Source organism: Gordionus sp. m RMFG-2023, chromosome 2, assembly GCF_954871325.1.
Source record: "Gordionus sp. m RMFG-2023 chromosome 2, tfGorSpeb1-WG-v2, whole genome shotgun sequence".
Taxonomy (NCBI): Eukaryota; Metazoa; Nematomorpha; class Gordioida; order Chordodea; family Parachordodidae; genus Gordionus; species Gordionus sp. m RMFG-2023.
In genome coordinates, this window is record NC_088776.1 from 51,998,623 (window position 1) to 52,070,711 (window position 72,089).

Sequence of the window (72,089 nt, forward strand, 5' to 3'; positions counted from 1 at the left end):
TTTTCTGACCTCTTTTGGTAATTATTGGGCAGGTCCTTTTTTTTAAGATGATCAGTTTTAACAGATTTGCATTTTGGCATAGTGTTTGAAATTCTGCCATATTTGCAAAAAACTTCCATTACCAAAATTTTGAAATTATATAATCTGATATACTGTAAATACGTCTGTATCACAGCCATTAATTTATAAGCAACATGTCAAATATATAAAATAAAATTCTATGACACCATTTTATTTATTTAATATAAATTCTTTATAACGAAAGTAAAGAATGAATGAGATCTACACATCACATGAATTTATTATAAATTTTAACGATAATTGATATGCTTAATAAAGTCACAACAGGATTGCCGTGCCATTTCACTGAATTAAGCTCTACTCCGATTATTGTTATTTTTGAAACAAAAAATCTTCGCCACTTTTTTTTCACCTCCTTGTCCAAGGAATCAAATTAACTCCATTACTACAAATCATAAGGAAGATCAAATTTTTAAAAATATATATCTTAGCATGGGAAATGGGGGGGGGGGGGTGTTATGACATGCGTTTGTGATTTAAGGAATTTAATTTTGTGGGTAAATTAATATTAAATATTATTTTATTTTTTAAATAAATGCATTCGCATATATTTATTGTTTCGCAGTAATGCGCTCCCGATAATGACTTCGCGCAAATACATTCGCGGTAGAAAATTCGCTATGAAGGGTTCGCAATATAAGTTTTGCTATAACGGGCTCGCGATAAAGGTTTCGCTAAAATATATTTGCTCTAAAGTATTTGTGGAAATATATTCGCGATATTGTCTTTGCTTCACGATGTTATCTTCGCTCGTTAAACGACATTCGCTATAAAAGTTTCACTGAATTGACCTGATACAGATTAAGAAGCTTAGAATATGAATTATAAAATATTTATGCAAAATATTATTACTAACTTAACTTCATTACACCACATATAACAATATATTTATTTTAGATAGCCAATCAAAGAAGAGATGAAAGTTATGCACTTAAACAACTCTCAAAATTCTTCCTTGCACAATAATATTTCGATAAACGATATTAGGCCCACTTCCCCAGCGTCGACAAATGCACCTCACAAAATTGTTATGGATCAATATGAAGGGGAGGTTTCCAAATTTTGGGATTTGTACATTGGTTCGCGAACTGAAAGGGTCAAAAATTATTCGGACACGCTTGTTACTACACTAAGACAAAAAGGTTACCATAGGATATTGGATGTTGCTTGCGGAAATGGGTAAAAACAACTTCTTTTTAACCTAATATTTAGCCAATCTATCACCTAAGCCTCTACTTTTGAAAATTTGAAGAGTGCATAAGAAAGTGGGAGTAGTATTGAATCTCCTCCCTTTAACGCACACTTACCTTGAGTATTTATTTATTAAATTCATTTCGTAGTAAAAAATCAGCTGGTGACACCCTATTTTGGCCATCCATTTAACCATTTTTATAATAAATGAAACTCTTAAAATTTTTTGTAATAAATATTTCATACATTTTAATGTAAATTGGGAAACCAAAATGGCGTGTCACCTATGATACATATTTTTGTACGAATCTTCAGGTGATATTACAGTCATTGCTCGGACTTCAATGCTCAACCGATTTTCTTCGGTAGCCTATAAATTGAGCCCATTTTTTATAGCCATTACCCACCTATGCTTTTGAAAATGTTCTAAACTAAAAGCATACTCTTTTATTAATGCAATTCTATTAATATTTTAATTCACGAAATAAATTTGTTGATGCAATATTAATTAAGGCTTAAATAAAATGATTAAATTAGCATGAAGTCCCTAATTTATTTTTTGCTTCCAAACTGTCCAAATATATTTTATTTGTAAGATTTTAATAAACTTTTAAATTTATTAAAATTTTGGAACCCGTACTAAAAAAAATGGTTACGTTTCTAAAAATTGAAAATAAAAGAAGTGGTACTGATTCTAAATATGAAAAGTGGGGTTAAATAATGCTTGCATTTGACGTGTTTAGGTTGCAGTTCATAACTTTGTTCAGGTTCCAAACTATGAATCGAGTTTGGGTGAAGTAACCAGAGATCTAGATTTGATCCAAAAACTCCTGATGGCATTATTAGAAAATTGAGTTTGAACGCACTTAGTTAATTGACAGTTTTAAAAAATAGATAAAATTAGGATGTTAGAAATAAAATTCAAACAAATGTTTAAAAAACTATATCAGCAATTTAAAGCAAAAGTTAAATATTTAACAATTCCATTCCAATATTTTTAATTTAATTATGCCTATAAAACTATTCGTTATTCATTCAAAAATTCGAATCAAATAATGAAAATACATTATTCGTTGAATAATATTATATCGAATTATTCGAAATCGTATAAAATTATTTTATATTTGTAAGATAAAAATTATTCAAAAATATTTTAAACTATTCCTCCTATTTAATATGTTCCTAGCAAAGGAATGATTAACCTTTCACATATATTTTCTACTTCACTCTACGCATTTTGATGCAAACCATGATTAACTGAAATAATGTATTTTTATGGATTTGGATATGGGCAAAGGCAAACAAAATTGGGATAATGGTATAAATTTTATTTGAAATATGCTTAATTAATAGGTGATTTTATATATCAGTAATTAACTTTTTTTAATATATAATAAAACCTGTGTTATCTGGGCATAGTTGGGACCAAGATTTTTGCTCAAATTGGCATTTTCTAATAGATAGTAGTTAATATGAATTTGAATGGGACACAAAATTTTGGTCAAATTAGGAAGTTGGCCGAAATAAAGAGCCCAAATTAAACAACTTTGACTGTACACGGTTTTTCTTCTATTATCGACTCAACAAAATCTCTTACCTGGAAAAAATGATTTTCACAAATTTAATTCATTTATTTTGTTTTGTAAAAATTAAATTTTTTCAAATATATGACCAATCAAATAATGTTCGATTTGTATTTTTATAGATCTAAAATCCACATGATATAATTAAATTTAATGAAGAATTATATATACAGTTGAATAAAATAATCTTAAAATCATCATCTTATTAGTTTCATTATCTGTTTTAATAAACACATCACAATTAGAAAAGTGTGATATACAATTTGATCTATAATATCACAATAAAATTATTAAATATTTTAAAAGCATTCATATTCCTCTGAATTAGATAGTTGGCGAGAATATTATGTTAACTAGGGGAACCAGTATTTTGTTGTCACATATATGCATATTATGTTGAATAACTATCATTTACTCTAGTTCTTGGGTTAAGTTTTAGTCTGTTCTTAATTATTGGCTATAATAGTATTATTGCTTGCTAGTGGGTGGTATTGATAAATGATACAAAAGCAACCTTACTGATGGGCTGATTAAAGCAAAGACCTTTCCACCAGATGAGAGTATTTGATTTTCTTTGACCTAATACTTAGCTATATTTGCTATTATAATGCCTATGTCCAGACAGAGTTTTTTAGCTACATGTGAAATTGTGCATAGCCCTATAGAAATTTGTCTATGAGATAATAGAGCACCATTATAACGTGAATCAAGGATATTCGCAAATGACAATCTCCAGAACAAAATTTTTCTCGCCTCGCTAAGAGATTTAGTGCACATTCTTTTTAATTGCCTTCGAAGTGATCAGAACAAGTACAAAATTTGGTATGTATGTTTTTAAAACAAAAGATCTAGTGAAGGATTTGGGGATACTATTGCATCTGAAAAGAGGTACAATTTTTCAAGCTAGTCCCATTTATCACTGTCTAATATGATGAATCTCTTTTCTTCTGTAAAGATAACATCTTGGAATGCTAACTCTTGCAATAAGGCTTTATTTTTCAGGAATCATTTTGACATTATCGACCAATTTGAGGGGAATTTTTATGGTTGCATTATCAATGCCATAAAACTCTTGCTTCTTTGATATATTTAAGGTATTTGACTATTTTTCTTGTTTTAATTATGAGCCTTTTTATAGAAGGGATTTTTTTAATGATATCTTTGAACAGGAAATTGAGACCATTATTGGAGTATCCAACACTCATTATTTAACACTATAAATATTAAAACAGTATATAAAAATATATAAAATTACTAAATAAAAATATTGAACCTGTAAGTTTTGTTGTATAGTATATGACTTCACCTTTTCTTATATCACTAATGACGTCCGTGATCTCTTTATCGTTTTGAGTCTCTAGAACTACTCCCATAGTTCCTCGCATGACTCGTCATCTTATAGGGTACCACGTTGAACTTGCCCGACCTGTGGACTATCTTGTAATAGCGAGCCCCCATTGCAATGTTCCATTCTTGGAGTCTCGTCGACATGGCGATGTTATCTTTTAAGCGTTTGGTGAAGATATATATCAGCGGCTTGTGGCCCTTTATTATAGTTAACGTCGTCCCAATGAGACATTCTTGGCTCTTGGCGGCAAATATTATTGCCAATGCTTCTCGCTCTATACTGTGTTGACCTCAGCCACAAAGATCTCGAGGCAAAAGCTTTAGGCCTTTCCTTTCCGTCTTCTTTTATGTGAAATAGCACTGCTCCCAGTCCTTGTTTGGATGCGTCTGCTGCAATGCCAATAGGTTGGTTGGGGTTGAAGAAACTTAATGTTGGTGGTTGACTAATGAGCAATTTTAATTCGTCGAAACATTTTTGGTGACTTTCGTCCCAAAACCCTTACCACATATTTTTTTATTAGTCTCATTATCCTTCTATCCTATCGTACATTTATATAACCCTAAAATAATACATTACAAACCTTAAAAGGTACAATTTTGTAAATAAGGGAAATTCAATGTTCTTCTTTTGAAATGCTATTTTTGATTAAATCATATCGAATTAGATTAAGCGTTAATTCTATCTAAATAAACAATATAGTTTATAAATTACGATACTTGACATTAAAATAATTCACATGATAATTGTATAGTATATGCTCGAATTATTCTGGTTTATACATTATTTAATTCCCATAAGTAACTAGAAGGTTCGAGAATTATAATTTCTTATGTACGTTACTGGAAAGTTCGAGAAAACTTTAGTGATTTGCATAATTATATATAATAATATGATTTTATTTTATATTAAGAATATATGTAAATTATATATTTACTTATAAAAGGACATATACAATAATTTACCACCATTTATTTGGAATTGGAACATACACCATTATTATTCTAGCATTATTCATTATAAATCTTTTTATATTAATGTTTGATGTGTAGATTATTATAATTAATTTTTTTAAAGTTATAACATACCAACCATATTTAAAAAAATTTTTGTTTTAAATAATGCAGAATAGATTCAATAATGCTCCTAGAAAATGGTTTTGATGTGGTAAGTATTGATGCATCGGACAAGATGTTAAAACCTGCTCTTAAAACTAGGTGGAGCCGAAGGAAAGAAAACGCGTTTGATAATTGGGGTTATTATTTTTTTTTAAATAGATTTTTTGGAATATTTTATAAATATTATATAGAAGGTGATATGCAAAAATCAAAGTTCTTATTTATTAATATTAACCTAGACTAAACTAACGATTCATTCATGACTATAGCTGATTTCAATGTATGTATTGCCTAACAATGGCTTCTACATCCAGACATTGATTACAGTTGATTTTAATGTACGCCCACTTTTAATAAACGAATCGTCATCTACGCTAGAGTTAATATCATTGATTTTCGTAATCTATATTTGTATGAGGTTGGTGTAGTTCGGTCCTTGTAAATTGTTAAAATTGTTCAGCCTGGTTAAAATTATTTTATACTCGGTCAGGCTCGTAAAATAATTTTGTACGAATCTAATTTTTTTACTAAAATATATTCCAGTATATGTAGAATATGTTGTAATATGTAAATTTACTTTGAAATAAAATCGAGAAAAAAGAAATAATATTCAAATCGACTGTTAAACAGAAAAACGAAACGAATTATTATATTATTTGGGTAAAGACGATATAAATGAATAGTATAGAAAAGTATATATAATCGAGGATATTTTACTGGTTATAAATTTTATTATGAATTTGCGAATATAATTTTTAATCTTTTTTATATTATTTTAATTTTTTATTTTAGTTATGATTATGTAATTTCTATTTATATTAATTAATAAAGTATTAGTAGTTAATTTATACTATTTATTTTATTCTCTAAATTCTCTCAACCACTACATTTGTTGGCCGAAACATTATGTTCTATGGACATATTCGGTCTAATTAACGTTTCATTATTTGACAGAACACTTATTCTTTAATTCGAGACAATTTGTGGATGAACTTTTGAGTCATTTTAATTTATATAAAGGCAATAAAAGGATGACAAAGATATTATTCAGGAAATACATGTATATTACCTGATTAAAGAGCATTGCCAGTAACATTTTAAGAAAATTTAAAAAAATTAGTATCATAAGCCACTTATAATTGAAAAAATTGGGGAGTCCTTCTTTGTCCTAGCTGTTGATTTGTCTATTATTATATACCAAAATTTATCATCTTTACCTACATCTTTAGACACCCCATAAAAAATTCCAAATTTGATGGGAAATTAGAATTGAAAAAAGGAATTTGAATTAGAGGAAACCAGGGTTAGCAAAGAGCTTGTGGGTTCAGCGGATTTTATTTCAAAACCAGTAACGATTATAAAGTAAATTTTTGCTCTAAAATAGAATTCTTTGATATCCATATTTAGGGAAGAAAATAATGTATATTATTTATCTATTTATTTTTATTTGTTATGACATGTTCTTGACTTGGAAATTAAAGATTTTCACTACATTATTAGGTTATATAAATAATTAAAATTTTAAACATGACAAAATGAACAATATATGAAAAGTAAAACTCTATTTTAATATTTAGGAATTCAGTTTGATATGTAGGGCCTAAATATATGTTAATCATATTAATAATTTTACCGTCATTGGGGTTAGTAGAATCGTGGTTTGTCAGTGTAATCAATCAATTAATTTTTATAATATTATTATGGTACTCAAATATATAAATATTCCCAAATAGGAAAATTTTCACCATAATTATGAGGAAGCAATATAATTATATGAAAATGACATGTTATTAAGAAAAGTAACATCTATTACAGGTTAGAATATAATATTTTTTAAATTTAATATAATGAATGATAATTATTATGTAAATCATATTATAAAATTTTCATAATTTTGAAGATTGGTTTCAATGCAAAGTATGTAAAGGTTGGGTTCATGGGTCCTGCACCAAAAAAGATTGCTATTTTGTTTGTTATAATTAAAGCGTATATAGAAATCTGAGGAAAATATTTTTCGTGTCTCATAGGAAGCCTAATAAACCACTTGATTCTACTAGTCCCATCGATGATCGACTAACCACTGGTTTGGGACTACTAGATTCAACAAATCACTTTTGCTAAACCTTTTTTAGACAAAAAATTGTTAAGTATTTAAAAAATATAACAGTGTATATTTATAGCTAAATGTTTAAGGTTCAATTGGTATTTTGCAAGATCTTATACAATCATTATTTTTGGAGCTATGATTATTTTGACAAAAATTTCGTCCCTGATCTCCCCTCTATTATATAATCCTAAAATTTCCCCAGTGATAAATTATATATTATATTTAAAATACAATAGTATATAATGTTCACCCGGAAAAATAATAATTGTATTGTATATAAAGTGAATTCGAATAAATCGACCCTAAAACTTATTTGATATTAAATTAATGGTTTCAAGATTATACCAAAGTGCTAGGTTAGAAATCTAGTTCGTTTTAAAAATAAAAAATTTTAAATGAATAAGGTCGATTGTTTAGGCTTCTAAATTACATTTCATTTCAATTTTTAAAGGAGAATCATTTTAAAAAAAAAGGCCATTTCACCTGGCTTAACATTATAAACTAAAAGAGCCACCTATAGATTAATTTTTAGACCCTGATTGAATTTAAACCTACAATGGAGGTAGGATCCGCTCCAAATTTAAAAATACCAGAACCCAAAACTCACTTTTTTAAAAAAAATAATAGGTGTAAGTACACTTGCTCTTGTTTAAAATTCTGGTTAGAAACCTTTAAATAAAATTAAGCAACCAAATACAAATTATACTTAAAATAATAATATGATAATTATATACTTTAATAATTATAATATTATTTTTTTTTAAAAGTATATATGTATATTCATGCTTCTCTTCCAAAATAAATGTGGTTTAAATAAAAATAATATTATGTCATTTAATGTATGTCTAAAAAAAGAAGAAAAGAATAATTTACAATAGAAATTATTAATATCACGGAAAAATTAGTTCAGCTTCGAGTTCCTAATTTTCTAAAGAAGATTCTTATTTTGTTTCTTACATTTGTCCAGGTCTTGAGGGTTTTGGTTCCAGCTTCAAAGGGGGATCAATAATCCATAACTAACTTAGCAATCCTAATATTCTTTATTTTTTAACCATTTTGTTGAATATGTAAAATAATTATTATTTAAATTTTACTTTATTTTTATAAATAAAAAAAAGCCATCGAAGAAGCTAATTGGTTGACACTTAAGGATGACTTAGAGAACTTGGGTTATGAGACAAATTTTGACGCTGTCATATGCTTAGGAAACTCTTTTGCTCATTTACCAGATTTGGGGAACCATCAAGAAGAACAGGTATAACTAATTTTTTAAAAACACCGGTTATAACAAATTTAAATTTAATCGATAGATGACAGTAACACACCTACTTCTCATAAGAAAAATAGTGTTATATTAAGTTGATTTGTCAATATTCGTATTGAGCGAGGCATGAAATTTTAATTATTAAATATTTCTTATCTAATAATAATTTTAAACGATATATATAAAAACCATACCAGCGCACAGCCTTGAAGAATTTTAGAGACGTCCTTAGACCTGGTGGATCCTTAATTATCGATCACAGGAATTACGATTATATTTTGAAAAGTGGTAAATGCCCATGCAGAAATATATATTACAACGTAAACCAACTCTCATTATATAAATGTTCGTTTTTCATGAATATATATATACATATATACTGTTAAACAGTATTAACTTTAAAAAATTGTTTTTTTTTACATCCTTAAGCCATTTATGGCGTAACTTAAAATATTTCAAATGTAATAAGAATTGTTTCTTTCTTTTTGTTAAAAAACAACTTTTATATTTTAAATCAATTTGTTTATAAACTAATATTAAATTTTATATTTTATAAATCAGTTTCTTTCTTTTTGTTAAAAACAACTTTTATATTTTAAATCAATTTGTTTATAAACTAATATTAAATTTTATATTTTATAAATCAATTTACTTAATAAACTAATGTTCAAATTTTTATTTTTAACTTTTAAAAAAAAGATCAATTTATTATAAATTACATTAAATTAAATTGTCAATATATATAAGAAACTATTTTGAATATGTGATCATTATATTTTTTATGTAATTTATAATAAATTGATCTTTTTTTAAAAGTTAAAAATAAAAATTTGAACATTAGTTTATTAAGTAAATTGATTTATAAAATATAAAATTTTATATTAGTTTATAAACAAATTGATTTAAAATATAAAAGTTGTTTTTAACAAAAAGAAAGAAACTGATTTATAAAATATAAAATTTAATATTAGTTTATAAACAAATTGATTTAAAATATAAAAGTAATTTCCATTTTGGAATTGTTTCATTTTATATTATAATTTTTTATTTAATTATTTTTATTTTTTAAATTTTACTCCTTTATTTTTCAATTTGAACACTTTTTTTATATCATAATTTCTCTTTAACTTGTTCTTTATAACAAAATTTCTCTTTCTCCTTCCATTTTCAACATATGATCTCCATATCGTATTCTTAATCTCCTTTTCAACATCATGATATTTAATCACCTTTGTTTTAATTTTCTTTTCCAAAGTTTTTTTAAATTTTTTATTAATTATAAAATTTTTTATTTTATTATTTTCTTCAATTTTTGTTTCATTATTGTTTTTAATAACTATAATTTCTTCAATTGTTATCAAATGATTTATTTCGTCTAATCTATAAGAATTTATTTTTTTAACATTTGGTATTATTTTTGGTACAGCATTTTGCTTTAAGCTGAAAAGGTTGCAGAAATCAAAGGCAGAAAATAAATGTTATAGACGTATATTACGTAAATTTATTGATATTTAAATTTAAAAAATATAATGATCACATATTCAAAATAGTTTCCTATATATATTGACAATTTAATTTAATGTAATTTATAATAAATTGATCTTTTTTTAAAAGTTAAAAATAAAAATTTGAACATTAGTTTATTAAGTAAATTGATTTATAAAATATAAAATTTAATATTAGTTTATAAACAAATTGATTTAAAATATAAAAGTTGTTTTTAACAAAAAGAAAGAAACTGATTTATAAAATATAAAATTTAATATTAGTTTATAAACAAATTGATTTAAAATATAAAAGTTGTTTTTTAACAAAAAGAAAGAAACAATTCTTATTACATTTGAAATATTTTAAGTTACGCCATAAATGGCTTAAGGATGTAAAAAAAAAACAATTTTTTAAAGTTAATACTGTTTAACATTTCACACTTTTTTTTTTTTTAAATTTTTGTCGTTTGTCATTCTTGCTCGTTCACCTCTTCGTTGATCTTTTTTTTTTGTTGTACGTTTTATCAATTTAGTTCCACACACAAAAAAACTAATTTTGTTTTAATATAAGGAAGAGGAAAAAAAAATTTATTATCAAATTTAATTCATTATAAAATTTTCAAATTTTCTAGGCAACACACTATTTCTAACTGGTCTTTGAACGTTGCGATTCTGATCATTTACTTGTACATTTTGGTTTCTTGGTTCATCACCTCCCCTTCTAAAATTCAATGTATAAGGTGATGCATTATTATTAACATTGGCTTTAAAAACTGTTGCACCATTAGAAGAAAGTTCTACATTAGTTGATCTTTTTTTTATTTGGTCCAAGTGTCTTTTTATAATTTTGTTCCCAGTATCTATATCATACAACAAATTTCCGTTTTTGCGCATTATTGTACCTTTTTCCCAATTATTATCTTTAAAAGTTTTATACCATATGCTGTCTCCTATTTCTATATCCCTATCTATTGATATCTTGCGATTTAGTATATGATCTCTTTCATCTCTCGGTTTTATCAACTCCCATTTTGTCCTAATCATTCTGGAGAACATTACTTCGCTTGGTATTTTGTTGGTCGTTGCGTTGGGTGTATTACGATAATTAAAAAGAAACTTTTCTAGAGCTATGTCTACGTCTATTTTATTATTATTTTCCATATTCCTTTTCATATTCATTTTCATTGATCTAATCATACGCTCACATTGGCCATTGGACTGTTGGTGGTGAGGTGCGGTGAGCAAGTGTTCGATTTCGTGATCTTCGCAAAATTTCTTAAATAATTTACTGGTAAAGTTAGTTCCATTATCACTGACTATTCTATTAGGTATACCAAATAAACTTATTATTTTCATCAATTCTTAAATCGTTGATTCCGTAGTTGTGTTTCTCATTCTCCTAATAATAGGAAATTTGCTGAAGGCGTCAACACATACCATAAAATTATTATCTTTGAACTCTGCAAAGTCTATGTGTACGCGCTCGAATACTTTCGTTGCTGTTTCCCATGGGTTTTGAATATTATGAGGATTGTCTGCGTATTTATTGCAAGCATCGCAATTCTTTACCTCCTGATCTATTTCTGCATTTAAACCAGGCCACCACAGATACTCTCTCGCTAATGATTTTGTTTTTCCAGCACCGAGATGCCCATTATGCAATTCTTGCAAAATCTCTTTTCTCATACCTTTCGGTATTATGATCCTATTCTCTTTAAAAAGGCAACCTTTGATTAAACTCAATTCCAATACCATATTTTTATACGTTTTGTTCTTTATCTGCTCATGATTCCTTATATCGTTGATTACTTCCATTAGTTCTTGATAAATATTAGTTTCTTTAACTATTCTTTTAAAATTTATTGGTGTGTCCCAAAAATTGTCATCAATTATTTCGTCATCTAACTTTTGTACCATCTCTTCTGTATTCATTAGTGGTAATCTGGACAAACAGTCTGGTACAATATTTCGTTTCCCGGGTCTGTGAACTATCGTAAAGTCATGCGCTCCCATAGCCAAGTTCCATTTTTGGAGTCGCATTGATATGGAAGAATTGTCCTTGAGTCCCTTCGTAAATATATACACGAGTGGCTTGTGGTCGGTAATTATTACAAATCTTGTGCCTATTAAATACTCTTGGAATTTTTTAACCGCGTAAATTACCGACAAAGCTTCTTTTTCGATATTGGTATAATTTAACTCTGATTTCAATAGTGCTCTTGACGCGAAAGCGATGGGTTTTTCTTTGCCATCACCCTCAATATGAAATAAGACTGCGCCTAAACCTTTCTTTGAAGCATCAGTTGCAATGCCCACTGGTAGATCCGGGTTATAAAAATTTAACGTAGGCGGAGTGCTTATGAGTTTTTTTAGAGCGTATGATTAGATCAATGAAAATGAATATGAAAAGGAATATGGAAAATAATAATAAAATAGACGTAGACATAGCTCTAGAAAAGTTTCTTTTTAATTATCGTAATACACCCAACACAACGACCAACAAAATACCAAGCGAAGTAATGTTCTCCAGAATGATTAGGACAAAATGGGAGTTGATAAAACCGAGAGATGAAAGAGATCATATACTAAATCGCAAGATATCAATAGATAGGGATATAGAAATAGGAGACAGCATATGGTATAAAACTTTTAAAGATAATAATTGGGAAAAAGGTACAATAATGCGCAAAAACGGAAATTTGTTGTATGATATAGATACTGGGAACAAAATTATAAAAAGACACTTGGACCAAATAAAAAAAAGATCAACTAATGTAGAACTTTCTTCTAATGGTGCAACAGTTTTTAAAGCGAATGTTAATAATAATGCATCACCTTATACATTGAATTTTAGAAGGGGAGGTGATGAACCAAGAAACCAAAATGTACAAATAAATGATCAGAATCGCAACGTTCAAAGACCAGTTAGAAATAGTGTGTTGCCTAGAAAATTTGAAAATTTTATAATGAATTAAATTTGATAATAAATTTTTTTTTTCCTCTTCCTTATATTAAAACAAAATTAGTTTTTTTGTGTGTGGAACTAAATTGATAAAACGTACAACAAAAAAAAAAGATCAACGAAGAGGTGAACGAGCAAGAATGACAAACGACAAAAATTTAAAAAAAAAAAAAGTGTGAAATGTTAAACAGTATTAACTTTAAAAAATTGTTTGTTTTTTTTACATCCTTAAGCCATTTATGGCGTACGTAACTTAAAATATTTCAAATGTAATAAGAATTGTTTCTTTCTTTTTGTTAAAAAACAACTTTTATATTTTAAATCAATTTGTTTATAAACTAATATTAAATTTTATATTTTATAAATCAGTTTCTTTCTTTTTGTTAAAAACAACTTTTATATTTTAAATCAATTTGTTTATAAACTAATATTAAATTTTATATTTTATAAATCAATTTACTTAATAAACTAATGTTCAAATTTTTATTTTTAACTTTTAAAAAAAGATCAATTTATTATAAATTACATTAAATTAAATTGTCAATATATATAGGAAACTATTTTGAATATGTGATCATTATTTTTTTTAAATTTAAATATCAATAAATTTACGTAATATACGTCTATAACATTTATTTTCTGCCTTTGATTTCTGCAACCTTTTCATATACTATTTTTCATTATGAACAATTCTTTATTTAAATAAAAATAATAATACATTTTTTAGAGCAAAAATATCAAAGATATAACTACCTCTCTGCTCTACGTTAACTTTATACCAAAAATGATAGCATTGGATTATGATTTAGAGATACCTAAGCCAGGCAAAGGACAAAATGGGGAACAAAATCTTATGTAATTCATTTTGAAAAAAAAAATGTAATAGGAATAACGCACAAAATCCTTTTAGCCATTATAATTAACTTTTCAATGTTAGTTCTTTTTATCTTCTCAAATATACAATAATTAGATTATGTTAAACATAGTTTTAATTATATATAATACAGTGAATCTATATGGTTGCTACACATAATTAACTTTTAGTATGTAAATTAAGAACTGAACCCAGAAACCCGACCAATATTATAAGAATATGAATTGAAGATGATTGAAAAAGCCGACTGAAAATTAAATATTAAAATAAGATTTTGGAAGGGTGGACCATATCTAAAAAGAATCAATATAAGGAGGTGGTCATATTTAAAGATTTTACTATATTACCAGCAGTATACGTAATAAGGTAATAGTTAGAAGATTCCCACAATATTTTTTGGGGACATTTTTAGGTTTGAATATCTAATTTATTTTTTCCCATAATATTATTTCCTGTGTAAAATACGCATCCTATTAATTTCAGACAATTTGGTCCTGAACTTCTAAATCATTACTAATTTATATACTGGCGATTATAGGTGGGTAATGGTTTAGTTATAGAAATTGTTATAAAGATTTTAAACTATCTAACTTTTTAAAAATAACTATAGCTATTTGGTCATATTTATAAAATAAATGACTACATAGTCAATTTTAAATAGCTCGTAGTCGTACTAGCATATGAATTTATATATTAAGGCTTAAAATAGATAAATGAAAATTCTGATCATTATTAAAAAAAATAAATAATATGTAACTATGTATAATTATTCTCATAAGGGCTATAACTTAATAAGAAAAAAACATGATTTACTATATATCTTATAAATAAAAGCCTTTCTACAAATTTAAAGAAATATTTTCAGAATTTTTGACTTTTTGTTGATTTTTAAGAGTCGGGATAAATTAATATTATGATTAAAAGGATTTTTTAAAAAAATTTATACGTAGATTTTTATTATTCCATTATCTCATATAAAATAATGACAAAAAATATGTAATCGAATCGAATCGGTGAAAAAATTGTGGATCGGTGCAGCCCTACAAATATTTATAATTTAATAAATATATTTTTGGTATGCTTTATTTAAAAAAAATGTATTAACATTTACAAGTTCTTTCCGTCTCACTTACTATCCTCATTTGTTGAGAGCATTTACCAAGCTTTTGCAAGACACATTTGGTGAGAACGCGAAATACGAGGTAAGCAGTGATTTCAATAAACAAATTATGGCTGATCAGCTGGAAGGGAAAGATCCATCATTTAATCCCGAGACTAATGATACTGCATTTTACATTCATTCAATCGAGAAAAATTGATCATTTTTATCTATCATTTAATTTCATTATTAATTTTTTATTTTTGAAATTGTCAAGAGAAAATGTTATATAAATATATTTATAATCATAATTTATGAGACAACTCATTTTTATTAGTTTTGATGGGCCATTTTAAAGCCAACGAAATAATAATAATTATTTATTTTTATCTACAATACAAACGTCAAAATGAAAAAAAGTTGTTAATCTTTTAAGCACTCCTAAATATGATATTAAGTTTTGGTACCCAATTCATTTGTGTTTAACAAGTATATATAATGATTTAACCAATATTAACAATAAAACAATCATATTATTTATCAATGCTGATATGATACCTGTAGTAGCTATTAAGAGTGGCGCACTAATTTTTTTTTAAAAATATGTTTATAATTGTTAGGCTATTTTTTTTCTAGTGGCTATTGCTAAAATTAGTTATTAAATTCAGTTTTATTTTAAAATGATGATTATAAATTATTTTTTATAATTTTAAAATAAATAAATTTTAAAAAAATTTAAATTTGTGCAAATCTTTTAACCTCGTCCTACTGTCTATCATAAATGAGATTTAAAATTTATAAATTTTATGTAGGAAAAGGTAAAACAAAGAGAGGGAAACATGAAATGAAAATTATCAAACAAGCTCCTGACCTGATATTTTTAAATTTGATTTCAGATTCCTTCAAAAATATTTTACATATAAAGCCTTAGCGTCGCTAACTCTTTACATAATGGAGTGCTAAAAGGTGCTAATTAATTTTTATAAAAGTTTCTGTGAAATTTTGTAGTATATAATTTATGGGGGGGATTCGTGGTCATACCCCACAGGTGTAGCTTCGGGCGGCTATTGCTTGGGCTTCGGCCAGGTTTATGTCTATAAATTTATATCTTCTACTATAATTAATTATAATATACAAGTATTCTAATATAATATCAAACACAAATGTGCAAACTAAACTCAAACGTTTTACCCTCATAAATAAAAATAACCCCAATCTAAAAGCTTAAAAATTAGCAAAATAATTTCACCAAGTTCATCCTTTGATTTTGAATTTTTTCCGAATTAAAATCAGAATTATTCAAAAATTAAATAATTTGGAAAATAAGCGAAAAAATGAATGTATACTGAATTTAAACAAACTTAACGTATTTGTTTCATTTTGATATGTATGATCATATAATAAAATAAAAATTATGGAAGTAAATTATAATAATTAATTATTTAATGCCGCAAGAAAAATAATAAATGTTTAAAATAAGCCTTAAAATTTCTTATTTTATGATCTCCAAACTCGGAACTCCAACCCTTTTTTAAATGTTTAACTCTGAAACCGCACCCTATTTCTTTGTCGAAGGGTTCACATTCTTGGTACAAATTATTACATTTATGAGGTTCTTGGTACCATATGAAGCCATTAAAGATTATTTATTGAATTTAATTTAGACCTATTGATGGACCTTACTCGTTCCCAAAAGGTTAGAAAATATGGTTGAGACAAAAATATAATTCCATCATCAAGGGCAAAAAAACGAAAGTTTTGACAATTTTATCTGATGCAGCGGTTTTCCAGCCTAGCAACAGTTTAAAATATTGACTAGGTGTCTAAATTTTAAGAAAGCTGCCATAGACATGAGGCGATGGGATTAATTTACCCGATTTGGATAATGACCTCTGAACCTATTAAGCGGATAAATTAAGAAAATGCACCAATGAAGTTCAATAATATGGAGCTTTGAGCTTGGTACCCTTATAACACATGCCATAGTTTAAACGCCACTTTACAGCCTTGGACAGATCTTAAATTATATGGAAGATAATAACTAACTAGCACACACTAGCCCGGAATAATAGCAACGAAAGACCTATTATAAATTAGAGTTTAGGGGAAATGTGTTTGTTACAATACCATTAAATATCAATTTAATTTCATTATGACAACAGTGGTCGTATTACACATCATGGATTAACCTAGATTTATGGCTTTTTATTAACATCTCGACCAAAGAACATAAGAGAACTCCGTGCTCTAAATATATGTTTTAGTAGAGAATTTAATTATTTATATTTCCAAGGTCCCAACAAGTATAAAAAATTTCTTTATAAAAATAAATAGACACATAGTTGATGGTCCTCTATTATATAGAATTGGTTGCAAAATATTAGGTAAAATGCCACTTTTGTAGACATATTTGACAGTTATAGAATATATTATAGTAAATATTTTAATAAACTTTACTAATCAATGCTTTTGATTATAAATAGAAGTAACAATTTGCATTTAATTCTTTCGGCATCTATTTATAATAAATAAATATTAAAAATTAAACATCTTATTATTCAGCGGATGTAATCATTATTAATTATCTTTTTTTACGTGTTTCTAAGATTTTCTTTTTTGAAAAACAGTTTTGAGTTAAATTTTAAATGCGAGTATATTTTTTGATATTATTACAAACTACTATTATTTTAAGACATAATGTACCAATAATATATAAAATCTTAATTGCTTTCATTATATCACTCTGGTCCTTATTTTCTGGTTACTAAATGTTACATTTCTAATATGGCATCCTTACCGTGTAAATAACTCAAGGCTTCAATATATTTTCATATTTATTTCTTCTAAAAATTTATAGTGTTTTAGTTTTATCATCTAACATAATAAATTCTGATATGAGTTTACATCGTGAGTGTCATGGCCATGACTGCAAATTAACCATCATCTATTATTTGTGTAGCTATGTAATTTAATATTATAACTCATGCTGCGAAGGGCATTATATTGTATAATTTAGATAAGCAATATTAGTCAACTGTCTAGTCGTTTATATATCATTAAAAATGTAAGGTATCTTTTAAAAATTTATCTCACAATAATTTTCTCGGCTAATCTAGCTCACATAATGTCATTTAGGTCTAACCATCATATAGTTTTATAATTTGAATTAGTCGTTAATATTCACTTCTTCTAGAATTATTGTGGTCAGCCCTATAAATTTTTCATTATTAGTCAATTCTATAAAACATTGTCTAAAATGGTAACACAACGTTATATTAGTTTAATGATCTTTTGTCAATGTAGGTTGCTAAAAATTATATTGCCTTGTGTGGTGTATAAAAACCATTATCAATTGAGGTTAATCTTTTTTATCATTTGTAATTCTTTAGACAAAAAATCTTATTTTTTAATGTGTTATATATTTTTTCATGAACTTTATAAATTAATACATACAAAATAAATTATTCCTAAGAAACTTTTTGTGCATTAATTTATATTTCCAACATTTATATTTATTATACTTTATATATAAATTTTAAAGGCTCAAAAAATTCAAATTTCTATTTTGGGTCATTTATTCTATAGTGATTCATATGCTGGTTATATCCACTTAATATTTAATAATTCATATTTATTTTATAGTTTTTCATATGCCGCCGGTTATATCTGTTTAATTTTTTTAATTTACATTTATTTTATAGTTTTTTATATGCCGGTTTATATATTTAATTTTTTATAATTCTTTAAAATTGTGTATTAGAAATAGTTGTTAGTCCTTATTATCTTTATAAAATATTTAATTATTCCCCCCCCCCTACCCACAGCGAATTCCTGCATACGTGCCTGGTCTCCCAATTTTATAAAATTAAATTTTTTTTAGGTTTAATATATAAAAGAGCATCCATTGTGAATTTGAATTTCAGTAATTTTTTTTATAATAGTAGATGATGACATAATTTAAATACAAATATATTTTCATGGAGAGGAAAGTTTTTTAAATATATAGGAGAATTTTATTTTTTACAATAATATATTATTCAAAATTATTAAACAACCGATTGTAGCTTTTGTGCTATAACCAGTGTTGAATTATTCATTTAGATTATCTTGTTAGTTGGAAATGGTTTTATGTTTCTATTTTATTTAAAATCAAAGACTAGAATAAAAAAATGTTCGATTTATCATAATATATTTTTCCTATTAATAGTAGACTTTCTATATGGAGTATTTGTTACTTCTCCTGTACTCAAAATAATTGCATTCCTTAATAATAATTTGAGCCAGAAACAATTAAATGCACTAAATTCTTATAGGTCTGGTTAGATTATGACATTGCATTGCGATTTTATAACGATATATTTGGCTCTATGTCGGGCTTGTAAGATATTGGGTATTTACCTAATCAACACAAGTATATGGCATTTGGTTTTCTAAGCTTTTGTTCAATATACGGCCTTAAAATTTCCACATTTTTACAACCATTTTGCATTTAACAAAGGGCCTTCTTCCAGTGGATCTTTAACATATATAGGTGTGATATTTATAATATAGTTTATCAGTATCCCATATTCCACGTTATATATATATTAATGTTTTTAAATATCGTTTATCTAATACATTCTCTAACTACACAAATCTATGTCAATAAAGTTAAGAAAGCACATTTCCTTTATTAAATAACAATAGTAGAAAGAAAATAAGTGTGAATTGGGATTACTTTGATAGATTTAATTGATATTCATTTTTACCAGTTTGTACTTTTGAAAATTTAACAAAATTTAATATAACACTTTTTGATTACAGCAAAATCGGATAAGATTATTACTTATATATTACAAAGTTCCATCTAAAAAAGATTCTGCTAATTCAAGACTTAAATCAATGTGCATTTGCGCTAAATTTATTCATGAGCATAGCTGGCCCAGTGATAACCTTCTTTTTTCTTTTGGGATTGTGATATATTTCTTGGTTAATATCATAGTGACGCTAAGGCGTAAAATGAAAAGCAGGCCAAAATCTAACCAAACTTTTTAAGGTTAACAAAAATATTTTATCCTTCTTATAATTTACCAACAATCAAATTCAACATAAGGCTAGGCAAAACAAGTGAGCTTGTATCCAGAAAGATATCAATAATTAATGAAAGGAATAGTTTTACAACTCCCAACACCAATTGAAAAAAGATTTGAAGGAAAATATTATTATCTCATCAATTGATAATCTTTATGACGTATCTCCGAATAAATCAAATTCTATAAATTCTAAGGGCTTTGAAAGAGACATAAAGCAATTTACCATATGCTAACTATATTGATATTTATTTATAATATAAATGTTAGATACCTTGTATTATATATTATATTTTGTTTGGATTCTTACAATTGGTGAGTCCTCATTGGAATAAATGTCATATTAATCTGTGTCGAATACGTGAATTCAGCTATCAATCTTCTATTCTATTTTTCCATTCATAAAATTAAAAAACCTACTAAATAAACAAAACTTTTATTATTTGAGTTTCATTAGAAAGAAAATAAAAAAATAAAAATTTGCAATAAAAATTATAAACTCGTAGCTTAAGATAAGTATGAATAGATACTCCATTACCTCAAAGGAGCGTACCAGTGGAGTGGATGAGTGTCCTCGGTGTAACTGTAATTTGCCATAGTGTCAGAGCAGTGGCGTAGCCAGGATATTTATCCATGGGGGGGGGGGGGGTTTAAATTTTTTTTGGGGGGCTTCGCTCTCAAACCCTATTTTTAAATTTTGCTAATATTATGTGCTTTATTAGTGTCAAATCACTATTAATGTTGTTAAACGGCTCTTTTTCAGCCGATTTTTAAAAACGACTAACTCAATATTTCATCCTGAATAATATTAAGGATGACTGAAGATTTTGTTTGTAGAAAGAACAAAGGTTTGAACATCTATTAGCAAAATCTCAAGGCGTAGGCAATATTTTTCTGGTAAAATATTGAGTTAGCCGTTTAACAACACTACACTATAGTAGCCAGCATAAATGAAAGAATATTAGTATAAGAATTTTGGCCAAATTTATGATTAATAAGCGGTTGGAAACATTATTCTAAAAATTTTATAAATGTTTAATAAGTTGTAAATTAATCTATCCAGTGTAGAAAGAAGAAAAAAATTTGCCCTCCCCCCCAAACCTTCCATTTTTATGATCACTCAATATATCTTATTGAGTATTAAAAATAATAATAAATTTTATTTATTGTTAAAATAATATGGTATAAATAACATCCCTTATTTATTTTAATGATAAAATACAATAAAATAAATTTCAAAATGTAGAAATTTTATACAGATTATTATATTAAAAATTTATTGTATACAACTATATTTAAAAAAATATAATTCAATAAAATATAAGTAATTCTTGTACGGTATTTAAAAAAAAAAATTTAACAATTATAATTAATACAAATGAATCAAAATATAAATAATTCATATTGCAAATGCAATAGTTTTATTAAAAATAGGCAGAGAATCTAAAATGCAATAACACATGGAAAGGGACTGCAAAGCATTTTTTGGCCTCAAAGATTATTCTATTTTATCAAGATTTTTATCAAAATACGACATCACAGTAATTTATCATGCGATCCTGATAAATCATCAGAATAAAATGAGATTTTCTTAATATCCTCTCGCGTTTCAAGTGTAATCAACAATTCAGACTCAACTTACAAAAGAAAATAAAAGCTTTTTAAAATAAAATTGTGACTAATAAATCTTTCATTTAATTTAAATAAAAATTTCGTATAAAATATTTATTTTATAAAAATCCTCAATCGTAGATGCATTAATATTTAAGCGATTGGACTGTCTAAAACTACTCTAGGTTTAAAAATTTCAATCCCAAACATATTAGCGATCTCCTTTACTTTCTCGTATATTTCATGAAATTTTCATCCACATTATCTCTGATATTTGTTATTTCAACATTGCCCTTTGACCTATTCATAACCTCCCTTAAATCCAAATCAATTTTTTGTAGCATTTTGCTAAAATCATATGTATAATTTAATAAAAAATATACACATTGAATTGATATTAAAAATGTGGATTCGTAATATCCTGCAAAAGATTTTCAGCATCTGCGGAATCCTTTACTTTGCTTGATATGTAGGATTCGAGCGCTGCAAAAATAACTTCATATAATCGATGAAAAGTCTCACTGATTGTTGTCTTACAATAAATAGTTGGGCAAAATCTTATTAGTTTTTTTTGATTATATGAATCAACATCATAAACGTTCGGTTAAAAGGCTGCCTCTTCTTGGGTGGTGTAAAAAAGTCACAAACCGACGATATTGTTTCTATATTTAAAAATATATTAGAATTATAAAAAGATATCTATAATACATAATAAAATCCAATTAAATTAAAATATTTTTACGTAAACTGTTCCTGATGTCTCGAATTTCGCATGCCTCATATTTCATCAAATTTAGGCAATGTGAACTATAGTGAACATATACTGCACCCCTTTAACGTGACCAATCAGGGAACTCTATCATATCCTTCATTAGATTTAAATTTAAATCTAGGTCTTAAATGGATGCTAAAATATTTTGGCTAACGTCTTTGATTTAGAGTCATGTAAGTCAATAAATTGAACAAAGAATTCACCGCTATGGATAATTGCTCTATGTTAACAACATCGAAGTCTCATCTGCCAAAATATTAAAAAATGGTGATGCTCTCACTTTTGAAGAAATTTTATGAACCTATTTGCATATGGCTATTATTTCATTTTAAAGATTTGGACTAAGGTAGGGCAGGTGGCATTTTTAGCAGAGCTTTCAAAAAGCTTTATATAGTTATCATTATTATTACATAAAAGTTTCAACAATTCCTTGAAATTCCCTTCATTATGAGAAATTTATTTATGAATTGAAACCGTTTTTTAAAGCCACTGTGTCAGTGTGTTTAATAATAAGTAATATTATTTGGAGAGAGAAGTGTTATTTTATATATTGATGATAATTAATGCATTTGAAATTAATAATTAAAGGGCATCAATCTGTAAAGTAAATGTTAATAAAATATGATCTTGATGTCTTGTAATTTTTTTTATTTATTTAGAAAAATTTGAGAATTTTTGCATTATTCCAGGTTTTTCTAAGAAAAATTTTAAGGCTTTATAAAACTCTCAGCTGTCCCTTTCCTTGGGTATGACTAGATAATATTGTGTCTTATGAGTAAGTTAATATAAAAATTCTTAAAATATATTGCCTTTTTCAAATCTTTCTTATAAAGTTTAAACAGTTTCTATACTATTTGTTGAACTGACCTTTATCTTTGACCATTTACTATAGCCATCGATATTTATTACCCATCCTTGAAATAGTGCTGCAAAATTAAAGTATGTTTAATCAAGCCAACTGTCTTCTCACATTAAGACACGCATACTAACCCGTTTTCAAATATCTCCATAACTTTAACAAAGACCCATGTGTCTATAAAGTGCTCAATATTTTCATTTACTGATGCCCCTCATACATATTCTAGGGTAAGTGATTTTATGCCTGTTGTACCAGAATATCCTTAATTGTAATACCGATACTTGGAATCCTTGGAACGATCAATCTTAATCCCCATAAAAGACATCCCTCTTCCTTGATAATTGAAAATATTTTTTATACCCTAACATATTTTATTTGGACAACCGTCTGCTATATATGGCACTAACCTTGGAAAGATTGGATGACCTGCTCCTTTGCCTTACTTTCGTATAATATTACTTATCGTATACCACATTGTTGATGTCTAATAATCGTTCCATTCACTTAAAGGTTCGATGGCTAATGATGATTATCTTTCTCGAATTTCTATGTTTTATTCTTCTTAAAGATAATCGAACCCTGAACCAGAACTCTTCAAACCCTTAATATTTTACTGAACCCAAAGCTGACTTATTTAAAATTTATGGTCCAGAGTTCAATAATTTTTTTTAAGTAATAAAATTTTATTTATTTAAAAAAATATAATAAAAATAATACCATTGTTAAAATTATAAAAAAACATGATTATTTATTAAAACATAAAACATAATTTTTTTATTCTCAATATAAAACATTTTTTTGATGAAATTTATTTTGCGTGGAATCCTTTGTATTATATTTTAGAGTTTTAATCAAATATAAGAATCCAAACTAAACCTGTTAAATTGGTATTTACATTATTGTTTCAGAATCTAAATCGGACCTTGACGGTTATAAATTTCGTCTTCAACTGAATCGAATTTCTAATAAGGTCTGTATATGAAACTTGAATATCATGAATACTAATCATTATTAATCAATTTTGATTGATAAGGAACAATAGAAATTTAAATATTTTATATAATATCGCCACGTGACTGTACCAACTGCCCAAGCTATTCTTTATGTCTGATATCAGATTTAGATCTAAAGTAAAAGTATTAAATATATAGAATTTATTTTACACCTTACTCAATATAGAAAAGGATAGGATCTTGTCATTATTTCATCTCAAATCATATTTATGATACACTAAACTATTTATTTTAGATTTTCGATAATACTCAATATTTGGTCAAAACAAATGTTTAAAACGTTGGTTTAAATTAATAATTTATATTATCTCAAAAACATTAGTTACTCTAGCCATTACTAGTTTCTGGTATATTATCTTTAACAATTCTTCACCAAAATTCACCAAGAGATTTTTAAAAAATTTCTTAACAAAGCACATAATTCCTAAACTTTACTTATATTTTAAAATTTTATTAATCCTGGAATACTAGACATTCCTAAATAACGAAGCGTATTTGACAAATATCCAATGGCGCGTTTGCAAATAATAATTTTTTTTCCTATTTTTATTTAAAAAAAATAATTTTCCCTTAAGAAAACTTTTTTTAAATTGTATTATTGATAGTCAAAACGTAAGTATTTGATTTTTCATCACTTTGAGTATACGTTCATATAGGAGATATTCTAGGAAAGGGAAAACCCCATCGGAAAAAAGAAAAAATCTTCCCAAATCTATTCGAGGTATTTGCAAGTTTGGTCTATCAAAATTGAGGGCTATGACAACAATATTCTGACACTGCAAAAATAGCATCTGTCAGATAAATCAAGCTGCCATATATGCGATTTTTATAATCAAATTTTATTTCATGAACATATTTGAATTTAATAATGCTTTATTATGATTATTTGACAATAAAAATTTCGTATAAAGCTCGATTGGTTTAATATTATTTAGAATTTACGATAGATTAGTATTAAAGTAACCCGTTTATAAGATTAGTAGTGCAGGATTAATCAATGAAAATCTATCTACTTGAACAAATAACCAGTAATTTCCCTTGCTAAGGAAGAAAATAATAAAAAAATATTCAAATTTTTGCATTAAAAAAAAATTCAAATAAATTTTATTTTCGAAATCTTTATTGTATTTTTCTATGTTTATTACAATAAAAATAGAATTTTGTCTATTCAGTTTAAAAAAAAAAATTGATACTTAACCTTTAGGTTAGTTATTTAATTAATTAATAATCTAGAAAGAAGGCAATTATTTTGGAAATAATTGTATCTTTCTTATCAGTATCTAAAAGTTTTTTCTAGTGTTGTTAAATGGCCTGATTAATATTTTAGCCAAAATCATAATATCTAAGCCTCGAGATTTGGAAAATAAAGATCCAACCCTTTCTACCATCTACGAGTTAAGTCTAGGCTTACATAATATAATTTTAGCTAAAATCTTATTCGGGCCATTATTAAAAATGGGGTCATTTACTTAACAACCTTGTTCTAGGTAAAATGAATAATAATCTTCCCATTTATTAATAAGATATGAAAATATTTCAAAGGTTAAATTTTATCTATCTTGCAAGTATTTAGATATCTACAAGGTTGTGTATTTGACCTATCAAATACTATTCGGTTAATTGACCGGTCAAATACCGACAAATTCAAATAAATGTTTTTTAAGACAATATTAACTTTATAATATTTTTTAAATTCATTGTCATTCAATAGCTTATGTTTCGATTTCAGTGGCAGAGGCTTGTTCTGATTCATATTCAATATTATCATTTTTATTTTTTAATCAATTTTCCTGTTGTCGAAATCTTTTCAATTGATTTCGGTTTTAGTAAGAATGTTAACCCATATACACCAATTTCTTTCTGAAGACAAAGTAGAACTAGAAATTATTAGTAAAATGCCACTTCTATTAATGGGAAAAGGAGCAAAGCCCATTCGATAACATGAGCCTGGAATCTGATTGTTTCTTATGAAAGTTACTGCTTTCCACATAATTTTCTATTAAACATGATGCTTTAACTTCTGAAATTTATGATATTACTTGAAATATTTTGTTCATACCTTGTAATACTTCATTAAACTCACTACTAGTGAGATGTTCCCCTTGGTATTGGGGACCCAGATAAGCAGCAGTGTGATCCCATGTATTTCTATCGTTTTTTCTTTTTTTCAGGCATATTTTCAATTCTTCAGTTATTTTAGAGTAATTGACCGTATTTGACCAATACTCCCTCGATCAAATGACCAGGGATATACATGATTAATATGTAAAATAATTATTAATTATATATATTTTTTTTAACCTTATCTATCTTACAAATATTTTGATATCTATGACTAAATTGTTAAATAAATAACAAATATTATTATATATTTCACAGTATTTAGATATAATTTAAAAGTGTTTTCTAAATTTCGCGCAAAAATATTATAAGGAAAATATATTGATTTTAAAAAAAGCAAAAACAAAAAAACAAAACATCATCGACGTGTTTTCGATATTTTATAAAAAACAAACATCATTTGAATTGTATAATATAATTTTACTGAAGAGAATTTTGAACATATTTTGTTTGTTTCAGTTCAAGAGTATTTCTTTAGGGATTTATAAATACTGTTTATTTGTAAAATTTATAAATTAGAAATATGTGCAATAATAATAAAAAAACTGTAATAAAAACTAAAGAAAACTATTTGTATTGGTCTAAAATCATAACAAATACGAGATATTTTTTTAGTATTTAAAAAATACAAATACTGAATACTTTCTAAGTATTGAAATAAACATTTGTATTTAGTATATTTAATATACAGATTTTGGCAAACTCCCTAACCCTGCATACTTTTACCTAACTTTAACAGCGGGCGAAATTATGAAATAGTTTTAATTCTATTCTCTGAGATCGGTAAACCAATTACTGCTTCACGAACATTATATGCTGTTAAAAATAATTTAGTCAAATGATTGGTAATTTTCGGAGTTAAAAAAATTAAAATCATTATAATAGGTAATACATTAATTATAAAAGGGCACAACGCATTTATCTTTAATGATTCTCATTACATGAATGATATATGTCCCTGGTAAATAAGATAGTCATTTTTTTAAGCAAATTTCAATTATTCTATGAAAAGATAAACCAAAAATTTTTTTTTAAAAGGTAAAAAAACACAATTTGTTTTTTAAAAATGAACTTTGTACCTGGCTGACTGAGTTATCGTAAACCATGTTATTTACCTATTTTAGAAATAATTTTTATATCTTAAATTAAAGTTTTAATATAAGATAATAACAAAATTATACAATATAATTTTAAAAAAGGAATAAAGAAAAATAGTAATTGCATTGTTCATGGTTCCGCAAGCAATGCAAATAAGCTGATTTCTGAATTGTTTATTTTTTTTTAAATTTAATTTATTTTCTATTCAGTTTTTTTAAAAAAAATAAATTATATATGTACATGTGCTATATTGTTTTAATCGTTAATTATTTTTAATAAGGGATTTTATTTATAATTAAAAATATAATTCTTTAATAATCTCAACTATTTATTGAAAGTGATAGTTTTAATTTAAATTGAGAAAGAAATTGTGAACTGGAAGGATTACCTTACGAAATTAGAATTTATTGAATAAGAGAAGAAGCTTGGACTGAAATTTGAAATTTTCTTTCATATATAATATATATACTAAAAAAGCGTCCTCTTGACAAAATTTTAAAATAATTAAATATATTTTATATAATAATAGATATATTTATAGTAGGAAAATAGATTTTTAATTGATTACAAATTTAATGCATGTAATTATCTTTGAGGTAACTTTTTCCCATGAATCTTTGATTAAGGAAAAATAAATTTTAAATAAATATTTAAAAAAAATGTATATTTTAATTATCAAGAAATATTTTTACTAAAATCAATAGAATCTAACTTGACTTTGAAACGATCCTGATTTTATATATGGTTGCATAATTTAAAAATGAATAATAAAGTTATATGAGTATAATAATTAATTGAATAATCGTTATTAAATCTTTCTTCTTAATAAAAAATTTTTTCAATATACCAAAGATCCTATATGCTCTACGGTCAACTGCTGTTTTTAAACATCCCAAACCCTTAAGAGCATATGAATCCTTAATTAAAAACATCATGGAAAAAATAACTAACCTCAAATTTAACTCTAATTCGTGGCATCAAGCCACTCTCCCCTGCAATAAAGGAGGCTTAGGGTTACGATCACCCATAGCCTTATCAATTAGTGGTTTCATCTCATCCAGATTGGCAAGCTCCAAAATAATAACTGATCACCTGACCTTGCCAGATGCACTGCTTGACGAAGCTTATGTCATATGGAAAGCCTCAGTTGGAGATGAATGTCTACCACCAGCCTCCCATAAACAAAAGGATTGGGATAATCCGATGATTGCAAGGTCTGTTGATTACCTCTTTTCGACACTGCAATCTGAAGATCATGCCCTATTAGCTTCCCTCAACCAAGGTTCAGGACATGAATACTTGGATGCCATCCCCTCTAAAAATCTTGATCTCATACTTTCAAATCAAGAATTCAGTTTTGCTGTAGCCATTCGATTAAATGTAACAACCTCAGTTTCATATGCCAAGTGCAAAAGGACAGTAAGTCAAACTGGCCGTCATTGCCTCCAATGCATCTTTAGCAGTGGACGCTCAATCCGGCATAACAGGTAGTAATGCTCTCATAAAACGAGCTTTACAGTCAGCAGGCTTTCCTGCCACTTTAGAACCCTCAGGTCTCTTTACGGATGGGAAACGACCCGATGGAATTACACAAATTCCTTGGGAGAATGACCGATTTCTAGCGTGGGATTTCTCCTGCGTTGACCCCCTCTCACCCTCCAACATCAATAAAGACATTTTAAAATACACCGAATATTTTAAAACAAATAAATATGTGGATATTCCAGATGAGTATAAATTCGTACCAGTTGTCACGACAACCTTAACATCTCTTGGAAGTCAGGCTCTTAGATTGGCAGAACCTTAAGAACAAAATCAGGAGACCCAAAAGAAGGAGTCTACTTACGTCATCGCATAGGAATTCAGATTATAAAATCTAATTTCACATTCTTCATAGGTTCATTCCCCGGGGAGCCCGATTAATCTAGATTTTCTTCTTCTTCCTTAAATTATATAAAATCCCCCCCTTCTTCCTCGTATAATCATTTGCATTAATTATATTTCCATCGTTGGTTGTTAAATTTCTTAAAATTTCAAGAATTGTTAAATTATATATTTTTCTTAAATTCCGTTATGTACAACAAAAATTACTTATATTTTATTGTAATTATATATATTTATTATTTTTATATTAAATAGGATATAAATTTAAAATAATAAATATATATATATATATTCCTAATACTAAAAAGTAATTGTAAAAGTCTATAATGATTAATGGTAATTAATTTCATAAATTTATTTATTCCTGTTTACTTATGAAGAATAATTATAACTATTATAAATATTACAACCGTCAATTATAAGAGAAATTATTTTTGTTAATCTTCGTGGTGAAAATTAATCATTTGGATAATAATATTAGTTGGTAGCGGTTTCATAGTCATATTCTATTTAAAATCAAAGGCCGGCATCATCAAGAAGAATGTTAGATTTTATCATAATATTTTCTATATATAGTAGATTTTCTGTATGGACTACTTGTAATTTCTTCTGACTAAAATATTTATTTTCTTAAATAATGATTTGAACCAAAACCGATTAAATGTACAAAATCTTCATATGAATGGGAAGATTCTGACATTGCATCGTGACTTTATAATAGTACCCTTGGTTTTATGCAGGGCCTAAGTTATTGATGTTAACCTAACCACCTCAAGAATATGGCATTTGTTTTTAGTTTTTGATCAATATACGGCCTTAAAATTTCCGCATTTTTACAATCGTTTTGATCTAACATAGGGCCTTCCTCCAGAGGATCTTTAGCCTATATAGGTGTGTAATGTATCTATAATGTGGTTTATAAGTATCCCATATTTTGCTATATACATACCTATATCTCCAGATACTGCTTTAGCTAACACATTCTCTAACTCACCAATCCATGTCATCAAAATTACAAAAACATATTTAATCTATATTATAGCACCAACAATTATATACAACTTAAGTCCTACCAAAGCTAGTAAAAATGCACCCAGAAAGACTTAAATAGTTAATAAAAATGCTTCGATTCCCAAAAGCCATTTTTATTGACGGCTACAAAACCCGAATCGAATATCCTCGATACTTATTACCATAATCCTGTTGTAAAATGTTTTTCTTGGGGGGGGGGGGGGGTCATGAAAAATAAATATCGATCAATAAATCCACGACCAAACACGAGAGCTCAAGTAATACATGATGTTACTTCGATATTAGATCGGTTCGGTACATAGCGTAAGATTTCACAAAATTTTTAAATCATATGTTTGATTATTCAGTTTTTTTGATTTAAAAAGAAACAAACTTTAATATTGCTATTTTGTTTTTATGTGATATAGCCTTAGTGAAGGTCACAATCCGGCTTTTGGTCCGAACCAGACCGGTATACATAAACCTGACTGGATAATGGTCCTTAAATAAATGATCGGTCCAGACGTCCTAAACAGAAAAAATGGCCCTTTCATTTTTTTGTTATATTAAATTTTTATTTATATTTACCTAATTTAATTTTTGTTTTATATTTTATCAAATATAAAAGTATTTCATGTTAACAATATTAAATCAAATATGATTAATATATTAAATAATACAAATAATTTGGATAAAAATTTATAAAAACGTTGGCCGCCAAATTAGAGGCAGAGGATCGCAATGAGTGATCAGCATCCTAATTTTCTAACTCCAAACGAAATTTTTTTTATTTGTCACGAAAGGCCCAACCTCAAATAAAAATTATTTGTCAGACCAGCCCGGTCCAGTTTATTTAAATGTAGAAAAAAAAATTTTTTTTGATTGTAAAAAAAATATACGAATAAAAATTATTAGCGCCTTGTTTCTTGCAAGAATTTTTAAAATATATCAATTTATTTGATAAAATGTAATGATATCATATTTAAAAATTTAAGCCCGACCCGATCCGGCCCAAAATTATGTTTTTAAAATAGACCCGGCTTGGTCCGAAACTCGTCCGGATCAGGTATGGGTTGGGCCGTGATTTGCAGATCTTTAATCGCAAGAACCATTCTTAAGGCTAATTATGTTTGTTTTATTAATTCGATCTCTCCTGTTGATTAGTTTTTCTCCCCTAAAGATGCATATATTTTTGTGCTAGAAATTTTTTAAATTAAATATATTTTGTTATTTCTGCAATACAATATAAACTATATATTATCATTATACTTAAAAACCAATTTCAAATTATCCAAATATTTAATTTAAAAGTTATTGCCTTTTTTGACAAACTTTTAGTTTTTATAGAATATTACAAAATAGAAATAAGCTAAAAAAAATCACAAAATTTGAAGTAACTCCTCTAGAAAAGTAACGTAAAAATAAAATATGCACAGAAATTTAGTAAAATATTATATGAATTGGATAGTAAAGTAAACTTAAAATATTAGTAAAAAAAAAATCGGTCCGGGCCCCAGTCTTCGAAAATAGACCAGCCCATATTCCTGATCCAGTCCCAGTCTAAGACCGATAGACCGAACCGCTGAACTTCACTACATAGCTTGGAGATTTACAGAATCTCGCGATATTATCCATTACATATTTTTAGAAATATTATTATGCTGGTTAATCCTTATGGGCAGCATAGTATAAAAATATAATAAAACTATTATTTTATAAAGGAATAAAAAAAAAGGTGGGATTGGGGGTGTGTAAAAAAAATATATAAATTATACAACTAAAAATAAATTTTTTTTTAAAAAAAATATATATTTTGACAAGCTGGCAATAATTTTTTTTATAACTAAAAATTTCATTTACTATATAATATTACATAAGGTACTAGTAGTTAGGAATTGGAAAAAAAATTGCTTATTTAGCTCCTTTATGGGAGGAGTTTAATACTTATATTCGTGATCTACATCGGGCCTAATTATTCAAACCCGGCCCAATTTTTTTAAAAAAATAATTTGTCCTGCCCTGCCCGATCCCGAATAAATTTTTTTTTATCTGTCTCAAAAAGCCCGACAAAATGAAAATTATTTGTCTGCTCGACCAGGCCATAATTTATTTAAATAAAATAAATTAAAAAATTTCTTAAAAATATTAGCGCCTTGTTTCTTTTGCAATTATTTTAAAATATATCAATTTATTTGACAAAATGTAAGGATATCATATTAAAAAAAATTTAAACCCGAATCGGCCCAGCCCGAACCCGAATTTATCACTATAATATATACCTCTACAAGAATGTTTAAAAATTCTGAAGAAATTAGGAGAACCGAGTTATTTTAATTATCCACCCTATATATAATTGCTGTTTATCGTAAACAAAAATACCTTCAAAAAAATATATATCTAAGCTTGGCTTATTTTTAGTTAACTAACAAGAAATATTTATTTATAATGCCAAACCAATTTTTAAGGAAAATAGTTTTTTTTTAAATTAGTATTTCTCCTTTTTATGATTGACAGGCGATTTTTTAATAGCAAATTATAAATAAAGCCTTCAGTTGTACGCCAATTAATCACATCACCTTGGATAGGTTTATCAATAGAAATAAATAAATTTTATTTAAAAAACCATGAATAATTATTCCGAATAATTTATCGAATAAACGAATTATTCATATAATTTTGTATGTATTATTCGAATCAATTCTTAATTCATTCAAACAAAACAAAATTTACTATTAGTATTCGTTACTATTCGATTCGACTTTGAATATTCTGAATGTTGAGTAAGTAGATAAAAAAAATTCTGAGCGTTTAAGATTACAATCCGAGGGAAATAATATAAGTCGATTATCATTTTAATTTCCAAATTGGAATTATGGGATGTTCATAATAGAGGTCTGCAATGAGCTAGCCCATAAGCCCGTTCGTCCATTATTTCTAAAAAATTTAACCCGCCCGCCCATAGTTTAAAAAATATATCTGCCCTCTCGCCTATGAGTCTAAAATTCTTTATCCGCCTGCCCAATAGTCTAATATTTTTTACTCGTCCGCCCATTATACAAAAAATTTTTTAATCCAAGCCGCCCATAAAATTTAAATATCCTCATTCTTTCAATTTTATTAAAATCTAATTAAAAATAATATTCAATTTATATTACAGATAAGGAATTTATTTGATTTAATAAAATATTTATGTAAAAAATATAAATATAAAATTAATATTTATTGATATAATTTCTAAATTAAAATGCAAAATAATAATGAATCCACATTTTCTGGATTCACGCACGTTCCTTTTTGTTCTATAAACCTTACAGCAATGTTGATTCCTCGTTCAGAACACTGATTAATCATGATAGCTTCGATAAATATTTTCTTGTCGTTTCCACGAAAATAGGATATCCATTTGAAGTATATCCTCTACTTAAGTGAGATATTTAAATAAAAAGTGAAACCATTAATAAAAAATAAAATAAAGTAATTTAAATTAATTGTTTATAAATGATAAACTTAAACTAAACTTAGTACCCTAAAATCTTGCTAAATTATACAAAAACTCATTATTTTAAGATTTAAATATTTTGTTATTTAACAGGTAAAATGCCATCCTCTGTAACAGCCACATCTTTTGTTGTTTAATTTTGACGTGGATGCTATCTAACATTGCAATAATTTAATACCTTTAATTGAATTCTCTTTGCTTTTGAAGAAACGGGTAAAATTAGATCATTCACGTTTATGTTATAGATATCAACATATCCTCAGATATCGATTGGTTTAAAAAATGTTGAATAATGGAGCATTTTTTAAAAATATTTACATAAATTATTTAAAATAACAAATAAAAGTTGTGAAATTTTAACCCGCTCGCCCGTCCGCCCACTTAGATGGGCTGGTGGGGGAGGGCGGGCTAAAAACTCGCCATTGCAGACCTCTAGCTCAGAATAATAATTTGGTTTGGATAGATACCGCGAATGGATAATTTTGATGTGTAAGAAATAGTTTAGTTTTTTAACGAATAATTTATTAATTGGTACTTCAATACAAGGTCTAATTTAGGAAAACAAGACAGGGCAAATTAGATGCAGTTATTTTTTTTATTTATTTAATATTAAAATTTATACAGTTCAAGATCAATAACTTAGGTAATAAATTTATATAATATTTTTCAAAATTTACTTTTAATTGCCTAAAGCTCATTTTTATGTTAGGAGAAGGGGTGGGGGGCGAAAGTTTATTAATGTGGAAGGAACTGGTCCTAAAATATACCCTACTTACTTACTATTATGAGTTAGAGAGACTATGAAGAAATCACTAAATTATTTTTCATCATATCAGAAAAAGGTCGTAAGCCAACTTACATACTTACAACTATTAAGCAACGAAAAACTTGTAAAACATTTAGCGCCTTATGATTTAAGAAATTATGTGGGGAAATTATCATTGAATATATTACTTTCCATTGATAAACGCATTTAATATATTCATTATTTCGCTTTAATATCTCGGCGGTAAAAAAGTTGATATAATTAGCTCAAAAATATTCTCGAATTAATCGCGATATCAATCTTGGGGTAGATATTTTGATCTAATGTGTTCGAGATTAAGGCTTCGAAAAAGTAAACTCACATGATATTGTTTCCGCTGTTAAAATTTATAGGAATTGGTTTGCAAAAATTTGCTCTAAAATTCTTTTGCGATATAAAATATGCTAAAAAGTGTTTGGCGATAAAAATTTTCTCTAGGTTTAAGTCTGTTGTTAATTTTTTTAAGAATGGTTTGACGATTTTTTTAATTACATATAATGCCTCCCTCCTTCCTTCACTCTCGTAAATTTTAAAAATTACCTCCAAAACCTATTTTAAACATCCCAAAAGTTGTATAAACTTTAAGGAAAACCGAATGATAAAATCTTGAAAATTTCACAAATATGTTTTTGGCCATATATAATTTTTTCGATTAAAAAAAGAGACTTATTTCGTGTTTTTCGATAAAGTTTTGAAAGTTTCGAAGAAATTTATTTTCTATGTTTTGGTAACTCAGCCTTCAGTAAAATTAAATATTTTATTCAAAACCTGATAAGCTACTCCATTTAAAATGATGGGATTTTAAAAAAAAATAAATAAAAATTGCATATCAAAGCGTTTATCTTCTTTCTATAATTTTCTCTTGTTAAAATTTTTGTTTTTATTAGGTGTATAAAATAAAAATTTATACAAATTTTACATTACATACTGATTTGCCTCGCATTGTATAATTTTCTACATATCTAAATGTTAAGAAAGTGTTTGCATTTTCCTTGAAATTTATAGTGCTTAGAATTTACATGTATACATTACATGCCAGACAGGGTGACGTTTGGAAGGGGAGATAAGAAAAACAGTCTCAGAAATTTATAATTTGAGTGAGAACTAAAAAAAATATTTATGTTAGCAAAACATATCAATAATAAAATAAAACGCATTAGGTTATTTATAATTATGAACATGGTTCAGTTCTCGTGAAAGTATTCAAAAGCTTAAACAATTTATTTATAATTATTCAATGTCAGTTATAATATATCACCGAGACATATCTTTTTCATGTTTAGGAAATAACTGTTAAATTGCATTGATTTTAGAAGTATCCTATTTTGTTATTTTATATAACAATAACATAAAAGATATTGTAAGTTAAGGTAAATTTGCGAGACAATATCCACATATCAATTAATCTTATATAACATTTTCTTTTTAAACAAGATTATTATGGGATATTAACAACAAGCCCTTGTTTTAAGAATATTAACAATCATAATAATTAGCAGAGTTGTTAAAAGATACTTTTCAAATGGATCTTCATACAAATACAATATTTTACAAATGCCTATAAGTATGGATACAATTTTCCGCAAAATTCACTTTTATTATAATTATTAAAGGTGTGCATAATGCCTAATTTAGGATTCTATTGTTAAAATTTTGAAGTGAGCCGAAAATTTTTATTGAATTGGTATGGGTATCCCATCTATATAAAAAATAATATAACGATACGATTACAAAGTAATAACTGTAAAATTTTAATACTTAAGCGTTCTCAAATATTTTATCAGTTTGGCACCTCCCGTTTATCTAAAGACACTTTTAATCCCACTAAAAAAGACTTTATACAGGATGTCAAATTTTTGTAAAATAGGATCTTTACTAACTAAATTTGACAATTAAAAGTTTCATCAATGGTTAGCACTTAGAACTTGAAATGAATTTTCTAATTATTTGAAATCAAATATTTGATTTGAATTCGACTATTAATAATCAATTATTTGATTTCAAATAATTTAAATATTTCGTTAATAATAAAATCTCATAAGTATCTCCCCTAAAATTTTGAGCAAGTCTCAAAATAGCAATTTTTATGTGTAAAAAAATCTTTTGTGATAGAAATCATAAAAAAAATATCTTCAGATAAGAAATGATGATTTTTTTGATTATGATAAAAATGTTAAAGTCCGATAAAAATGTTAATTTCTCCCTCTCAAGTTATAGGACTTTGCTTAGAGCCTTTGAGATACAAAGTTACACAATGTGGATAACATAAGTAGTTCGAGCCTGCGTTAGAGCTTTTCAAATTCAATTTTTTTGGTCTAATCCTACCCTGATATTTTTATAAATTTTTAAGTCCCAGCCCAAAATTTTTTTATTCTACGCCCGAATATGGTCCTATTTTTTTAAAATAAAAACCAGTTTTAAATTTATATCCAAGCCCGATTCGACCTTCGGGTGATTAGCGGAACTCCACTTTTAGTGTCTTTAATTTTGAACTAAAATAGTTTGTCAGGGTAAAAGGTGCATAGCCCGGCCTCCCTTACATGTCTACTAAATAAATTAAAACCCATTAAGATTTTTGGAATATATATGATATGGGTAGCATATTATTATAGAATAATTTTTATTTAAATATTATACTAATTTAATTATATTGTATTATATTAAAATTATATGCAATCATATTCTAAATATTCATCAAATAATTAAACTTTTTCTAAATAAATTGTTTTCCCGAATATTGAAAAATGCCATATTTATTACTAAATATAAGACGCGCGAATCTTAATAAATACTAAGTTATGAATATTCTTTTAAAGGGTACATTTTTTTATTATAGATTCTCTGGTTATATTTTGTTTAAATGTAGTTTGAACGATATTTAATGAATTTTCGTGATCCCTAAACGAATTACCTTCGGCTCTAGTCCAGATAAAGGGATTAACGTCTCCTTTGACTATTTTTATCACACTAGGTCTCATCTCCTGCGTTTTTAATACATCATCAATAATACTAGCTGTTTCTGATTTGTTAACATTGAAAGTGTTGTTCAGAAACTTAAAATTTCCCCATTCGTATTTGAAACATAAAGCTTGGTAGTTTAATTCGGCTTGGTTAATGGGATTAGTATTTAAATTGTTAATATGCGTTCCTTCATAACTTTGTACAGGAAATGTCGCAATTTTATATTGCGATTTAGGGCTAATTTTAGTTTTATTTACTCCGTCGGATTTTGATGACGAAGAAAGGGATAAATTATGCACGTTAGATTTGTTATTTTTCGGTATACGAATATATTTATTAACATTTTTTTTATTGTTTAACAATTTTGGTCGACACGAATTTTTAAGCATGTGCTCCTTGAGTTTCGAGATTTCGGAATAGGACATTCCGCATTCTGTACATATGTAAATCCTCAAATGCTTAGAATAAAAATGAGAATATATATGTTCTTTTAACTTGTTTTCCCCCGAAAAACATTTGTAACAACTGTTGCATTTGTAGGGTAAATCTTTTGTTTAAGAATAAATAATAATATAAGATCATTCTAAGGTTTAATATGTTTAAATAAGAGTATTATTTTTTTTACATCGTCATTAACATGTATCATCTCAAGGGGATTACTTATATAACTTTTATAGGGGGCGAAGCATACATACCCTTATTTTGGGGCCTTCGACCCGTTTTTTCCTGCCTTCGGTATTATAACACAGAATATTTAGACGGGGTAACAATGTTAACGTAAATAACTTTTACCGTTGAGCATAAAGACCTTAAATTTGGTGTGAACTTCTTACCCATGTCCATCTTTAATCTTCCTGGTTTGAGATATTTTACGAAAAAACCTCGTTTTTTACCCCAAAATTATAAAAAAGCAAAATATATTTATGCTCATAAAAATTTGTGTACTTGCTCCTTAAAGCCTAGCTATAAAATGAAATTTATAAAAAAAAATTCTAATTCTTTTCATTCAGGAAGCTATTCAAATTCTTCAGGAGGCTCGAGCCTCTATGCCCCCCCCCTTCCCTTCATAGTAATCCTGTTAATTTTTTTAGCTGATATAATATGTACTATCGTCATTTTAAAATTCTAATTTGCCCGGAAATATATTCCAGCATGTCTAGATTACTCCACACTGTAAAATTCAGAAATTTTTGGCACTAACTTTTGAACTACTCGAATTTATATTAATTTATAGAAACTAAAATTGTCTGAAATTTAATGTTGGTTACTATACACATGCTGGCACTTCCGGTCAAATCAGATTCTTTAATTTTAAAATTTGCCCTCGGTAAATAATTTTAAATTGGCGGGTCCATTTCACATCCTAAACATATATGATTATATATAAACACAGATAAAACTGTTTAAATATGATCCGTTAGGTGCAATATCCCTAAGTACAAAAATGTCCCATTTTAAAATATCGCTTTAAAAAAATGTTAAATATCTTATAAGGGCAAACCGGTTAAGTGAGAATTATCGGATAAATATAAAAGTTTTATAGTCCATTATATTTTCATATAATATCGGTTAATTGCCGATAGATATTTATTTAATCGAAATATCTAATTAAAATTTTGTTCTCTTCAAGTTTATATATCATTTAAGCAATAAATTATTTTTAAAAAAAATTGTTTGTCATTTTAGATCTCTAAAATTTTCTTTCCATATGATCCAAAATAAGTTAAAAATTTTATGATTAAAGTTTGAAATAATACTATTGAAGTTTAAAATAATCGACAGATTTTAAATGATATACTTCAAGTTTAAACCGAAACTTTACATTAGACATCAGTAATAAAAATTTTCAGCCCGACATAATTCATTTTTTTTGCCCTTCTATGCAATGCCGATCTTTACTTTACACCTTTGAAATTACTAAGTTAATCAAATGCTACAAATTACATTATTTGAATTAAACTTTGAAAATATTTAAGATTATCTTTTCTAATGTTTTTCAAATAAATTGATTTTTTAGTTTTTTTTTCAACTAAATATTTACGATAATTTATAAACTTTCAAAATTATTATTATTTTTTTTTAATCGTTAACCTGTTTGATGACACTTAGAATGGAATAAAAGACTGGTCACTTGAGAGAATCTCTTTTTACAGGTGGCGAATTTGCAAATATAGGGTCTATCACCCGTGTGAACCCTTGTGTGTTGGGTTAGATGAGACATTTGTGTAAACCTTTTTGAGCATATGAGGCAACGATAGGGTTTGACTCCTAAATGAATTCTCAAATGTTGATTAAGATGGAAAGCATTGGAAAATGTTCTTGAACAACGATTGCACTTTAACCTATTGTCTGGTGGCGTAATATCCAAAGAAATATTCTCCGATTCTTTCATTCTCCTAAATGGGAAAATAATATTTAAATTTTTGAAACAATATTTTATTTTTATTTTTGAAATTAAAAATAATAAATTTGATTTTGAAATTAGGATCTTTGATAATAAAATTTTTATTATTATAAAAACAATTCTATGTAATTTTTTTTTTTAAAATAAAATCAAAATAATTGTAAAGCTTTTTATTTTTCCTTTCTCCGTCAATTGAGAATAAATTCTTCTTTCAAAATTTTGGAAAAAAAGCTGATTATTTTTTTATTTTTATTTTTATTATATTATAAATTTTTGTTTTTAATATTTTGAAATAAAATAAATAAACAATTTGAATTTAAAAACAATTTCAAGAAAAATGATTTTTAGTTATGAAACAAAATACCAAATAACATCATATTTAATTATAATATTAATTATTGAATACAATGCTGTTTTTATTTAATATTACTTATACCTTTTAAAATTTGTAATCAGGATTGACGGTTGAGTAAAATTTTAAAAAAATGTATTCGAATTACAGATCCACGAAGCATGGCATGTTTCCGCCTGTTAAGGATCTTTGCATGAGTACTTGTAATAAGTTGAGTATTCATATTTGAAAAATAATAAGTGAATAACTCCAATTGTTAAACTCTTAAATAGTGTTGTTAAACGGCTCGTTTTGAGCTTTTTAAAAACGGCTAACTCAATATTTTAGCCTGAAAAATATAGCCCAAGCCTTGAGATTTTGCTAATAGATGTCCAAACCTTTGTTCCTTCTACAAACAAAATATTCAGGTTTGCTTAATACTATTCTGGATGAAATATTGAGTTAGCCGTTTTTAAAATTCGGCTCAGAACGAGTTGTTTAACAACACTACTCTTAAAGTATGAAAAATCTACAATTATCACGCGTTTTCATCTAATTTGCATAGTCTAAGACTTAAATAATAAAGTAATAATTTTAATAAAGCATTATTTTTGATTGAATATTATCATAATTTGAATAATGCATTTTTTTCTGAATATTACAACAATACTCTTAATATTTTGCCCGGACCGGCCCGTTATATTTTTCAAAAAATTGATATGAGAAGTTCGCCTTGGCTCATTTAATTATTTGTAAAATATTTTCAGTCAGCCCATTTATAATGTCTATTTTTTTTCCAATGTCACATGCACGTAACTAGTTTTATTAAACGGATTTTTAAAACCGCTAACTCAACATTTTAGCCAAAAAATATTACAAGCCTAGAGATTTTACTCATAGATGGCAGAAGGTTTGGACATCTATTAATAAATTCATGATTATTATATTTTGGCTAAAATCTTTTAAAATTGACTAAATCGAGCCGCTTAACAATACTACGCGTAACCAAGTGAAAGTGTGTAAATCATTTTAAGATAATACCCCCTCCTCCACCCCTTTCCATATATACAATATATCATTATAAATAATATTTTAATTTATATTTTTTAAAAATAACAATTATAATTTAAAATTTATAGAAAAAAATCATTTTTATAAAAAAAAAGTTAAAACCCAAAATTATTTTTGTAAAAATATAACATAATTATAAGGGGGTCTAAAGACCTCCAAAATTTATGGCGGAAAACACCACCTGATAATGCTTCCCCCTCCCCATAAGAAAATCCTTAATATACGCCTATGCAATGTCAATTTAATTAAGGCGCTTATATTTCTTCTCTAAGGCTATCCATTTCTACGACTGTTTTATGAATCAATTATGTTTGATCAATATTGTGTATTTTAATTGGATCATATCACAAATAACTTATTTAATTTTTTTTTTGAATTTACTCTATTATTTATAGATTTAGTATTTTAGTTATATAGTTCTCAAAATACAAAGAAATAGGCATTTTATCATTTATTTACAAATGGTATTAATCAAAATTATAGCTTAAAATTAAAAAAACATCCAAATTTTAACCCGGGCTGGCCTATTAATATTTCACATCGGAAATTGCTGCACTGCCTAATTTTTTTATGCATAAAATGTCCCGGCCTGAAAATATTTTTTTAAAAAAATTTAGATATAATTTTTTGTTTTTAACAAGATATGGCTAAACATGTCAAACTTTAAGAAAAATCATAAAATGATTAACCAATTTGTTAAAATTTTTCGATTTATCATACTAATGCAATCTTACCACCATGGACTTTGTACAAAATGAATTATATTTTGGTTTCTGAAATATGGCCATTTTTTCCTTTAACTGTTAGCGTAGTTACGGATAATTTTTTTAAAAATAATAAATAAATTGTCTTTTACCCATAAAATCAAACAAGAAACAATAATTAAAGAAAGAAAGAAAGAAAGAAAGCCTGGATTTAATAAAGTTGAGTATATATTTACAAGAATAATAGCCTAAGACTTGAAAATATTAGCGAAATTTATTTTTATAATATTGTTTTGATCCTATACGTTAGTGGTTTGCAAAGTCTTCGCAAATTTTATAAAAATTATAATAGGCCGGGAAATTCGCACATCTTATAAATAATCTTAAAAAAAATTAAATAAAAATTATTCATTCAAGATACAATGGAAATTATAGGTAAAAAAAAATATAATAGATTTATAAAAATAGATAGAACTATATTTTACTAATTTTAAAAATCGTTGCCAGAAAATATTGCCTAAGCCTCGAGATTTCGCCTAACAGATGTCAATTGTGCCATCTATGAGAAAAATCTTCAGGGTTAAGTAATATTTTTCTGGATACGAGTTATCCGTTTAAAAACAGTTCAAACCGAGCCGTTTAACACCACTATCTGGAAACATTCTTAGTATATTATGATTACTTTTCCTTTAAGGTAATTTTTTTTTACACCTGAGTCTTCATTTAATACATAGCTTTATGAATGGGCATGTTTAAATTGCCCTCATCTAAAATGAGTTTTTTTAATTAAGCTTAATTTAATATATATTATATACTAGTTTTCAGACCCGTAAAGAATGACAAACTAGCAGGTGGATCGCCAGCGCGGCCACGTAGCAAAATTTTATGAAAAAATATAAATGGTTTTACTGAATTGTGAATTGAGAATTTTTAAGTTAAAATACTTTATATTCTATTTTAAATATTAGCCTTAAAGTTAAAACATTTATTCCTTTAATATTTTATCTCACGAAAATTTAAACTTTATTTTCTTTCATTTTTAAAGCCTTAAAGTTAAAACTTTATTCCTTGTATATTAATATTTTATCTCACGAAAATTTAAACTTTATTTTCTTTCATTTTTAAACTTTAAACCTTGGTGAATATAAGAAAAAATTTTCATATCTCTACTATATGATTAGACAAAATTTCTAGATTGTGTGAAATGTTCAGATATCCAAATAATAATTTATTGACTATAATTTTTTCTAAGACTTCTTGTGCTCCAGGAAGAAAGAAACTGTAAAAGCATGTCGACAAGATGGAGCCTTCGACATCATGTTGTTTTACAGCATTTATGATCTAGAAGAGCCTATTTTGAGTGCCTTTGGAGAAATATAAGAATGGCCTCAACCAGGTTTTTAAGCTGATACATAAGATTTAATACTAAGGCCTATTCCTGTTGCATTGTAATTAATGAATAAATTATTTAATTGCACAGCAATTTTATGCAATATTTTCCAAAAAATTATAAGGATTTAGTTGAAGTAAGAATCGCTAATATGATTATATTACAACTTAGAAAGCTAAGAGATAATATCAATCTATTTTGGAATTTTACCAAATATATTATAATTACTTGTATAATATGGTTTTATTATTAAAATAGTTTTTTTATTATTATTTGAATAGTAGTAAAATTTATATGGGTTTTTAAAGTAAAATTTGAATATTTCTAATTTGATAATTATAGAGTTCGCAAACATGTATAATAATTATTTTATGATTATGATTTAAAAAATTATATATTTTAGTATTGTGTAATGTAAATTATGTAAAGAAAAAATATTATATTCAAGAAATGAAAAATTATAATCAGGACAATATCTTAAATTTTTTTTGATATAATTTAAATTTGATATAGTTAATTATTTTAAATTTGAAAAGTAAATTCACATAGTTCTTTACTACGAATCTTAAAAGTGCCGGATTGTGGAAAATAAAAATAAAATAAAAATGCTCGAACTCTTTAGAAAAATTTATGATAATATAAATGAATAAGGTAAAACCAAATATATAATACATATTATTTGGATAAGTTTGACAGCATTGTGCATTGTTTATAGCTATTGGTGAGCTATTAAATTAATTTGTTTTAACAGGTGCTTTATAATGCAGATAAATATAAAGATAGAAAACAAAGATATAGAAAAGCTTAAGAGAATAATAAGAGTGAAAATAAGAATTTTATGGGTGTGGTAAACCTGATCATATCTCGGTAATATGAAACTAAAAATTTAAAATGATGAGATGTGGCAAGGACGACCTAGACATAAAATGCAAAGTGAATAATTATTTATTGAGATGTAATAAATGCACTAAATGGTGATATACAAGAAAGATGTAAGAATTGACTAGACGAAGAGAAATTAATTTTTTTAATGTGTTTAATAAGTAACTCAAGTCGAAGTAAAAAAAAAAGAATAAAGAATATTAGAACCTGAGGAGATTGATGAAAGGAAGTTCTGCAATGAAATAAATGATATATTAAATATGTACAAATATTTTTTTAAAAAAGAATTAGGTATTCTAAAATTTTTTGATGTGGATATAAAATTATTGGAAAACTACTAGCCTAAATTTTGTGGCATAAGAAGATTACCGTTTTCATGGATAGAGGAAATAGATATGGAATAAGACAAATGGCTGTAAGAAGGTATTAGAACGATTAGTTCATAGCGGGTGACCTGATAATAGTTCAAGATATGCATAGATCATAGGGTATCTGTAAACCCTAAGATAATGTCACTTTATATCCTTGGCTAATTAAATGGGAATTTTTTTCAAAAACAGATTTTTCTTACACTTATCTGAATGTGCTAGTGGGAAAAGCAAGAGATAGCTACAAAAGGCATCATGCTGGTTTTGGATACGGAGAAAGAATGATGAAGGAGAGCATGTACTGAAATTTGCGCAAGCCCTTGCCTCAACCAACAACATGCTAATCTTTCGTAGAAAATTAAAAGATGTAATAGACTACAAAGTCATCCCAGGAGGAGATATAGCCACGCAACACAAGCTACTAGTCATGGATTTACACATCACAATAAATCCACTCAAAACAAGATAAAACTGAAACCATGCATCAAATGGGGCAAATTAAAAACAATGGCAGATGCCTTTGCAATCAATGCAAACATTGAAACAATAGATTCCTCACAAATCAGTGAAAAAATGTGGACAGACCTTTCATCCAGATTAATAGACACTGCCAAATCGACACTAGGCTTGACAAGGGAAGGTAACAAATCGTACAAAAAACTATGGTGGTGGAATGAAGAGGTATAAACCACTATACAGGAAAAAAAAAGCCCTTTATAAAATATGGTACAAATCTAAAAACCCAGATGACAAGACAAGATACAAAAAATTCAAGAGATTAACTACAAAGGCGGTGGCTGGGGCCAAATCTATGGCATACGATGACATGTATGAAGAACTACATAGCAAAGAAGGGCAAAATAAAATATACAGATTAGCCAAACAGCGAGAAAAGAATTCTAGGGATATAAACGGAGCTCCGAAAGTTATCAAAAACAAAGATGGGAAATTGATAATAAAGGAAAAAGAAATAATGAATAGATGAAAAGAATATTTTCAGGAGCTTCCCAACTTTAATCCCCACATACTACATCTAGATGAACACTCCTTATGTCAAAACCTTATACCACCAATAACAGAACAAGAGATAATCATATGCCTCAAGCATATAAAAAACAACAAAGCTAGGGGTCCAGATGATATTCCAAGAGAAAGTCTTAAAGCACTAGGAGATGATGGAATACATTTCCTCACAAATCTATACAATAAAATACTTGGAAATGAAGAGGTTCAAAAATGGAGGCTATCTAGTTCCTATCTTCAAAAATAAAGGGGATCCACACAATTGTCAAAATTAAAGGGGCATAAAACTAATGTCACACTGTCTAAAACTATAAGAAAAAATAATAGAAAAAAGATTAAGAGACATAATCGAAATAGGAGAGACTCAGTTTGGCTTTATGCCTGGAAGATCAACAACTGATGCTATCCCCGCAATTAAGCAAATGAGTGAAAAATACAGGGAAAAGAACAAAAAGCTACACATGGTCTTTCTCGATCTAGAAAAGGTCTTAGATAAGAAAACTTATCTGGTGGGCGCTACTTCACAAAAAGGTTTCCGAAAAATTTATAAGAATAATACAGGATATGTATATGGGCCATACAACAATGGTCCGTAGCACAACAGGTACTTCAGCAGGCTTCACAGTAGCCGAAGGAGTTCATCAAGGGTCGGCTCTCAGCCCACTTCTCTTCATTACAGTAATAGATGTATTAGCACAGTCTCCTCAAACAGTCGTGGAATATGATATTTGCAGATGCTATTGTAATACTTGCCGAATCCAAGAATGAAATGAAAGAAAGATTAGTGAGTTGGATAAATATCCTAGAAAAGCACGGACTAAAAGTAAATAGAGAAAAGACGGAGTATATGGTGATAGGAGGAGATGAAACAGAGAGTATTGATATAAATGAATGACAGATATCGGCAATTGAAAGCTGCAAATATTTGGGCTCCACTATACAAACAAACGGCACAATAGAAAAAGAGATAAAGAGTAAAATTAATCAAGGGTGGTTAAAGTGGAGATCTTTATCTGGAGTGCTATTTAACAAATTAATCCCACACAAATTAAATGGAAAAATTTACAGGTCATAGTACAACAAACTATTCTATATAGTTCGGAAACATGGCCAACTAAGGAATCAGACGAGAGAAGTCTACAAACTATGGAGATGAGAATGCTGAGGATGATTGCTGGGGTAATAAGAAAGGATAAAGTTCGCAGTACAAGAAACTCAGTAGTTTAAAGGTAGTGCCCATTAAGACTAAGTTAATGGTAAACAGACTTAGGTGGTATGGGCATGGGCACACAATGAGAAAGCCTATGAACTACATAGGAAATAAGGTTGAGATTTTGGAAGTGATGGGCAAACGTAAAAGAGGAAGGCCAAAACTTCAATGGGGTCATAAAGTTAGAGCCAATATAAAGAAGTAAAAATTAGATGAAAGAGATTGTATGAATAACATAAAGTGGAGAGAGATATTGAAGGAGCTTACCACCAGAAAAGGTGAAAGATAAAGAGAAAAAAAAAATTTCGCTATATACTTAATAATAGGCTTTTATAATGACATAATGATTGTAAAAAATTTTTAAATAAAAACTAGAAATAGAAATCGGAAATGATCATAAAATCGTATTGGCATTATTTTTTCTCTCAAATTTTTTTTAGGGGTACTATGGGATTAATCAATAAATATTCACAAGTTGGGCCGAGCTCGGGTTTAGAGGATTTAATCATTAGTCTATTGATATTGTTCTTAATAAATATTTGATATTAATCAATCATTGTTATATAAATCAAAAGTTATCAAATATTTTTGTATTTGATATTTAAAAGAATAGTTATTTGGGGGGGGGGGGGTCTATGATTGATTTATCTAATAAATTGAAATTTTTCTACTCATAAAATCTACAAAATATTAATGAATTTTTAATTACAATTTAATTGAAGACAAAATATAATTTTATAAATTTTTTAATTTATATATTGCAAATTAAATAATTTTCACAATATGATTTAATTTAACTTTGATTTTATTTTCCATAAAAGGTATAAATGCATGAAACTTTTGTGTTCTGGGAATGCGTTTATCCTTATGAAACCATGTTTCAAGATATTTTTTCATATACGAGCTGTGTGGTGAAATTTGTTATACAAAAATTAAATTAATCTAAAGTATTTAATACTGGTAAGGACGCTGAAGGATAGCTCTTGCTGCTAACCTTTTGGTAATTCCTCCTTGCCATTGGCTATTGCAAAAAGTGTCATTCTGCTTTGATTCCGAAATAGAGTTCTTGATGGCAAAGATTATGAATATTTTTTATATTTTTATATTGCGTTACTGCGCCATCAGAAAAACAAAATATTTTTGATAAATTTTGAAATTTTGGTTTAAGAAAATGAATCATTTTAATTTGGAATAAATAAATGGTACATGTGTTGTGTTTTAGAAATGATGACATCATCACATAGTTTTTTCTTTGACTAATTTCTTTGCTATCCTAGCTATGAATTCAATCGTAGAAAATTCTTCTGTATTTATTTAGGGTCCAAGAATTTGATAAAACTGTCAATATCTGAATTTTATCATTTCGAGAATGTGTTGTTTCAAATTTATTTTTCAATTACTTAATGATTTCACATTCATCGTTAATATTAAAATTATTTTCTGAAGAAATTTTCAAAATTTTTCCTCAATTTTTTCTTAGATTTACAAATTTTTTTCAATAGTATATCAGGATTTTTTACTGCAGGCACTGCAAATTTTATTGCTATTTTTAAATGATTTATTTTGGTCAATCATCTAATGAAATACATTTTATAGGTCTTCCCGACATGAATGTTTATCTAAATTGAATGGATAAAAATTTTATAAAATTATAATCAAAATAGATTTGTATTTTGTAGATATTTTTATGAGAGAAATTTCAATTCATCAAATAAATTAACCATGCCCCCCCCCCACAACACTTTTTCAGATCTTAAATAACTATTTTTTTAATATTAAACATAAAATAGTTGATTACATGGGGAAAAAAATTATCATTTTTTCTTCCTGTTAATAAAAATATAATTTTAAGTGGTGTAACATTTCTATAACTGAATTATTTTCTTTCTCAACTGATTTAATTTTTATTAAATGCATTGATCAAGAACATAAACCACAACAAAAATTCTGATAATTAGTGGATTGTTAATTGAACGAAAGCATATTTGAAAGCTTCTACAATTCAAAAAATTATTGGACACAAGGATATAAATCAGTGGCGTAGCCAGGATTAATCCATGGGGGGGGGGTTAAAAATTTTTCGGGGATTTGCCCCCAAACCGCATTTTAAAAATTTGCCAATTTTGTGCTTTATTGGTGTCCAACCACTATATTAACCAGCATAAATGAAAAAAATATTAGTAACAAAATTTTGGCCAAATTGATTAATACGCGACTGAAAGCATTATTCTGAAAATTTTATTAATGTTTAGTCAATTGTAAATTAATTCAATCCATTCGGTATAGAAAGAAGAATAAAATCGCCCCAAACCTCCCATTTTTTATGATCACTCAATATATCTTATTCTATGTTAAAAATAATTATTTTAATTAAATTTTTGTAACAAGATTTTGGAGAATTTCATTATAGATTTTATTTAATATTTATACAATACAATAAATTTCAAAATGTATAAATTTTATACAGATTATATTAAAAAAATTTCTAAATAACCTTATTTAAAAAAAAATAGAATTACAATAAAACATGAGTAATTCTTGTGCAGTATTTTAAAAAAAATCTAATTTAACAATTAATATAATTAATACAAATGTGTATATTAATAAAACATAAATAATTCTTATTAGAGAACCGCAAAAGTAGGAAAATCGGGATCGGGCCTGGTCAGGCTTAATATTTTTTAAAAAAATTCTGGCCGGGTTGGGTCGGCCTTGGAAATTTTTTAAATATATCTAAATATATCAATTTTATGTTAAATTTTTTATGTAAAATAAAAATATTTGATTTTATTTATAAAAATTAGACGCCATATAACATATATCTTTTATTTTGAGTAATTATAAAAATGAATTTCTATATTTAAATAAATTCAGGCCAGGCCGACAAAACTTTTTTAAAATAATTTCGGGCAGGGCTGGGCTTGAAAAATTAGACTCGATGCAGATCACTAATTCTTAGTGTAAATGCAATATTTTTATTAAAAATAGTATAATATATAAATATTATGACTAAGAATTCATTATAATTACGTTTTGAATATAAAAATTTTATGACTAAGATCACATTATAATAATATATCAATATAATAATTTGAATTTATAAAGAAAGGTCTACTTTTCTATGTGATTTGACTAATTCATCTAGAATCAAATTTTTATCTAGATAAATCTCCTTATAAATATTTAATATTGCGAATCCATTTAAACGGCTTTCACCGGTGCTATTTCTTAAATATGTTTTTAACCTTTTCAAAGTTGAAAAAGACCTTTCATTAGTGCAGGTGCTAGTCGGTAAGGTAGCTAAAATAAAAAGCAATGTTTTGATATTAGGCAGGGAATCTAAAGTGCAATTATACATGGAAAGGGCCTGCAAAGCACATTTTGGTCTCAAAGAAAGAGTACTCTATTCTGTCAAAATTTTTATACCCGACATCACAAAGTAACTTATCATACGATCCTGATAATGAATAAAACTCTGAGATTTTCTTAATACCTTCTCGCGTTTCAAGTGTATTTAGACTCAACCGCCAAAAGAAAATAAAAGCTGTTTAAAATAAAATTGTGACTAATAAATCTTTCCTTTAATTGAAATAAAAATGCATCAATAAGAGAAGTAAAAATATTTATTTTATAAAAATCCTCAATCGTAGATGCATCAATATTTAAGCGATTGGACTATCTAGAAACTACTCTAGGTTTAAAATTTTTAATCCCAAACATTAGCGAACACCTTTACTTTCTCATTATATTTACCAAATTAAATAATTTTTCTTTTAATTAATAATTATAAAAAATTAATTAAAATTTTTAAACTATCTAATTAGTTTAACAATATAAGTTTTATTAATAAATTTATAAATATCTAATTTAACTATGCGAGAAAAAATTTACAATATATTTTTATTGTTATTTAATATTTTACATATAATTTTTAATATATATTTCAAAACCATGTTATCATTTAAAATTGAAAATTCTTATTTGTTTTTTTATATATATTTCATTTTCATATCGTATATAATTTATAAATTGAACCATTTTTTAAATAAAATTATTCGCAATAAGAAAAAATTTTTAAAAAAAAATTTTCGGAGGTTATGGGCCCCCCCCCCCTTCTCTACGCCCCATATATAAAGAAAGCCATTGTGTTTTTAAAGTAATAAAGAAGTTGTTTATAATAACAAATTCACACGTATATATTGAGGAGAATATATAAAAAAAATTCAAAATAATAAAAAAAAATATAGACAACAAAACTTATGATGTAATTGTAAAAAATATTTTTCCCGTAATAATATAAAAAATAAATATTAAAAAAAAAGAGTAAAAATTAAAATATAATAGATACGGGACATATTTTTAGAATCTCAAAAGAGGACATGTCCTCTTAAAAGTGAACATCTGGTAACCTAAATTATGTAATAATGAATAAGATAGAGATAATTCCAAAGATAAAAAATGATAAATGATCACTAGCTTTAAAGCAAGGCGATAGAGAGATTATCAACTGAAGCAAAGTCTAGGTTCGGTTTTTAAAGAATATAATATCAGATAAGTTTGTATCTTTAAAATCCGATTGAAAACTTTTCATATGCAAATTAAAGGTCTGCTATGCCCGAACCATAACCCTACCTGCCATCCATAAGCCGGGCCGATTACGTCTAAAAAAATTTATATGGGCCGGGCAAAAATATTAATGAGTTGGCAAAAAAGTGGGTTGGATTACTGAGGAATAATGATATTTGATAGAAATGATAATCAATAAGGTGTTGTATTTTTTATTTAGGTACTCCCCAATATTTTAAATAGTTATCGATTCTGGTGTTCAACTATATACATGGGGTTAGTGTAAATAATTGAAGCGGGCCAGACAAACTTAGTAAAAGGAAATGTTTATTTTATTCTAATTGTCCTTACAAGTATTAATTTATGAATTATCATAAACAGTATTTATTAACTATAAAATATTCTCCCTAAAGAAATAATTTTGATGCATATATAAAAAAAATAAGGCAACCTAAGTAAAATAGTAGGTTTATATTATTCTAATTTCTCATATAAATATTCCTAATTTATGAATTATAACAAATAAACAGTATTTATTAACGATATTTCTAAAAAAACTTGAGACGTATATAACCAAAATATTTTTAGATTCTATTCAGTTGAATTATAATTATAAGAAGGAAATATTAAATTTTAAGGTTGAGAACACTTTACGTTAACTTGGGTAGCTGGCATAGTCAAATTGCATATAAAAATATTGAAAAATCGCTAGTGACTAATTCTTATCAATCAATTTTGATTGATAATAATCATTGAAACAATCTTCTTTATCATGCATATGGTACCACAGTTATGGGGTTTGTTTTGATAAGTTTCTTCCATCTTGATCGAGTAAGGGCCATGTCCGGATTTATCTTCTTAGTCATCATAACTTTGTTTACTTGACCTTTCCACGTAACACGAGGTCGTCCTCTTCCTCTCTTCCCCGGCACCTCCATGTCCAATACTTTTCGATTTACATCATTCGTCTCCCTTCTTAGTATATGACCAAACCATCCTAACCAATTTTCGTTTATCAAATCCGCCATAGGTTGAATACCCATTTTTTCTCTGAGACACTCATTCGTCATATGGTCGAGTTAAGTATACCCCAAGCTCCACCGTATCATTCTCATCTCCGTAGCTTGTAATAACTTTTCTTCCGTAGCGTTTAATGCCCATGTTTCACGTCCTAGAGTAACACCGGTCTTACGATGGATTTGTAAGCTTTTTCAACCATATTGGCATCTTCTTGTCGCACATTACACAAGATATACTTCGCCATTTAAGCGATCCTTTTTGGATCCGTGCATTGACTTCTTTTGCGCAACCTCCCTCTTGATGTATCATCGAGCCTAGGTATGTAAACCTGTCTACTTTTGGGGATTTTAATTGGTCATCCAGCGATGAGGTGCCTGTAACATTCATCTCCATGTATACAGTTTTCCGATTATTGACCTTTAAACCATATCCAGCTAAGCGTTTTGATCACTTTTCGGCTTCTTCGAATACTTTCTCCTTTGTCTCTTCGCATAGTACTATATCATCGGCATATAGCATACACTAAGGAGATGGCTTTTGGATGTCTCTCGTTATCGTGTCCATAATTATATTGAATAAAAAAGAACTTAGAGCAGATCCTTGATGTAATCCAATTTCAACCCGAAAAGGTTTAGAGTCTCCAACTGTCGTTCTAACGCAAGAAGTTGAGGCTTCATAAATATTTTTCATAAGCCGTACATATGCGTCAGGGATATTTTGTTTTCTCAAGCACCACCATATTAAATCGCGAGGGACCGTGTCATAAGCTTTCTCCAAGTCAATAAAGACCATATGTAGGTTTCTTTTCTCCATATTTATCCATCATTTGTCTTAGTGCAAAGATCGGATCGATTGTGGATTTGCCGGCCACAAATCCGAATTGGTTAGCCGATATTTCCACCTCGTTCTTCAGCCTTGTTACTAGATCCTTTCCATAAGTTTCAAGGAGTGGCAAGTTAACTTGATACATCTGTAATTACCACACTCCTGAGGGTCTCCTTTGCCTTTGAATAAGGGTATAATCGTGCTTGCTCTCCATTGATTAGGAATTCGTTCTTCTCCCAATATCTTGTTAAAGAGGTTCGTCATGGTCGTGACTCCTTCTTCTCGGCATCCGACCCATGCTTCCATAGGAATTCCATCTGGGCCATTAGCTTTTCCTTTTTGCATCTTGTTCATTTGCGTCCTAACTTCATCCTCCTGAAAGAGTTCGACCATACTTATGTTTGGCTTAATATCGGGAAGGAAATATTTGTCATTAGAAATATTCATAAGTTCCTTGAAATATCCTTTCCACCTTTCCATCACCTCCTTCGGCTTGAATAAGGTTTGACCCTCCTCGTTTTAACTATTTTATGGACTCCGACATCACGACTTTTCTTCTCCCTTATCTTGTCCAATTTATACATAAGCCTGTCGCCCCCTTTATGATCCAGTTTGTTTGCCATCTCGGTGTATGCAGCATTCTTCGCTATTGCAACGGCCTTCTTTGCGGCTCTCTTTGCCTCCCTATATTCTTGATAACCCTCCGACTTTTTAGATTTATGCCACCGTCAGAAAATGCAAACCGGAGCACAAACCATTTTAGAGCTTCGGTTCAGATTTGGATGACTTTTTGAAGGGTCAAATTCTGTTTAGGGTCTATAAATAATAATGTTGATACCGCTTTTACGTTTGGCCTCAGGTTTAGTTTGAATTCCTCTATTTAACTAAAATAAAATTTCTTACTATATCTATAGAAAAGGCATTATTTCTATTTTTCTAATTTTAGGAATTTTTACAATTATATTATGACGTATTTTAAATAGAAAGCTTTTTTTAAATTATACTTACAGAAAGGACATCAAAAAAGATATATATTAATTTAATAATTAATAGAATAAATAAATATAATGGTAATAAAAAATAATTGCATAGAGCTAAAATAATTAACGAAATTAACTTTTTATTTTTATTTTCTTTTACTCATTAATAGTATTTGTAGCTTTTATTAATATTACGGCCGTCAGTGTTAATATAAGAAATTCTTTTTAACTATTAAATTTTTATGGTTATGGAACATACAATTGTAATTTTCGTGGCCAAAATTAGCATTTTATTAATCATTTGGATAACAATACTAGTTGGAAACGGTTTTATAGTCGTATTTTACTTAAAATCAGAGGCCGGCATCTTCAAGAGAAATGTTAGATTTATAATAATATTTTCCCTATCAATAGTAGACTTTTTCTATGGGCTACTAGTCATTTCATTCGATATAGTACTAAAAATAATTATTTTCCTAAATGATCAACTGAACAAAAAACGATTAAATGCACTAAATCTTTATATGAATAGTAAGATTACGACATTGAATTGTGACTATATAATGGTACCCTTGATTGTATGCAAAGCTTACAAGATAATGGATATTCACTTAAGCACCATAAGCATATGGCATGTGGCTTTCTTAGCTTTCGATCAATATACGGCCTTAAAATTTCCACATTTTTACAATAATTTTGCATATAACAAACGGCCTTTCTCCAGAGGATTCTTAACCTATATAGGTGTGATATGTATAATGTGGTTTATCAGTATGACATTTTCCATTCCATACATATTAGGATTTCCAGATTCCGTGGTAGCCAACAAATTCTCCAACTACAGCAATCTATGTCATAAAAGTTACGAAAGGAGAGTTAATCTTTATTATGATAACAATAGTAAAATTAAATTAAATATGAATTGGGATTATGCTGACATATTCAATCGATATTCATTTTCACCAACTTACGGTTTTGAAAATCTGACAATATTTAATACTCTTATTGATTTAAGTGAAATAGGATCCAAATATGATCTAAATACTACAAATTATGTAAAGAAAATTCTACTCAGGAAGGACCTAAATCAATGTATATTTATACCAAATTTAATCATGACCATAGTTGGCACATTGGTATCATTCTTCATTCCTTTGGGAGCGATGCTATATTTCCTGTTTAATATCATAGTCAGCCTTAGGCACAAAATTCAAAGAATGTCGAAATCGAATCAAACTTTTATAAAGGGTGGAGTATGTTTGTCAGGGCTGGTAACAAAAATATATTTTCCTTTTTATAAATTTCTAAAAATATACAACTCATTCCTAGACAAATCTTATGAGATCGCAGAAAGAAAGACTTCAATAATTAATGGTAAAAATATTTTTGAGATCTCTAAACATCAAGTGGAAAAGGGTTTAAAGAAAAATATTGCCATATTATCAATTGATAACGCCATTGATGCATCTCAGAATAAGCCAAACTATAAGAACTCTCAAGTTTTTGAGAAAGAACGTAGGGCAATTTACTATATACTGACCATATTAGTATTATTTATGATATGTTGGATTCCTTTCTTTCTATATTATTTCTTGCTTGGAATCTTACAATTTGAGAATTCTTATTGGGTAGGTGATCTATTAAACTGGGTTGGATACGTGAATTCAGCTATCAATCCTATATTTTACTTTTTCATGCACAAGGGAGTTAAAGCTAGAAAATTAAAAAAATAATTAGTATTTGATGTTATTTGTATGACTCAGGATGAGTCCTTTTTTATTTTTTTTTGAAGAATTATATATTATTTGTTTTATGGTATAAAAGGGCAGTTTGTGCCAAAATATTTATTATTTTATTTTTTTATTTTTTTTAGCAATTTATTTCTGTTATTCTAATTTATGAGCACAACCAATTGGAATATAAATTTTAATATTTTTATATATGAAAGAAACTAAAAAATAAAAATTTAGGCTAAAAGTTGTATACGTAATATAATATAAAAATGAATAAATGGGTATTCCGTTGCCCAAAAGGAGTGTGCTAGTGTAGTAAATTAAAGTTCATTGTTAGAGGTCTGCATTGGGCGGGTTTTTGGATAATATGCCCGCCCACTCAATGTTTAAAAAATTTTTTAACCCGCCCGCCCAGCTTGCCCATAGTTTTCAAAAAAAATATACCCGCCCGCCCATTAATCTAAAAATTTTTACCCGCCCGCCCGCGCATTAGTCTAAAATTTCTTGCCCGCCTGCCCATTAGTCAGAAATTTTTTACCCACCCGCTCATTATTTATAAAAAATTTTTTACCCAAGCCCGCTATTTTAAGCATCTAATGAAAATAGTTTCAACATTACATCTCTATAAGTTTTATAATTTAGGAAATTACTATATTAAGCTTAAAAAATATTCAATTTAAATTATGGATAATTTATTTTATCAAATAAAATATTTATAAAATATAAATATAAAATAAATATTATAAGTAATTATAATGCAAAAATAATAATGAATCCACATTTTCGGGATTCAAACACGTTCTTCTTTGTTCTAAAAACCTTCCGGCAATGCTAAGTCCTCTTTCAGAAGTAGCACTAGTTGCAGGAATTGCTAATATTTTTCTTGCTAATCTTGATAGCTTTGGCAAATCTTTTTCTTGTCGTTTCACCAAAGTAGGACATCCTTTTGAAGTATATCCTCTTCCTCAATTGAAATCTTTAAATAAAAGTGAACCAATAATAATAAATTTATAAAAGTAATTTAAATGTATATTAATTGTAATATATGCATCTTAAAATTATGCTAAATTATACTTATCAAAAATGGTTACTTTAAGATTTAAATATTTTGTTATGTCATTATGTACGGTACTATCCTCAGTAACAACCTCATCCTCCCACCTGTTGAGGTTTAATTTTGATGTGGATGCTATTTATTTCAAATATTACATTTAATAAGTAGCTAAACGAATTTATAATTTATTAATACCTTTTAATTGGATTCTCTTTGCTTTTGAGGAAATGGGTAAAATCAAATTTTCATCTACGTCGATGTTACATTCTTCTATGCAAATCTAATCTAACAAGTTTTCACTATGATTTTTTACTTCACTAATTTCTTCCGACGACAACATCCTCATTTGTCGAAACTTTGGTATTAAAAATGTTGAAACTTTATGGAGCATATGAATTTTAATTTTTTCAATTATAAATTTTTTAGCTCTTTTCTTTATTATATCTATTTCTTTTTCGCATTTTGTTTTTCTCTCCATTATATTCATATTTATTTCATTATGCTCATGTAGAAGATTATACCTAATTTTTTTATAAATAAAGAAAAAATGGGCATAAATCCCAAAATATTAATTTTCATACCATATAAGAACTTTCTGTAGTGTAGGCCTGCAATCACCCTCAAGAGCATTAGTTGCATCTTTATATGGTTCCAAATAATCTATCAGTGTTTTTAAATCTTCCTTTCCCATAGATCCCATTTTTTCAGTAATATCACGAGATTGTAAGAATAAAAAAATCTCATCATACATTATATAAATGCTTTGTTGCATATTATGCTTTGTATTCCATCTTATATCAATATTTTGTAGTAACGTCTTGCTTAGATATTTTACGTTGCCACTTTGTTTGAAATAAGTAGTCAATGATTTTGCAGTTACCAAAATATTATTAATCTTGGGGGCATTTTCTAAAATAAAAGTTGACTGGAAGGTATTACGAAGTATTGTGTTCAGCATATGTGCTGAACAGTTTAGTCTATTAAACCTAATATTTGAAAAAATAAAAGGAAAATATAGTTCTTTAAATATGAATGTTTTTTCTTTAGGTGTATACAAAATCTCTCAGAAATTATTATAATATCTACCTAATAATTAAATTTTATTTAATAAAAAATTTACCCTTCCAAAGCTATTTTAATATTTGCTCCTTGATCGGTAACAAAGATGAGCTTGGATAAATATTCTCGGGTAACACCAATTTTTAAAAAATTTTTAAATATTCTTTAAGAATATTTTATCCCGACTTTTTTTCATTTTGAAATTTTGAAATAAAAAGAATTTTTTTTTCTAATTTCCTATTTTGTATATAATGGATTGATAGAGATATGTAATCGGTTTTGGTAAATTCTTCACACCACATATCAGTAGTACATGAGCAAATAGAATTTTTTTATCATTTTTGCAATTTTAGGAAATAATATTTCCTTAAGATCCTCAGTAACTTTGGATACGTTGCGGCTAACTGTTGTAGCACAAGGGATGATCTTATTAACATCCAATTTACCATATGTTGCCCCTAAGTCGGCAAATCTTTGTAAAATATTTATAAATCCAGGTCCTAGAACTGTTTGAAATGGCCTAAAAAAGATAAAAGAATAATTTATTAATAGCTAATGTCTCTAGCGCAATATTCTACAAAATTCGCTATTAGACCAGATTTTATCGTTTTGTTTAATTGAGAATTGTCTTTTTCAAAATATCCAGTTATTTTTTTATTATCTATCAAATCTTCATAATTTACAGATGAACATTGATGCCGAAGGAAGAAGGAGGTGCCACTTTTGCTATTATATTTAAAGATGGACTCGCAATCATTGCAGCGAATCCAATCTAGCTTTTTGTCATTTTCATCAAAAATAATTTTAAATTGTTTCCACATTGACGATTTAAGTTTATTATTATTATCTTCATTGTTTTTTATCTTATAAAAATTATTTTTTATTTTCTTAGCAATATATTCTTTATTCATAATTTAAAATTAAATTAAAAAATATTATTTTGTTAAAATTATGTTATAAAAAATAAAATATATATTATATAATAAAATAAAAATGAAAATAAAAAGGGCAATATAAAGATAAACAATCATTACTAAAATAAAATAATACAATGGAGTAATTTAATTATTCCCAAAAAAGGAAATTTTAATTTTCAATATCTAAAAAATTATATATTTTAAGAAAAAAGTTTTATTTCATTACCATAAAAGGAGATTTTAATTTGTTTATAGAAAAAAGTTTGTTTTTATTTGTAGAAAAAGTTTTTTTAATTGAAGAAAAAAGTTGATTTATTTTATAAAAAGTTATACCAGAAAAAGGCTTTTTATTTTTTAAGTTCGTAAGAACAATTTTTTATTAATTAAAATAAAAAATTTTAATTTTTTTAACCCGCCCGCCCGCCCATTGTTTAAATTTTTTAACCCGCCCGCCCACAGGCCCATTGTTAAAAAAATTTTTTTAACCCGCCCGCCTGCCCGTTCTTAAAAAAAATTTACCCGCCCGCCCACTTAGATGGGCGGGCGTGGGCGGGCAGGCAGGAAACCCGACCAATGCAGACCTCTACATCGATTCACAGTAATCTACTCTACTATCAGGAGCTATTTAATATTAGAAGGATGACTTTATCTCTACAAACATGTTAGAATAGAGAGATGGAGTTGATATAGTGGTGCGATTAGTTCCAATATTGGCTGAAAGCTTTAAAAACATTAATTAATGAGTATCTAAAGAGTTTGATACGAAATATTTAGAGATGTTACAAGAATATAGTCTTTTGAAATATTGATAATTTTAAAAATAATTGTTATAAATAAATTTTAATTACTATTCCGCAGTGCTGTAAAGTAACGTCAAAATGAACGTCTTTGCTAACTTCGTTACCTTCTTCTAGAAATAATGAGTAAAGGTAACGCAAAGTTACTCGTTACTTTAATATTTTTATTAAAAATTTAAAAAAAAAGAAAAAGAAAAAAATATTTTATTGTACTGTAAAATTACTTTTATTTATTTTTTAATATAAATAATTTAAGCCGATTTTTTATTAATATCAACCACCATTCTTTCATTTTTATTTTAATTTCTCGTGGTAAAAATTTCAGTATCTATTTAATATTCAATCAAAATTCAAAGTAAATGTTAAATAATTATTCTATTTTATAATTTATTTTAAGAATATTATAATCATAGTACTTACTTCTTCAAATGGAAATGATTTACCCTCCCTGGCCCCAATTTGAAACATATTTTACATCAAAAATGAAAATTAAGGGTACATAGTCTACACTTTGTAAATGTAAATTATGTCCCAAAGGCAAATATTTTAACCTCAATGTCCATCAGTTCAAACCTAAAAAAAGCATATGAAAGTAAAAGATGAATTAATAAATTATTATTTTAAACATTACTTTAATAATAGAATATTAAATCATGGGTATCATAAAATAGCTATTAAAAAAAGTATTCTTTCATAATATTTTGAAAGGCTTAATTATGAAATTAAATATAAGCAATTATATTCTATAATAAAGGGCTGGGAACCAACATTAAAAACCCAAGATTAACAAAATATTGGGATTGGTTCAAAATATTATTGAGTTTAAACAATATCGTTTATTTCTTGTTTTAGTATTGCTATTGGTTTAACTTCAGATTGCTAATAAATTTAAAGAAAAAATAACGATTTAAAGAAACTTTGTATAAATATTTATGGAATAAAACTATGAAGCAATATTGTTTAAGAGAACTGAACCTAGATATTTTTCCTGATTCCTCTTTAAATGATAATTCTGAATTCGGATAAAGATAAAAAATTGGAAAATTATCTTTGGCAATCGGGATTAAAAAATAAATTAAATTTTTAAAAGATTTATCTTCAATTATTGGGCTATTCAATAAAAAATTCAGCAATTAATAACATTTTAATTAAAAAATCATAGACTGTACATTCTACAAATTAAAGAGAATAATTAACATTTGAATATTAATAAAAAAATTGAAGCCAATCAACTTAAGATGCAGAATCCATCTATATCAAACATAAAAATAGCAAATCACTGTTGATAATTAAAACAACCATTTTTAATTGTAGATAGCACTGAATTCATTAATAACAAAAAATTACAGCCAACCAAAAATGCGATGTCTCGGCCACCTCGTATTAAAAATTAACAAAGCATATGACATCATGGCAAGGAAATTAGTGGATTTATTGTGTATCCCAAAAAGTGTCTGTACAACTGTGGATTCTTGGTCATCTTCTCATGGGTATATAAAATATATATTTTATAGATTGAAATACTTTAAAAAATCTTGTATAGGTATGACTGTACACTGGCTAAACCCAAAACCTTTAAGAAGGTTTCAGTCTGATTGGCTTATAAAAGGCTAAACCAAAAATACATATTTATCTAGCAAAAATAATCTTAGAAATTTTTACCACATACAAGATACAAAATAAAGTGAACAAATGCATTACCGACAATGCTAGAAATTATTTAAAAGCTTTCAAGTTAAAAAAATTATAATATAACTAGTAGATAGCCCGTCAAAAATAATGGGGAATGAGAATTTTCTTCTTAATTTTATGATAGTTGATACCTCTTATTTGAAAATAATATCCAATTTTTATTCTTTAACCCCCCCCCCCCACTTCATGTCAGGTTCAATCCGTTAAAACTATGTGTAAATACTATGGTTTAGTAAAATTAAATTTAAAGCTTTTACTTGATAATACCAATATTATTTGTTAAATATTACTGATCACTTATATTTAATATTAAAAAAAATTCCCAGGAAAAGTACAAAGCCATAATAATTTTGAAAAATTCTTTCAAGCCCAATGAATATAATAATTTTGGTAGTTGAGAACTGAAATAAAATATTTAAATAATCATAATGAATTTAAAAATACAATCAAAATCAGATTTTCATGGGCCACTTTTTTTTGATCAGGTCGAGTCCAGGCCTGCAAAAAAATTTGTTTTAGGCTAATGACTGACCCATAGTTAATAATAAAAAAATTCTTAAGCGTCCAAGTTCAATAATTTTGAAAAGTTTTCCTCAAGCCCAGCCCAATATAATTTATAAAAATATTTTCCAAGCCCAGCCCAACTCATAATAATTTTATAAAAAAAAATTTCTCAAGCCTGACTGAAAATATATTTACCTATTTAAAATTAAAAAATTTTCAGGAATCTAAGACTATATTAATTTTAAAAAATGTTTCCCAAGCTACGTCCAAGTCCATATTAATTGTGAAAAATATTTCCCAAACCCAGGAAAACCCAGAATAACCTTGGATCCAGAAAAATAGGTGTGATGTTAGAGGTTTATAAAAATTAAATATGTACATATTTTTTTTGCCATTTTATATTATTGGGAAAATTTTTCAAAATTATCATATATGAAGGGGAAATATCTGATTTACCTATCATTCTACTGGGTAGCTCCTGGTATTTATATGAAATTCATGAATACATATTAAAGTACCATGCTGAAAATATGATCATCCTAATTTAAATTTTAAACAAACCACCACCCTTCCAAATGATTTATTACTTAGTTACAAAATATAAATTTAAATAATTTAAATTTAAGACATTGTTATTAAATTATAATAGAAAAAATAAAAAGATATTCTAAGTTAACAAATAATAGGAGGTTAACTTTAATCATAGTCAAATTATATATAAGTAAAACAAAAAGGTTATACATTTAATCAAAAATGTAATGATAAGTTATGAAAAACATACATTCTACAATTAAATTATGAAGTTATGAGAAAATATACAAAACTATGGAATGCATGAAGATAGGCCAAATTTTCAGAAAAGATAAATGCAAATATTTACTTATGCATAAAAATTATCTAATTAAAAGATATATAGTTGTATAAAATTCAATGTGGAATGGATCCTTCTTATGGGTTTTAACACAAAACTCTCTAGCAAGAATAAATTTTTAGATTATATACAATTACAAATGAATAATAATTTAGTATAAAAGACTTTTTAATTGTGCACATAAATTAAAATTACTTATAAAAATAATGGAAAATTTTAGAATAACCCCAAATAAATATAAATTTTTAAATAACACCTCATAAGATAGGAAAATTTCTCATCCCTCATCAAATAAAGGAGAAAATTCTGATTCCCTAATATAATGGTATAAAATTTTAAATTATACATAAATTCAAGAATTAAAATAGTATTTAAATAAATCTCTTATTCCTCCTGAATTGATACTTGATGCATTTAAAGTTCTAATGATCCCTAAATATTCAGGAATAGGTATAATATTAGGTGTGTATTCTTTGTGTTTAATTATCGTGTGCAGAAATATAAAAATATAATAAAATAGAAATTAATTAAAAATTTTAACTTCCATTGCCTATTAGATATTTAAAATCCTTAAAAAAATTATTTAATATATATATAGTGTAATATTAATATAAAATTGTGTAAGAATATCTATAATATATCAGTTCAGTTGTTAGTTCTAGTATATATAATGATGTATCAGTTAGTTTTTATTGGTTTTATGGTAATGGTAGATGAATGAATGTTTAATATGATTCTGTGGTGATTTTTAAAAAGAAAAAATTTAAAAATATCAGAATACCTATTTAATAGTTTGAATTTTGAAGTAGCTACACACTTTGAATCGGATCTTCTATTTGATTAATTTTTCCAGATTAAAAAAAAAATCATTTTGCCAGATTAAGAAAAAAAAATATTTGCTGGGATTCGAACCTAAGTCCATTAAATTTGTAAGCGAATCAAAATTAACGATTTTTTAAATATATATTATAAATTGTGAAAGTGTGCCTGTGACGGTGTGACTGTTGTTAGTGTGACTGTCATAGAGTGACAAGGCTTTTATATATATTATAGATTATTAAAAATTTATTTGAGTATATGAACAAGGAGAGGAATCGGGTGATAAAATAGTTCATATGCCATTATTTGATCTATTTGAAAATTTAAATACTAATACATTCCTGTTCAGCACACACTTTAAATCTCATTGCAAGACATTGAAAAGGCAGGTTATGTCCATATTAAAATATTTCAAAAATTATGTAAGTTAATGTGGAATAAACATGGGCAGTCTTCAAGCTGTGCAGTTATTTTAAAGGAAAACATGGGAAGATATCTGATTAAACCAATTATAACAAGATAGAACTCTTTTTATAACTCCCTGAAATCAATAGATAGTCTTATTAAGGAGAATTGTAAAAAATTTGACGAATCTTGAGATTAATCTGAATTACAGAGATTTTCAGATAACGACAAGTCGTTCATGAAAATTTTGGTTAGTGTTAATTAAGTAATATAATATGTATATATATGATTTTATAGGTTATGGAAACGATTGATGGCTCTTTCAATTTTAGAGAGCGAAGAAAAAAATGCATTTAGGATATCTCACTCCCACGATAACTATTATAATATTAAAATTTAAAAAAATAGCTTTAAATAATTTCAAGTAAAGCCGCCACCCGCTATTTATATTAGATTGGCCCTAAAATTAGAGGTCAACAAAGGAAGAATGCTACCTATTTCCAGTTTGAGAAAAGATCTTGATAAAAAAGAGCAGACTTAATTCCTTTATCCAACACACATACCAGAATTTTTGCTGAGGAAATGAATAAATATCCTTATGAAGATGATCTATCTTTTTTCAAAATAATAATAACTCTTTGAATATTTTGTATAAATTTCCCGAATTAAAATTTTTATTTATTAAATTGATACAACTCTCCCATCGTCTGCGCCAACTGAACATGTGTTTAGCACGGCGAAAGCTGTGTTGAGCAATAAGAGCTCTAGTTTGTGTGATCAAAATTATGATAATCACATTTTGCTAAAAATAAATAAAAAATTATTACTAAAAGATGTGTGTATAATTTTATATATAAAAATTTTTTTTATAAAAAGATCTTAGCTACTCACTGAATCACGGGGAAATTTTTCATATTATTTATTTTTTTTTCATATTATTTATTTTTTTTTCATATTATTTATTTTTTTTTCATATTATTTATTTTTTTTTCATATTATTTATTTTTTTTAATATTATTTTTTTTATTCATTTTTTTTATATAAAATAATAAATAAATAATCATCTGCATTTTGGTGGAAATTTTTATCATAATTCATTAATTTTACAATTAAACGGAGCATATTTAAAAAAATGTGAAAATTTTCATAATTCTTTAATTTCACAATAAAAACAAGACGTGTTCTATGAAGCTTTTAAGTTAAGACTATTAAATCAAATACTAACTTATTAATCAATTTTTTAGAATAAATTTTTTTTTGTGGAAAAGGTTAATATTTCAGAGAAGAAATAGTTATTTTTAGATTTATAAATTAAAAGTAAGCACTTGTTAAATTTGGGGCATTGTTGGTTTTGAAATCTTTGAAATTGAATGACCCATAAAATTAAATATAATTTAATTGATACTCGTATATATATATAATATTGTTTTCAGTTATTATAATTTTATTAAAATTGTATCGCATAAATTACAAACAATAAAATAGTTAGGACTATTAAATCAAATACTAATTAATTTAATCAACTTATTAGAATAAAAAAATTTTTTGTGGAAAAAGGTTAATATTTCAAAGAAGAAATAGTTATTTTTTAGATTTAAAAGTAAGCACTTGTTTAATTTGGGCATCGTTGGGCTTAAAATCGTTGAAATTGAATGACCCATAAAATTAAATATAATTTAATTGATACTCTTATATAAAATATTGTTTTCAGTTATTATAATTTTATAAAATTGTATCGCTCAAATTAAAATACCAAATTAGACAATTTATAGCTAAATTGTTAAAATTAAAATATGACTTCATTCTACCAGACCAAACAATAAAAAATAATATAATGTTAAAAATTTCCCTGTGATTCAGTGAGTTACCAAGATCTTAATAGTTTATTTATATTATATATTGTAGGAAAAAAATAAATATATATTGTATATAATTAATTTTTAGTAACTAGTAATCCGTTACTTTTTTGAATAGTCAGTAACGCGCGTTCCTCTTTCTAGATGTAACGAGTAATGGTAACGCTTTCCTTTTTCAGATATAACGAGTAACGGTAAGCGTCTTTTTTGTAGTAACATTTAGAGAACTACTATTCCGAAATTGCGATTTTTTAGAAATGTTCAATGAAGATAATATAGTTTCAGAGGAAGGATTATAATATTTTATTGACATAATTATCAATCCGGATAAATTAAATAAATACGTTGTCATCAATCAAGTTCATCATGGTTTATAATTGGAATAAAATTGTTATGTAAAGACATTACGTTTTTTAGATCGCTTTTGTAAATTTCGTTTTTTTGATTTACCAAAATAACCAGCAGTTGGAAAAGTGCCACTATACTATCAAAAAATTCTCACCCGATTTTGGGAAAGCATTTAAATTGATTTGACAGATTATGTTTTTGAAACGATCCACTCACCCATTGGGTTAAAGTGCAATTTTAACACATGAATTCAACGATAATAAATAATCTACAAAATATTTGGTTACATTTGGATACATCGCTACATAGTTCCAGATAACTGTACTTATTTAATGGAATCTGAATTTAAAACCCTTCTTTTCAAAAACTATATCAAATATTTTAGATCGAGCACATACAACCCAAAGTCAAGGGCTTTGGGCTGAAAGGTATATTCCCAAGATCAAAACGCGTCTTTATGGGGAAGAATAATTGGGATTCCGGATCTGCTCAATCTAGCCAAAATTTTTATAATTAAGGATAAAACTCAAGATGTAATCAGTAAATCTCCTGTAGAAATAATGTTTGGCAGAACTATGTTAGATCAGTGGAAATTTTCCAGGCTATGGACAGAAAACTCCTTATAGAAATAAGTTGAACCATGAGAATTCGGAAATATTTTGATAGAGAACAAGACATCAGGATGACATGTGTAATGAATATAATATAACTGACTGAGTCATATAACGGAAATATTACTAGTAGATACCTGATATCTAGAGCCCGTCTAAGATAACAAATTAAAGACTGTCTGGCTCAAAGAGAGTTTTAAGCACCACTTAGGTTATAATTCAATTTATAGTGGGGGTGTTTCTGTAATATATTTGCTTGCTGAGTTATTTTGCCGGTCTAAAATTAGAGTGCCCCACTCTACAAAGTTGTTGAAACGGGAAAAACGATTTTCAATTATAGGAAGATGTTGTAAATAAAAAAACTGAGAATTTATAACAGAAATCTGCGGTGCTCCATCTTAAAAATTAGGCACGGGCAAAAAAATTATTGGACTGGATTGTTGATGAATTTTGATGTTTGATAAAAGTGATAATCCATAAAGTGCTGTGTTTTTAATATAACCACTTCCTAATACTACAAATATTTGTTTATTTTCATTTTCAACTAAATGTATTTAGGGTTTGGTCTTGCATTTATAAAAACCAGGGCGGGTTGGATAGGGCAGCATTAGTAAAAAATTAAAAATGAAGGCTGGGTACAAATTTAGCAGGCTGGGCAAACATTAAATCCCAACTTGCCGGGCCTAAAAATTATGATATTTACAGATCTCTTATTCCTAATAAAAGATTTTTATTAGCGATTTATTTGATAAAATCAAAATAAGTGGAGCAAATCAAACATTTTATGAAATATTTTTGTTCAAATCTATTTCAATTTTTATTTATGAGAATTTATTAAATAAAAGCAAAATATACTGAGGTAACTACTATAAATCAGCAAATTATACAGTTGGACACCCAATATTTAGTTCTAATTTATACCTAGTAATAATAATTTAGCTGAATAAAAATTATGCCGATATTTAATTGATACTTTTTCTATGCATATTTTGTAGTAATTTGTTTATAAAATTTAAAAAATATATTCCACAGGCGATTCTACAATATGATAACATCAATAGTATATATATAAAGCAATTATGAAAATGGCCATAAATTTGCTGCTATAAAGTCTCAAAAAATTAATTTGAATCCAGTTTTTAATTTATATATATATATTGGAAATTAATCAATTGTAATCCACACCTCACTCAAACATTTTAAAAATGTCAAATGTAGCACTCTAATTCTGTTTAGAAAATTTGTTTATATATAATGATATAATTAATTATTTATTATATATATATATATATATATATATGTGTATATATATATATACAAAGAAAATCGCTTAAGGGGATAAATAATTAATTATTAGAATATTTTAATAATTTATTTTTGATCGCTTGATATAAATTCGTTTACCCTATGGTCAATCAACCGAGAATAATATACGGCCAGAAGGGCTGATATTAATACCATGGAGTAATGGAACTCCATTAGCATGGGATTATACTTGTATCGACCGATTTGCTCTCTTATTTAATAACAACTCATTCGTGCGAGCTGAAAACTCTAAAATTAATAAATACACTTCCTTAACCAATTGCAATCTCCTACCAATCGTATCCGACACAACCGGTTTTTTTAGCAATCATGCCCTAACCTTCTTCAAATCTCTTGGTAAAAAAATCCGCGCCATCACTGGTGACCCACAGGAAGGCTTCTATTTCAGACAGCGTATATCTATTGATATATGCAGATCTAACTGCATTGCCATCCACGGCTCTCTTTCTTGACCTCCTCCCACCCAACATACAATTTACTATACTAATTATTTTTTTTTTTATTATACAGTTTTTTATATAGATTTTAATTTACAAATAGTTTACATGATATTTTTAATATATATTCTTAAATTACGTATATATATGTTTTACTTTTAACGTTCAATGTTTTATTTTAAAATTGTGATATAGTTTTATATAATATGATATTCCTAATATAATAAAAATGAATTTAATTATAAAAAAAAAATTATTAGAATATTTTAATACATTTGTTTTTAATTGCTTGATATAAATTCGTTTCCTTTAATTTTAGTATTTAATATATTACACTTGGCAAATAAACCTTTCATGATTAAACTTTTGTATATCATTTAAATAAGCTAATCAATATTGATCATTGATTAGATTAAAATTATTTATGAATAAAATATAATATATGATTTTACAATTAAACTTCAAAAGGTAATATAAAAATAATATTATTCAATTTGTATAAATATTTAGAAATAGCGAACAATATCAGATCAGAAGATTGTGAAAAGTTATATATAAAACTAGATGTTAAAAACTTAGAATTTGCTTATTAAAAGTCAAACTCAAAATGAGACAATACTTTTATTTTATAATAATCCTCTATATTTGATGGAAAAATTGCGTATTTATTGCAAACCTAGGGTAATTGTATTAATGGCCTAATCATAACTTATGAACATTCCAAACTACCATTTTATATAGCATACCAAAACTATTTATTAGTATTATTGAGTGGTGAGTTTCATATCATCTCGATCCTGGACTGTGATCGACAAAATATATCGTCACAACCAAATGTCTGGTCGATTAAAACTTTGACGAAAGCACTAACCCGAGCCTAAATATGCTGCATACAATACCTATAATATTGCTTTTTTAAAATTGCTTTATATAACATCAACTAATCTTAAATAACTCTTATTTATTTCTATTAACTTAATTATATTTCCCCCTCGATTGGATCCTCTAAACGCATTTGGATTGTTCGATTATTTTTACATCAATAATAATTTTACTGTATGGCAAATAAAATAAAGTTTATTTATTTACAGTATAATCCTAGAAAATGTTGGATATGCCAAAGTTTGTTTTAAATAAATATTGCGCCGGCTCCATAAGACTGTCGCCTTTTTGAATACCCACCATCTTACTTTCTCAGTTCTTAAAATACTTTATGGTTTTTTTAAAAACCAATCACCAGTTATTCAAATTTTCAATCGCTCATATTTCTATCTTTTGATAGATTTATATAAAGAAATGATCAAGTCTATTAGGTAATTCAAATTTATTTTCTAGGTTATCCCAGTGCCCTCATAAATGCAAATACCTGACAATTATAGGCAACTTGAACATGGCCATGAATAGTTTTACAACTTTAAAACAAATTTGATGAAAAATATTGTTAGATCATCTAATAGTAATGTTATTCTATATCTCATTCTGTAAATTCTCAGGATTTTGAAAAAGAATGTAAAGCACTTTATTATATATTAATCATATTGATATTTATCATCATACGCTGTATTCCTTAACTTACTTAGAATCTTATAATTCAAGTCCCTATTTGGTCGGATACGTAAATTCAGCCATCAATCCTATACTTTATTTTTTCATGCACAAGAGAGTTAAAGTTAGAAGATTAAATAGATAATAAATATAAATCTTATCATGGTGGCCTTAGAGTAGATTTTAATTTGAATTATATTGCATCTTCAACATTATTAACATTTATTTTAATATTCATATTCTAAATCATATAAATATATAATGAGGTTATCACATTCTAAGTCATGTAAATTTATTGTAGTTATCACTTTCTAAATCATGCAAAATTTATTCATCCTTCTTCTTTTTAAATATAAAATTTATATATACTATTTAAAGTAATGATTTTAAAATAAACAATTATCTAAAGAAAAATATAATATTAAGTTACGCAATATAAAAAAATTAGTAAAGGAAATAAAAAAAACTAAATTATTTAAGAGCGTTACTAAAATAATAAAATTAAATTGCTTAAGTTGTGCGTTACATAAAAAGCCAAAAGAAATAATAAATATGATTCAATTTAAATTTATATGTTACACATTTATATTTGAAAGAAACCAGAAAGAAAAGTAAAGGTTGTATATAAACATACAAGATATATGAATAAATAAATACTCTGTCACCAAAATGGATTATTCAACGTAGTAAATGAGCTTTTTCTGTTTGGAAGTAATTTAACCTATTGTCACGGCAAGTTTAATGATAAATGGATAACGTTAATCTTTTAGAATAGAGAAAAGGTAGAAGTAGATATAAGTTATCGAGTAGTTCTAATATTGGCGAGAAGTGTAAAAGAAATAAATAAGTAGTGAGTGTCTATTGAATACAGTCTATTTCAAGGGATTTTTAGAAGGGTATAAATTTATTTGATATTTATAATATGTCTTTAAAATTAATAATTATAAGGTATCTGTGGAGAATGTTAATATATAGTTTGATATGAAATATTAGAAATTATTTGTGATATTATCAGATTAAAGTATCTATATACAGAAATATGGTATCGGTATCTGCATCTAGATATACTTTTATAACAAGTATTGTAGCTATCTATATATATAATCACCATAATCAAGAAATGAACGTTTTCGTATAAACTTAATGTTAATTTTTATTTTTCTTATCATCTTAATGCTAATTTTTATTTTTTCTATCAACTTTCCTATCCTCTTAATGTTAAATAAATCGATGGAGACCTATAAATCTCTAATGTTAAATTAGAAAATTTTTTGTACATCGCGGGATTTGAACCTATGATTTATCGATTTGAAGGCAAACGTTCTTCCACTCAGCCACCTTCTATATTAGATTTTGTAATATAATCTTTCTTATATATGTTATTATTTTGCTATTAACACATTTTTCAATTAATTTATATAATTTAGACCTTATTATGTTATTTTAGAAAGAATACTAACCTCACCTCAAATTATGGTAAGAATGAATATTATTAAATTTAAAATAGCAAATTAAATTATATTTAGC

At 26.8% G+C, this 72,089-nt stretch overlaps 4 protein-coding genes across 5 annotated transcripts in view; 2 read left to right on the forward strand and 2 right to left on the reverse strand.

The window, feature by feature from the left end:
- The window catches only part of LOC135925318 (glycine N-methyltransferase-like), a 21,423-nt gene extending 5,874 nt beyond the window's left edge, over nt 1-15,549 (forward strand). The window contains exons 2-7 of one of the 2 annotated variants that reach the window (XM_065460582.1): nt 979-1,260; nt 5,328-5,455; nt 8,544-8,680; nt 8,887-9,009; nt 13,866-13,993; nt 15,127-15,548. In XM_065460582.1, the coding sequence (XP_065316654.1) occupies nt 998-1,260; nt 5,328-5,455; nt 8,544-8,680; nt 8,887-9,009; nt 13,866-13,993; nt 15,127-15,331 (984 nt within the window). In that variant the 5' untranslated portion in view covers nt 979-997 and the 3' untranslated portion in view covers nt 15,332-15,548. Of the gene's footprint in view, nt 1-978; nt 1,261-5,327; nt 5,456-8,543; nt 8,681-8,886; nt 9,010-13,865; nt 13,994-15,126 lie in introns of both variants that reach the window. The other variant, XM_065460583.1, reaches the window with a different exon arrangement.
- Nucleotides 15,550-37,663: 22,114 nt separating this feature from the next.
- LOC135924437 (zinc finger protein 765-like) lies at nt 37,664-40,248 on the reverse strand. The gene is made up of 2 exons (XM_065459494.1): nt 39,906-40,248; nt 37,664-38,361 (listed from the first exon to the last, which is right to left on the reverse strand). The coding sequence occupies exons 1-2, from the start codon at nt 40,204-40,206 to the stop codon at nt 37,664-37,666; spliced, it is 999 nt and encodes a 332-aa protein (XP_065315566.1). The 5' UTR covers nt 40,207-40,248.
- A 5,289-nt stretch (nt 40,249-45,537) lies between these two features.
- LOC135924438 (uncharacterized) lies at nt 45,538-45,949 on the forward strand. Its single transcript, XM_065459495.1, has 2 exons — nt 45,538-45,604; nt 45,711-45,949. The coding sequence occupies exons 1-2, from the start codon at nt 45,538-45,540 to the stop codon at nt 45,947-45,949; spliced, it is 306 nt and encodes a 101-aa protein (XP_065315567.1).
- Nucleotides 45,950-53,704: 7,755 nt separating this feature from the next.
- Nucleotides 53,705-54,088, reverse strand: LOC135924439 (uncharacterized). Its single transcript, XM_065459496.1, has one exon. It carries the CDS (start codon nt 54,086-54,088, stop codon nt 53,705-53,707), a length of 384 nt encoding a protein of 127 aa, XP_065315568.1.
- Nucleotides 54,089-72,089: the final 18,001 nt, after the last annotated feature.

Coding starts and splice junctions, on each gene's coding strand:
- LOC135924438 (XM_065459495.1), top strand. CDS start 45,538: ATGTGGACAGACCTTTCATCCAGATTAATAGACACTGCCAAATCGACA. Junction 45,605..45,710: donor ACTAGGCTTGACAAGGGAAG/GTAACAAATCGT, acceptor CTAAAAACCCAG/ATGACAAGACAAGATACAAA.
- LOC135924437 (XM_065459494.1), bottom strand. CDS start 40,206: ATGAAAGAATCGGAGAATATTTCTTTGGATATTACGCCACCAGACAAT. Junction 38,362..39,905: donor TTCTAAGTGTCATCAAACAG/GTTAACGATTAA, acceptor CTTAAACAAAAG/ATTTACCCTACAAATGCAAC.
- LOC135924439 (XM_065459496.1), bottom strand. CDS start 54,088: ATGGAAAGGTGGAAAGGATATTTCAAGGAACTTATGAATATTTCTAAT.